The 71512-nt window shown below is 41.8% G+C and overlaps 5 protein-coding genes across 6 annotated transcripts; 2 read left to right on the top strand and 3 right to left on the bottom strand.

The window, feature by feature from the left end:
• Window positions 1–6483: 6483 nt before the first annotated feature.
• Window positions 6484–8271, top strand: LOC115665059 (uncharacterized). The gene is made up of 3 exons (XM_056319593.1): window positions 6484–6612; window positions 7630–7971; window positions 8032–8271. Exons 1-3 carry the CDS (start codon window positions 6484–6486, stop codon window positions 8269–8271), a joined length of 711 nt encoding a protein of 236 aa, XP_056175568.1.
• Window positions 8272–17483: 9212 nt separating this feature from the next.
• LOC130140412 (uncharacterized) lies at window positions 17484–18046 on the top strand. Of its 2 annotated transcripts, none has more exons than XR_008818423.1 (2): window positions 17484–17639; window positions 17791–17953. XR_008818423.1 is itself a non-coding variant. In XM_056319736.1 (2 exons), exons 1-2 carry the CDS (start codon window positions 17522–17524, stop codon window positions 18032–18034), a joined length of 366 nt encoding a protein of 121 aa, XP_056175711.1. In that variant the 5' UTR covers window positions 17484–17521; the 3' UTR covers window positions 18035–18046. The 2 variants fall into 2 exon arrangements, 1 of the variants encoding a protein (XP_056175711.1); XM_056319736.1 differs by having other exon boundaries at window positions 17484–17643; window positions 17791–18046.
• A 766-nt stretch (window positions 18047–18812) lies between these two features.
• Window positions 18813–20179, bottom strand: LOC115689426 (uncharacterized). The gene is made up of 5 exons (XM_030615451.1): window positions 20058–20179; window positions 19723–19892; window positions 19341–19626; window positions 19085–19185; window positions 18813–18973 (listed from the first exon to the last, which is right to left on the bottom strand). The coding sequence occupies exons 1-5, from the start codon at window positions 20177–20179 to the stop codon at window positions 18813–18815; spliced, it is 840 nt and encodes a 279-aa protein (XP_030471311.1).
• A 15889-nt stretch (window positions 20180–36068) lies between these two features.
• On the bottom strand, window positions 36069–50406 carry LOC115689427 (uncharacterized). Its single transcript, XM_030615452.2, has 7 exons — window positions 50265–50406; window positions 44797–44920; window positions 44516–44685; window positions 44135–44417; window positions 43829–44009; window positions 36317–36608; window positions 36069–36217 (listed from the first exon to the last, which is right to left on the bottom strand). Exons 1-7 carry the CDS (start codon window positions 50269–50271, stop codon window positions 36069–36071), a joined length of 1206 nt encoding a protein of 401 aa, XP_030471312.1. The 5' UTR covers window positions 50272–50406.
• A 6109-nt stretch (window positions 50407–56515) lies between these two features.
• LOC130140383 (uncharacterized) lies at window positions 56516–58280 on the bottom strand. Its single transcript, XM_056319591.1, has 2 exons — window positions 57994–58280; window positions 56516–56669 (listed from the first exon to the last, which is right to left on the bottom strand). The coding sequence occupies exons 1-2, from the start codon at window positions 58278–58280 to the stop codon at window positions 56516–56518; spliced, it is 441 nt and encodes a 146-aa protein (XP_056175566.1).
• Window positions 58281–71512: the final 13232 nt, after the last annotated feature.

Raw genomic sequence — 71512 nt, 5'->3', positions numbered from 1 at the left:
ATTTGATTATAGAATTTCTCCTTTTGACTTCATTCCATGAGTTCAATGAATGGAAAGTATTTCCCATCCAACAAAAGAAAAAAAGATTATGTAACTATAGATAAATAATTTTTTTTCATATATATATATTCAGGGGGTATGAGCAAAGAGGCCCATCTTCGAAGTGGTCCATGTGAGTCCTATTAATTGATTTAGTCCGAACCTTTAGCCTATGTAGGCAGCCTTAACCAATAGAAGTTTGTACGCAATTGGTAAGAAACTGCACGCAATTGATGAGATTTGAATAAGTGACTTTGATTGTTGAATGGAAAATTGTTTGACGTTACGACCAATTGAGCCAACCTTTTTGGAGGTTAAAATAAATTATTGAACTATCTTTTTCTACGTTGTTTCATGCTCTAAAATGATTTCAAGGATACGCACGTCATTCATCTGATACGATTAGGGTAATGCCAGTTTTGCCCGACAAGAAGGGAATAATTCAAATTTTCAATCACTTTTTTAGCTTACTCTATTTGGTCAAACACACAAAAGTAGAAACAAAGAAAGAAATAGGAAAACTCACACGCTAACGTGATTGGATTACTCATAACTATTCCTACGCTTATTTTGTAAGTATTGAACAAGTTGAAAGAAGACCCCAACAAGTCAAACTTTCATATTGAAAGAACGTGTTGATGTGCTGTCATCATCCATCAATCACCGTATTGAAGGAAAAATGTAATCAAAGACGCACCTTCCTAGAGTTTGGATTTATACCAACACCGACAAATGCCAACAATTTCTTAAGTTGGAGGACGAAATTTTTTCCCCTACCTAAAGGAAGCCAAAAAACACATGGGTGGCGATGCTGTTAGCCGATTATTATATTTCACTTTCCCACTTCTTAAATTTAATGATATGGCTTATCAAATCCTCACATATGTAAATCTCATAAAAAAAAAACTTATGCACGGTGGATCCAATGTCCTTAATTGTTTTTATATATATGTGTGCGCGCATCTTCATCCAAGGTCACATTGACTTTGAAGTCATTGGAAGCATCTCAAGCACCGAATTGCTCCTCCTAATAACTTTTTCTAACATGTCATACTGAACCGCATTCAAATTATTTGTAAAGGAAAGTGAATCCAAAAACATCTCTCTCCGATCCTCATCATGGCTATGTTAAAATAGTTTTTTCTTGCCACATTAATGTAATCCCCTTCGTCACAGTACAAGTTCATTGCTGTATCCTAGAATACGATTAATCAAGTATAGTGATCCCTGAGTAGTTTATTAGAAAAATCGAGTTGCCTGATAATCTCAACCTCGAAAGCACACATAGTACTACTAAATTTGCTTCATTGGCGATTGTCAGGTTACGTGATTTTACGTACTTCCAATTCTCAATTTATGTGGTGAATTTTCATGGTTTGAATTTTCATTACTAGTCTAATCGCTTTGGTTGGTTGAGAGAATGCACGATGCGAGGTAATTAAACATGAGGTCGTGAAACCCTAGTTATTTGATCATCATGAATTTAATGAATGGAAGTTTTCCATCCAAAAAATGAAAAATAAATTTTATTAGTATAGATAATCAAACTTATATATTTTATAATTCAGGGGTATCAGCATAGAGTTTCGACTCCTTGGAGATCTATGAAACATTCTGCAAATTTCATAAATCGGTTGAGTCTAGCCATTTGGCTTGTGCTTGTGCTTTTGGTTTTTTTTTTTTTTTTACGATCCAAGGGTAATAAGCGTAGAGTCTCGGCTACTTAAAGGTCGATGAAACGCTCTACAAATCTCATAAATCAGTAAATCTAGCCCTTTGACCTGTGCATATGGCCTTAACCAAAAGCATTTTGTATGCAACTTGCGAGATACCTTCGATTTTTTATTTGGAAACCCTTTGACATACCAACCAATTGTGCCAACCCTTGAAGGTTAAAATGATTTTAAGGAGACGCATGTCACATGTCTACTACAATTAGGGTAAAATGCCAGTTTTGCACGGCAAGTACGGAATAATTCAAAATTTCAATCGTTTTTAAAGTAATTTACTTACTCAAGTTACTCAAACACACAAAAAAGAAACAAAGAAAGAAAAAAGAAAACTCAAATACCAACAGGATTAAATTCGTCTAATTAGCAAACCAAAATAGTCACTCGCAAATAATAACCCAAGACATTTAGATCCTAGTGCAGCAAAATACATGAATATCTTGTTTTTATTACCGAAGACAGAATACATGAACTGATGAATGGAAAGGCCTTTTTTTTTACTTTTCTCCCCTTCGAACTTCGGTTGGGCATGGAGATAATTTGAGCTCTTACGAAGTATTGAAGTCTAAGGTTTGATTTTTATTAGGTGTAGTTCGGGGGGACACTAAACCGCTCACAAAAGAAAGTCAATGGGAGACCGACCGGAAGTAGCATTCGTGATTCTTTGACCAATGTTGTGACCCTTCCTAATGTCATGGTTAAGGGGTGAGCAAGAACGAACGGTCCTCATACTTGATCGACTCGCCCTTGTTTGATATGAATTCTCCCAAACCCTTATTTCGAGTGATGTTGAGAAATTTTGATTCATTTTGATTTATTTATTCTATTATATTTGGAAGTTGCCACTAACTTATTAGGGTCAGCTAGAAGTCAAGTGGGATGTGGAGATTAGTCCCACTTCTTACAAATTACAGATTCTAAATTCGGGGACTTGGTTGCCCTAATTATTTAATTAACGCCATTTCGATACCAAAACTCATTTTGTTTGCCTTCTAAGTGATTCATACGGTCATGTCAAATTATGAATCCTAAGGTTTTTTCTACTCTGTGTCTAGAAGTGGTTGATTATGTTTACCCTAAAGCATGATCTACTCCTTGAAGCTAAAGAAATCAAAGCATAGAATCGAAATAGGGAAAATAACGCAACACATCAAAAGCGATAATAAATAATTAGTAAGTAAAATGTGAGAAGGTAAATCCAATATGAGCCAGGTAAAAAATATTACACGACTTTGTTAGTAAACCTTGGGACTTGATCTCCATGAGCTAAAATTAACACCTTATGTCACTCAAATGCTATAAAAGAATGACGAAAGTAAAGTCAAGTAAAGTGCCCGATACAAGTCGGGTAAATAATATACATCACATTATTATTAAGTAAGGGTGGCAAAATGGGTCAATGACCCATATTTTAACTCATATTTAATGAACTAAGTAGAAAATGGGTTAGTTGAAGCTTTAATATGGGCTTGAAATGGGTTTATTACAATAGAGCCCAATTGCGAAATCGGTTATTGATAGACCCATTTATAAGCCACTAATAACTCAACTCAGACCCACAAGATTACCCCCCCCCCCCCAAAAAAAAAAGAGATATATTCACTATAATTCTTAAACTTGTTACAAAAGTGCAATTTAGTCCTAAAATTGATAAAAAATGCAATCAAGTCTTAAAACTTATCAAATTGGTTCAATCGAGTCTTAAAGTTAACGCTGTCAAACTAACTAACATAAAATGCTGATGTGGCTCTGGCGTGGCTTATTTTAATTGTAACGTCCTGAATTCGACCCACTTTCGTGATCAATAAAATGGATATGCATTTCTCATTTCGTTTTAGTAAGTCTCGCCCGGAACTGATCATTCTCGGGATACTGACCAATAGGGAATGGCTAATTAGGAAAAACGGTACGTGGACCCAAGAACTCGACCGTGACTTGAGTCCGATTCCGAGAAACGACGAGGGAATATTTTGTGCCAATGTGGGTCGGTCCAAGGAGAGTGACGGATTCAGTTTGGCGAGTGACGTACGATCGGATCGCGGGTGATTCTGCACGACCGAGAGTATGCGTGGCGAACGATCCCGAACTTATTCCGAACGATCGCGACCCCCGGAACTAGGGATAAATCCTCGCGTTCTCTTGGAAGTCGAGACCGACATGACTCGAGTAACCCTAGGTCGAAACGCGTAACCCCTAAACAGCCGCTCGTTAGTGAGAGACGCTAAAATCGCATTTGAGCGAAATCGATCGTGGAATTGAGTCCAGACTTCGGTATCGAATTTCGTGGGCGTACGCAACTATTTAGCAAGGACAACGTCGTATAAGTGTGGCCAATTATATTTGAGATCAGTAGAGTCGAAAATTAGAAATTTGACTCGGGACCAGAAAATTACCGTTTTGCCCCTATGCCCCTAGCCTTGTATTCCGAATTTTGGGATTAATTGGAGAGTATTTTAGGGTTTTAAATTGATTTGTATCAGCCCAATAATGCTGAAATTTTGGACTAAGATGCCCCTAGATATTATAGTTAGATTAAATCTAAGCCCTTGGATTGAGGGCAAGATGGTCTTTTGGTAGAATTTGGTCAACCACCCCACTAGCCAATGTGTATATCTCCCTCAATCTCTCTCTCTCCTCTCATTTCTCACCCTCACTAGCCGGCCACTCTTCCCTCTCCTCCCCCTCTTGCCGGTTCTCTCTCTCCCTCTCTCGGCCGTGTGCCGCCGCTCGCCGAAGGAGCACCGCCGCCGCGCTCCACGCCGGACCGCTCGCTCCACCTTGCGCCACAACCATCCAGCCGTCCCATTCTCTCTCTCTTCCTTTCCCCAGTCGTGTGAGCAGCCCCCGCCTTGGACCGCCACCGCCGCTTGCGCAGCCGTGAAGGCCGCCCGTCGCCGCCGCTTACGCCGCCGCGAGCCCGCTTGGTTCGCCTGTTTTCCCGCCGGTTCAGCCACTAGATTGGAGCTTGAGACTAGTTGAGTAATTATCCCTAAACCCTAATTAGGCTAATTAGCATTTCTAGATAGGTTTAGGTTAATTTAGGGGTTAATTAGGGGAAATTATGGATGATTAGTGGGCTGCTTGATTAGTGATGGATTATGTGACGATTTGGGAGTCTAATGTGTTGATTTCAATGTGGTTTAGTGCCCTAGAGTGGGCTGTTGATGGCTGGAATTATTGGAATTAATTAGCCCCGGTACGGTGAATTTAGGATTTAATGGTGGAAATCCCGAGCATGCTTTGTTTTGACCCATTTGGGGGATTGAATTGTGCTCGGTTGTTATCAATTTCATAATGCCATGTCGCGTGCTTAGTGGCCGAGTATGAAGTGGCAGGTGGGCCTCGAGTGCGCAAGTTTACGTTGTGCTAATTGCATGAATTATGTGCCAATTGTGTGCCGAAGCCTAATTGCATTGAATTGTTTAATTGGACATGCTAATATGTTGATTGGGCATATTGGGACTGAACGTGGGCATGTCAATTGGATATTTGAGCACATCGTGATATTGTTTGAGTATGTCTTGGCATGATTGGATTATGTGCCCATGCTGGAATCGAATGCTCATTGTGCATGACCACCCATTTTGCATGCTGAGCATTGGCTTGAGGCGACACTTGTGCGAGTATGCGTGCCTGACATGAGCATGTGATCACCTAATTGCCTTGATGCGTTTTACGCGGGGTTCAGATAAAATCTGGTGTGTGTATATGTGTGATCACTATAAGCCCTAATGCGTGTTACGCAGGGTATTGAACCCGTTCTGATGCGTTTTACGCGGGACGATGCTCGGATTGTCGGAAGACGGCCAGTCTGATGCGTTTTACGCGAGTTTTGGTTCGTATATGGAGATCGGTGTTGCGCCTGATGCGTTTTATGCGGGCTAGAGACACTGGGCTTGATACGTTTTACGCGGGCCAGGAAGTGTTGGACATGAATAGACTTGATGCGTTTTACGCGGGTCGAGCTCTAAATGAGAATTGGCAGTATGCAAGTGTGCATTATTGAGCTGGATCATGAGCATGGCATATTGGTGGCATATGTGTGTAAGAGTACATTGGCAGTTGTGCAGGCATGTGCGCATCGGTGACTCGTGTGTGATGCAGACATTAATGAGCATGAACATACGTATGGCGTACGTGTGACTAAGTGTGTTCGCGTATGTGCCATGAGTATTACGACAAACTGTCTAACCTGCAAGGTCAATTGTGTGCTCGATCTGGGCCCGAGGGCCTAGGTCAATTGATTGTCGATTGTTACTGGTTGTTTGTGTTGGTCAGGAGGTGCATGTTAGCCTAGTTTACGTTTAGGGGGTTTTACTCGATGAGATTTGTTCTCATTGTTGTTAAAACCCAACTTTTCAGACCCCCGGCCCTGAAGATGTCAGATGTACCTATCAGTTTTGGGATTCTGTCCCGGATAGACCGGGACGTGACTGAGTACCCCGTAGGGAACAGGATATATTAGGCATGTCACTACTGTATGGATTGATGCGGGTGAGCAGCATTTCCAAGCCCACGAGTATATCGCCTGGTGTTTTAGGGACTACTCTGGGACGTTCGGGCCCCTCAGGACTTTCGACGTCCCGTTCAACAGGCTAGGTGAGGTGGATCCCAGTGTTAGGATGGAGACCTGGCGAGCCCCGAGTACACGATAGAGGGGAGTTCTAGTTCTGGCCGTCGGCCTGTTATCTGGGAGGTTGACGAGTTTGACCCGATGGATGAGGAGCCGGTGGATTGGAACTTTGATCCGGAGCCAATGGAGTCGGACGAGGAGCCAGAGTTTATGGAGCAGGACCACGAGCAGGAGGGCGATCCTGAGGAGATGGATTCCGAGGAGGAACCGGCAGAGGCCGAGTCCGAGCTGGATTTCCTAGACTCCGAGGTCGAGCTGTGTGACAGTTCCTCTGAGTCCTCGAGATCCGACCCGGACTGGGTTCCATAGTATTTAGCCTTAGTCTTAGATAGGTCGGGTCAGTACCTTTTTGACCGGAGCCCTACCTAGTTTTAGTATCCCTGACCGCCTGGGCCACTTACCCTTTTTGCTAGTAGTGGCCGCTGACCCGTTTTTGATTGGTGGTGTATATTTTGGCTATAAATGGATATTGTATATGTTTCCCGATGTTAATGCAAGTGTATATTTATAAGGCTATTTATTGTTTGTGCTATCCTTGGTCATGTGTTTTAAATTGTACGGGTGTTTATGTTGCTTCTGCGTGTGCATGATTCTCTGTGTTGGGTGATGGGTCGGCGACGTGTCCTGGACGTCGTACTTTAATCGACCTCGGTTGGGTTGTCGCGCACCGTAGGGTTCGGGGCGTGACATCCCCCGTTGATTTGGTATCAAAGCAAGGTCAGCTCGGTCCAATTCGGTGGAAGCCTGGAGTAATAAGGAGCGATGACCTTGGGTAACCAGTAGGGAGACCTTATGTGCTAAGTGTATCTCCTAACTGTCTGTGTTTTGATTGAGTACGTATATGAATTGACCCGTAAAGTGCAGGTGCGGCAGGACCCGAGGTAAGTACGTGTATCTCCTTGGTTGAGGTCTTGTGCTGTTTATGCTTAGCCGCACACTGAGTGATTGACTGCTATTGTTGTAGTTCCCTGCCTAGGACCTTAGACCGGTTTAGCTTGGTTTAGGTCTCTAATTCCTGAATGGAATTATAGCAGGTAGGTGAGCGTGCGAGTTGGGAAGATGAGTAGCCAAGGAAGAGGTAGAGGTCGAGGCCGTGGTAGGGGTAGAGATCGAGGCCGTGAGCAAAACCGCATTGAACCGCCAGTGAGGGCTGCAGAAGATCCCAGAGTAGATGGTATTTTGAGGGCTCTAGAGGAAGCCGGAATTCTAGGTGGTAGGCAGGCCTAGGAGAGAAATGCCACTATTGCCGCTGCTGTTGAGGCCGCCATTGCTGCTGCCAATGGGGCCAATGGGAATAACGGAAGTGATGGGAATCAGGGGAATAACGAGAATCCAATTCCGGGACCGGCAAATGTGATCAGGTCGATGTCTAAGTTGGTCGAGCAGTTCTTGAAATTGAAACCGCCGAAGTTCAATGGGAAGGGTGACCCCGAGGCTGCACCGCGATGGGTAGAAGAATTAGAGAAAGCCTTTGATGTTCTGGGGTGCACCGAGATTGAAAGGGTGGCATTGGCGATATATCAGTTGCAGGACAATGCAAATGACTGGTTGAAGGCCACCAAGGGCAGAGTATTTCCAGAGGGTGTCGCCTAGACTTGGGCTGTGTTTACCGAGAATTTCTATGGAAAGTACATCTCAGAGAGTGCCCAGGAGAGGAAACTGGCGGAATTTATGAGGCTCCGCCAAGGACAGATGACTGTAGATCAGTACGAAGCGGAGTTGGCTAGATTGTCGAGATTTGCACCTAGGATGGTGGAGAACCCGCAGGATAAGGTTCGAAGATTTCGAGATGGGCTAAAGTCGGACCTTAGGAGTCAGATGATATCGCTCAACATTCGGGAATATGGGGAAATGTATGAACATGCTTAAGCCATAGAGCGAGATCAGGTGGAAAGGGTAGCCGCTTCTGGATCGCGGTTTACCCCGGCTAGAGACAACCGCCGTCTCGGGAAGAAGCCGATGGCGGGAAACAGGCGATTCGTCCCACCAATTAGGAAGAATATCGGAAAGCCGAACCACCAGCAGAATAGATTTGGGGCTTGCTTCAAGTTGAGAATCAGGCTGGGAATCCCCCGCCGGCTAATATGAACAGGCCGCCAGCACAAGGACGGGTTTACGCCATGGCGCGAAGGGAAGTTGAGAATGCGGCAAGCGTGGTCACAGGTATGGTTTCTCTGTGCAATCATGTCGCGTATGCTTTGTTTGATCCGGGGGCATCGCACTCATTTGTGTCTGCTCAGTTTGTTGAATTGGCTGGATTAAAACCTGTTTTGCTAGAAGTGCAGTTATGTGTGACTACGCCATTAATGGATAAGATATGCATATCGTTAGGATGTCCGGACTGTGAGATATTAGTTGGTGGCGTAGAAAGCAAGATAGATTTAGCTGTTTTGCCAATATATGATTTTGATGTGATTGTGGGCATAGATTTGTTAGTCAAACAGAATGCTGTGATGGATTGCAGTAGCAGGGTGATTCAGTTTAGTCCGGCCGGACACCCTAGATTTGAGTTTGTAGGGAGTCGAGGAGGAACCTCGATCCCTTGGGTATCTTCAGTAGAAGCAACCAAGTTATTAGATGAGGGGTGTCAGGGTTACCTAGCAAGTGTGGTTGATTCGACGGCAAGAGAAGTGCGGTTAGAGGATATAGTAGTGGTGTGCAACTTTCCCGATGTCTTTTCTCAGGAATTGCCGGGATTGCCACCAGAAAAAGAAGTGGAGTTTGTTATCGAGTTGGCCCCTGGGACTGAGCCAATATCGAAGCCGCCTTATAGGATGTCATTGTCAGAGTTGAAAGAATTAAAGGTTCAGATGCAGGAACTGCTGGACAAAGGTTTTATCCGACCGAGTGCATCTCCATGGGGAGCACCAGTCTTGTTCGTAAGAAAGAAGGATGGGTCGTTGAGGCTATGTATTGACTACCGCCAGCTGAATCAGGTGACAATCAAGAATAAGTATCCCCTCCCAAGGATTGATGACCTGTTTGATCAGTTGCAAGGAGCCTCGGTATTTTCTAAGATTGATTTAAGGACAGGGTATCATCAGTTAAGGATCCAAAAGGAGGATATCCCAAAGACGGCATTCAGGACGAGGTATGGGCACTATGAATTCACGGTAATGCCGTTTGGACTGACTAATGCCCCTGCTGCCTTCATGGACTTAATGAATCAGGTATTTAAGGAGTTTTTCGATCAGTTCATCATTATCTTCATAGATGATATCTTGGTGTATTCAAAGAGTCCTGAGGAACATGAGGTACACTTGGAAAAGGTTCTACGGACGTTAAGAGAGCATGCGCTGTATGCTAAGTTTAGCAAGTGTGAGTTTTGGCTGAACCGAGTAGCGTTTCTTGGATATATAATTTCCGGAGAAGGAATCTCTGTGGATTCGGCAAAAATCGAGGTAGTGATGGATTAGCCGAGACTGACAACAGTTACTGAGGTTCGAAGCTTCTTAGGACTGGCAGGTTATTATCGACGATTCGTGGAAAGATTATCAGCGATAGCCACTCCATTGACAAGATTGCTTAAGAAGGAGACGAAATTCGAATGGATGGAAAAGTGCGAAGAAAGTTTCTAGGAATTGAAGCAGAGATTGACGACTGCGCCAGTATTAACGATCCCTTCAGGACCAGGAGGATATGAGATCTATAGCGATGCTTCGCTCAAGGGATTGGGATGCGTGCTAATGCAACATGGAAGGGTAGTTGCTTATGCATCGTGACAGTTAAGGCCTCATGAGATGAACTACCCGACTCACGACTTGGAGCTGGCAGCAATCATTTTCGCACTTAAGATTTGGAGGCACTATTTGTGTGGAGAAAGGTTCCAGTTCTACACAGACCATCAGAGCCTCAAGTATTTGTTTTCTCAGAAGGAATTGAATATGAGGCAAAGGCGTTGGATGGAACTTCTGAAGGACTATGATTGTGACATTTGGTATCATCTCGGGAAAGCCAACCGGGTAGTGGATGCCTTAAGCCGGAAATCGAGCATCGCGCAATTAATAGTCAAAGGGTGGATTTTATTAGAAGGAGCGCGAGACTCAGAGTTTAAGTTCGAGGTAGGGCACCTCTCCAGTTTGGTGGCAACATTAAGGATTGAACTGGAAGTGCAAACCAAGATTAAGGCATTGCAGTCTACGGACCCTGAGATTCAAAAGATTCTAGAGATGGATGGTATTAAGAGGAAACCGAACTTTCAAGTGTCCGAGGACGGAATTCTGAAGTTTTGGGGACGTTTGTGTGTGCCCGATGGTTTGGAACTTAAGAAAGAGATTTTATCGGAAGCTCATAGGAGCAATTTTAGCATTCACCCGGGCAGCACGAAGATGTACCAGAACCTTCGACAGCACTATTGGTGGAATGGAATGAAGGTAGATGTGGCCAAGTGTTTGACGTGCCAACAAGTGAAGGCATAGCATTGTAAACCTGGTAGAATGTTACAACCGTTGGAAATCCCAGAATGGAAATGGGAGCATATTACAATAGATTTTGTAACGGGATTGCCAAGAAGCCAGAGGGGACACGACTCTATTTGGGTGATAGTGGACAGATTGACCAAGTCAGCGCACTTCCTGGCAGTGCGAAAGGACTTCGAATTAGAAAGGTATGCAGAATTGTATGTGCGGCAGATAGTCCGTCTTCATGGAGTACCGGTATCAATCACTTCGGACCGTGATCCCCGGTTTACTGCGAATTTTTGGAAAAGTTTGCAAGCGGCCATGGGAATAAAGTTGCAATTCAATACGACCTATCATCCGCAGACGGATGACCAATCTGAGAGGACTATTCAGACTTTAGAGGATATGCTGAGAGCGTGTGTATTAGATTTTCAGGGTAAGTGGGAAGAGCAGTTGCATTTGATCGAATTTGCCTACAATAACAGCTTTCAGCAGAGTATTGAGATGGCTCCGTTTGAAGCACTTTATGGCAGAGCATGTAGAACGCCATTGTGTTAGGATGAAGTGGGAGAAAGAAGTGTAACAGGGCCAGAATTGGCTCAACAGTCGATGGAAACGGTAAAAATCATCCGGGAAAGGCTAAGAACAGCTCAGAGCCGTCAGAAGAGATATGCGGATCGAAAGCGTAGACCGTTGGAGTTTCAGGTTGGTGACCATGTATTCCTTAAGGTCTCACCGATGAGAGGACTGTCTCGGTTTGGCAAGAAAGTAAAACTGAGTCCAAAGTATATAGGCCCGTTCGAGATTTTGGAGAGGATTGGAACGTTGGCCTATTGCCTCGCCTTGCCGCCGAATTTGTCGCAAGTTCATAACGTCTTCCACGTGTCAATACTGAGGAAGTATGAATCGACTCCGACCCACGTGCTGAATCATGAAGTGGTAGACATGGACGACAGGGTGTCGTACGTGGAGAGACCAGTGCGAATTGAGGACAGGAAGGATTAGGTTTTGAGGAATAAGACGATCCCGTTGGTCAAAGTTGTCTGGGAACATCACGGGACAGAAGGCGCCACCTGGGAAAGCGAAGAAGTGATGCGATGTCAGCACCCCCATTTGTTTGAGTAGTCGGGTTTTGAATCGTAAATTTCGAGGACGAAATTTTTGTGAGGGGGGAAGAGTTGTAACGTCCTGAATTCGAACCACTTTCGTGATCAATAAAATGGATATGCATTTCTCATTTCATTTTAGTAAGTCTCGCCCGGAACTGATCATTCTCGGGATACTGACCAATAGGGAATGGCTAATTAGGAAAAACGGTACGTGGACCCAAGAACTCGACCGTGACTTGAGTCCAATTCCGAGAAACGACGAGGGAATATTTTATGCCAATGTGGGCCGGTCCAAGGAGAGTGACAGATTCGGTTTGGCTAGCGACGTACGATCGGATCGCGGGTGATTCTGTATGACCGAGAGTACGCGTGGCGAACGATCCCGAACTTATTTCGAACGATCGCGACCCCCGGAACTAGGGATAAATCCTCGCGTTCTCTTGGAAGTCGAGACCGACACGACTCGAGTAACCCTAGGTCAATACGCGTAATCCCTAAACAGCCGCCCGTTAGTGAGAGACGCTAAAATCGCATTTGAGCGAAATCGATCGTGGAATTGAGTCCGGACTTCGGTGACGAATTTCTTGGGCGTACGCGACTATTTAGCAAGGACAATGTCGTATAAGTGTGGCCAATTATATTTGGGATCAGTAGAGTCGAAAATTGGAAATTTGACCCAAGACCAGAAAATTACCGTTTTGCCCCTATGCCCCTAGCCTTGTATTCCGAATTTTGGGATTAATTGGAGAGTATTTTAGGGTTTTAAATTGGTTTGTATCAGCCCAATAATGCTGGAATTTTGGACCAAGATGCCCCTAGATATTATAGTTAGATTAAATCCAAGCCCTTGGATTGAGGGCAAGATGGTCTTTTGGTAGAATTTGGTCAACCACCGCACTAGCCAATGTGTATATCTCCCTCAATCTCTCTCTCTCCTCTCATTTCTCACCCTCACCAGCCGGCCACTCTTCCCTCTCCTCCCCCTCTCGCCGGTTCTCTCTCTCCCTCTCTCGTCCGTGTGCCACCGCTCGCCGAAGGACCACCGCCGCCGCGCTCCACGCCGGAGCCGCTCGCTCCACCTTGCGCCACCACCATCCAGCCATCCCATTCTCTCTCTCTTCCTTTCCCCAGTCGCGTGAGCAGCCCCCGCCTTGGACCGCCACCGCTCGCGCCGCCGTGAGGGCTGCCCGTCGCCGCCGCTTACGCCGCCGTGAGCCCGCTCGGTCTGCCTATTTTCCCGTCGGTTCAGCCACTAGATTGGAGCTTGAGACTAGGTGAGTAATTATCCCTAAACCCTAATTAGGCTAATTAGCATTTCTAGATAGGTTTAGGTTAATTTAGGGGTTAATTAGGGGAAATTATGGATGATTAGTGGGCTGCTTGATTAGTATGGATTATGTTATGACTTGGGAGTCTAATGTGTTGATTTCAATGTGGTTTAGTGCCCTAGAGTGGGCTGTTGATGGCTGGAATTATTGGAATTAATTAGCCTCGGTACGGTGAATTTAGGGTTTAATGGTGGAAATCCCGAGCATGCTTTGTTTTGACCCATTTGGGGGATTGAATTGTGCTCGGTTGTTATCAATTTCATGATGCCATCTCACGTGCTTAGTGGCCGAGTATGAAGTGGCAAGTGGGCCTCGAGTGCGCAAGTTTATGTTGTGCTAATTGCATGAATTATGTGCCAATTGTGTGCCGAAGCCTAATTGCATTGAATTATTTAATTGGACATGCTAATATGTTGAGTGGGCATATTGGGACTGAACATGGGCATGTCAATTGGATATTTGAGCACATCGTGATATTGTTTGAGTATGTCTTGGTATGATTGGATTATGTGCCCATGCTGGAATCGAATGCTCATTATGCATGACCACGCATTTTGCATGATGAGCATTGGCTTGAGGCGAGACTTGTGCGAGTATGCGTGCCTGACATGAACATGTGATCACCTAATTGCCCTGATGCGTTTTACGCAGGGTTCAGATAAAATCTGGTGCGTGTATATGTGTGATCACTATAAGCCCTGATACGTGTTACGTGGGGTATTGAACCCGTCCTGATGCGTTTTACGCAGGACGATGCCCGGATTGCCGGAAGACAGCCAGCCTGATGCGTTTTACGCGGGTTTTGGTTCGTATATGGAGATCGGTGTTGCGCCTGATGCGTTTTACGGGGTCTAGAGACACTGGGCCTGATACGTTTTACGCGGGCCAGGAAGTGTTGGACATGAATAGACCTGATGCGTTTTACGCGGGTCGAGCTCTAAATGAGAATTGGCAGTGTGCAAGTGTGCATTATTGAGCCGGATCATGAGCATGGCATATTGGTGGCATATGTGTGCAAGAGTGCATTGGCAGTTGTGCAGGCATGTTTGTAGCGGTGACTCGTGTGTGATGCAGGTATTAATAAGCATGAGCATACGTGTGACTAAGTGTGTTCGCGTATGTGGCATGAGTATTACGAGGAACTGTCTAACCTGCAGGGTTAATTGTGTGCTCGATCTGGGCCCAAGGGCCTAGGTCAATTGATTGTCGATTGTTACTGGTTGTTTGTGTTAGTTTGCCTGTTAGGAGGTGCATGTTAGCCTAGTTTAGGTTTAGGGGGTTTTACTTGCTGAGATTCGTTCTCATTGTTGTTAAAACCCAACTTTCAGACCCCCGGCCCTGAAGATGTCAGATGTACCTATCCGTTTTGGGATTCCGTCCCGGATAGACCGGGACGTGACCGAGTACCCCGTAGGGAACGGGGATACATATATTAGGCATTTCACTACTGTATGGGTTGATTCGGGCGAGCAGCATTTCCAGGCCCACGAGTATATCGCCTGGTGTTTTAGGGACTACTCTGGGACGTTCGGGTCCCTCAGGACTTTTGATGTCCCGTTCAACGGGCTAGGTGAGGTGGATCCCTAGTGTCAGGATGGAGACCTAGCGAGCCCCGAGTACACGTCAGAGAGGAGTTCTAGTCCTTGCCGCCGGCCTGTTATCTGGGATGTTGACGAGTTTGACCCGATGGACGAGGAGCCGGTGGATTGGGACTCTGACCCGGAGCCGATGGAGTCGAACGAGGAGCCAGAGCCTATGGAGTAGGTCCCGAGCAGGAGGGCTATCCTGAGGAGATGGATTCCGAGGAGGAGCCGGCAGAGGCCGAGTCCGAGTTGGATTCCCTAGACTTCGAGGTCGAGCTGTCTGACAGTTCCTCTGAGTCCTCGAGATTCGACCCGGACTGGGTTCCGTAGAGTTTAGCCTTAGTCTTAGATAGGTCAGGCCAGTACCTTTTTGACCGGAGCCCCACCTAGTTTTAATATCCCTGACCGCCCGGGCCACTTACACTTTTTGCTAGTAGTGGCCGCTGACCCGTTTTTGATTGGTGGTGTATATTTTGACTGTAAATGGATATTGTATATGTTTCCCGATGTTAATGCAAGTGTATATTTATAATGTTGTTTATTGTTTGTGCTATCCTTGGTCATGTGTTTTAAATTGTACGGGTGTTTATGTTGCTTCCGCGTGTGCATGATTCTATGTGTTGGGTGATGGGTCGGCGACGCGTTCTGGGACGTCGTACTTTAATCGACCTCGGTTGGGTTGTCGCGCACCATAGGGTTCGGGGCGTGACATTAATATTTTCTCTCTCTTACGTAGTGATGACATGGCAAATTATGAAACATAAGATTAAAACGATGTAGTTTTGGCCAAATTTTATTTTTAATACTAATATTTAAAGAATAAGCTTTAAAAAAAAAGGAGGAGGAGGACAGGTGGGGAGAGTTGCAAGCCCTCGCCGCCGCTGCCCCACTATCGTCAGGAGGGGCCAATGAGGGTGGGGGATGGTAGACGGGAGTTGCCGGGCCCCAGCCAGGGGCCAGCGACCCACGCCCAGACCTGGTTGAGGGCCCCCACTAGCAGGGGTTGACTGCCACTGGCGACCGTTGGCCAGGTCTAGGCGAGGGCAAGCAACCCTCACTGGGTCTGGGGGATGAAGTTTTCTTCTCCTACCATGTCTCGGGGGTTGACCGCCATTGACATGAAGTTTTCTTCTCCTACCAAAAGGAAGCAAAAGAACATGTGGGCGGCGATGCTATTAGGGAATTATTATATTTAACTTTCCCACTTCTTAATTTAATTACTTGGCTTATCAAATCCTCACTTGGGCGAGTGTCATAAACACAACTCGGGCACTTGAATGCGTTTGACAATGTGAATAATTTAATGGTGCGTTTATTTCGTGAAAAATGAATGATTTGAAAAGTATTTATCTAAAAAATAATCGCTTGTACTATTTACGAGAATTAACGAACTAAATTGTTTTTCATAATTTACAAAAATGTTTAAATATAAATTATTGTTGACAATGAAACATTTTTCATTGACTAATTATTTCAAACGATAAAAGAAATCATTTTAAGGAAAGTATTTTCCAATTCATTCGTTTTTCGCGAAGACAAATAAAGCTTAAGTAATGCAGTATCTACATTTAGGAGTTTGGTTTAGAAAGAAGTCGTGTCTGTAAACTTGAATGCAATTGACAGTGGAATGAATGTAGTGTGATTAAATGCTTTCCTTTTCCGTTGAATTGATACTCCCTGGTACTTTTAGATAGGCAGCTTGGAGAGAAGAAGCTTATCCATAATAGTGTAGCAAATGCGACTTTGAGCCAGGACAAGTTTATGCACGTTTCGTATGAAGAGTCATGGCTCTTCCTTTATCTATCGTGCTTATGAAGTCACGATTTTATTTTGCGTGTTGCTTTCTTAACATATTGGTAATTTTCATTCCGGTGTAATGAATAGGTTTGAGAACATTCAATGTGAAATAAACTGACTTGAATAAATGATCATATGGAGGCATAGATCAGAATGGTTACTGTTAGCTCTTCCTACTTCTTGTAGACCGGACTCTCTTCTTATTAAGTTTCTGAGTTAGTTTTAGGTGGGATGATAGAATTTTTTGTTGTCGCTGGAGGCAACTAAGTTCTTGGTAACAATCAAATTGCTGCAGCACCGGCAACAAAACCAAGCAAACTTTAGGATTGTCTTTTGGTTGAAGTTTAAGGCAACAATGGGACTAAGATTTCTGCTACATGAACTTTACTTTGTTTTGTTTGTTTATGAAGTGGTGGCTCTTCATTAGTAGTTTTCGCTGTCATCAGAGGAATAGGTTATGAAGGGAGGGAAAATTATCCAAAAAATTCTAAACCTATTACACTTTTGTCAATTTAGTCCTAAATCTTTCAATTTTGCCAATTTTTTTTTTGGTCAGAAGAAAAGATTGTTCATTGATATCTAGAAAAGACAGAACCCACTTTCGGGGTCTCAAAACATAGCAGATCTCTAAGAGCCTGCGGAGGACGGGTCAACCAGTGTTCAGTGAGTGCTTTTTTTCTGTGTGTCGTAACTACCCAGTCCGCCACACTATTCCTGGACCTATTACAAAACTGCAGTTTTATGTTTGAAAACGAAGACAACAGCTCACGTGCTTCACTGAGGAGAGCACGATGTTCCCACAACATACCTTCGGAGACTTCAAGGCGTTGACCGATTTAGTCGATCGACTCCAAGTAGGGTTTTCACTTGCACGAGGAGAGAGGAATTTGAGGGTTTCCACCATGGCTAGGCTCTCGGCTTGCTCGGCGGAGGAGGCGAGGACGTCCCTGGCAAAGCCGTCGATCAAGATCCCAGCTGAGTTGCGGCATACACAGGCTATTGAACCTTCAAAGGAACCAGGTTGGTGAGTTGCATCCATATTTACCTTTGTTTTGCCCCTCTCTGGGGGACTCCAGACATCCTCCTCTATGTGGTTTACAGCTTCAATTGGTTTGTCAAAGTTGTTCCATCTGTTGAAATTTTTGAGCAATTGTCGTCCTCTTTCAACCAGCAACTGTGGGTCAGGGAGGAGCCTTCTAAAGACGAGGCTATTCCTTGCTTTCCAAATTTCCCAGAGGACAACAGAGACTAACTCAAATTCGGGGGAGTTGTTGCTGCTGGGTATGTATTTTATCAGCCATTCATCAATGCGGGAAGTTTGGTATTTTGAGATCTGGATGTTGAGTGCAGGACCATCCCAGACTTCCCTCGTCCACTTGCATAGTAGGAATAGATGTTCTGTGGTTTCTGCATGAACTCGGCAGAATAGGCAATTCAGATCAGGTACCAGTTTCCTTCTGAACAAATTTTCCTTCGTTGGTAGTGCGTTTTTAATTTTGCCAATTGAGTCGTAAACCTTTTCACTTTTTGTCAATTGAGTCTATCTGGCCAATTTTAGCGAGAAATCGCAAACGTGGACACCGGTCATCCTATGTGGCATGGTCGGGGCCGGCGTTGATGTGGACATTTTTTAATAAAATTTTAATATTTTCCAAATTTTAATTATTTTTTTTTTAAATTATTTTTTTTCTTTTTCTTCTTCAAGTTCGGGGAGGGTCGCGGTCCTCCACCAGACCTATTGGCGGGTGAGGGTCGGCCAGCCCTCGCCTATGACCGGCGAGGGACAGTCGGTGACCCTTGGTCGTTTTAATAGCAATTTCCTTCTTAAACTTGAATCCGTGCAGACTTGGTCATTTTTAAATATAACTTGATGTTTAAATTATGGGCGGAACTCCGAAAGGACTGTAAGCCGAATATCCGACTTGACTCGCCCAAACCCGTCCATCGACCAGGTATACTTCTATTAATAGTAATGCACACTCATACAAATTTGGAGAATTGAACTTGCAAGATTCTTTATTGGCTCTAGTACAATAAACTCAACGATGAATGCATCAATTTGAGGGATTCCACTCCATCAAAAAGAGGGAGAAACCAAACTAGGGGGAAAAATACATTGACAAACTGGTTGATAGAGATTGTTTTCAAGGAAATTATGACAACATCAAAGGGAATGATATGAAGTTAGAGCTGTCAAACTCCAACAACCTTGACGGCCGACACCACGAGGAATTGAACTTCAACAATCAGAACATCATTATAAATAAACCCTTTCGATGGCTTATGGAGATCCTCTAAGGACATAAAGTCTGGGAAACCCCATGAATTTTCTGATCCTGTGACCCAGTGGCAATCTGCGAAACAAATTTTTCAGTGGAAAACATTTAGTGAAAAATCAAATTGATAACTTTTCAAAAAATGGTTGTCAGAAGAAGATCAGAAACATGAAGCCTGATGGCACTTACTTTTTCTCTCCTTATGGGTATCATTCAGCTGGTCTAACACGCGTAAATTGCACTCGCGATACACTTTTTCTCTTGGGAGGAAGGTCTTTATTACCAAGTAACTGTAAGTAAACGGAAAATGACTTCCCTTTAAGGGATCCATAGCCTTTGGGATACACTTGGAGCTTCCTAGATCCGATAATTGAGGTTAGAGACGAAATGGAAATATACAAGTAAATAAAGTTTAATCTGCAAACTTTTCACTTTGAGAATGTACCAACGACTCTCTCCAACAGTGAAGGCGTCAGAATAGTAAATGCTCTGGTCTAATTTGGAGAAGCTTTGCATCTTCCAAGTGAATGTCTTGTTTGGCGGGTCTTTGATCATGGTAAGAGACTCCCATTTGCCAGTAGATTTGATGACAAAAACCTCGGCCCCAAATATACAAGAGTCGCCCACAAGGTATCCATTTGAAGCCTCCTTGAATGTTTCCAAGGATAGAAACTGAGAAAACCCCCATTGGGTCTTCAAGTCATGGAAGCTCCTCACTGCCCCATCACCATCTACACATATTTCCACAAATTGATAAAACATTATTGTTTTCATTGTAAACTATGATGATGAAGTGAGATTTTGTTAATATTACATGATGATCTAACCTTGGATGGTCAGGTATGTGTCTCGTATCTTGTCATACACAAAAAGCTTGTAGTTGACATCAACCTCCCAACCGTGAGGAAGCTTATTTGTCTCCTCAATTGACAAATATAAGGAAATATATCCCAACCCATTATTGTCCTTATCTCCATTAGGGTAAAGAGATAGTCTCCTGAAAAGATCGAATTAGACGTTTAATTAGCCGTTAATTGATTAAGCATTAAAGTTGTATCTCTTGATTGAGTTCATTGTGGTTCCAAAGAATATGAGCCTTTAGTCTGACAGAAAATATGTTTGGAAGGAAAAAAAAGAGAAGAAAGGAAATTTGAGAACTCACCAATTGTAGCCCCCAGCTTCAAAAACACCAGATTCATACTTGTCCGCGTTGGATGTTGATAATAAGGAAAATGATTGTATCTTTAATGAATAATGAGCCGGCGGAAGATGTCTTTTGTACATGGTAGGTTCTGCCAAAAGAAAAAACATTTGAACACAATTGATCTGTTCTGGGAGAAAGAAGGTTATTCAATGGCTCCCCCTAAATGTGCATAAATTGGCCCTTCCACTTTAGATCCTCTAGACAAACTTTGAAGGCGAAATAATGGTGTCCAACCCCAACTTTGTCAAAATATTGAACACAATTGACAATTAAGACTATGAAAGCATATTTCTAGATGTAAATTTATTGTATCCAATTTGTTTTTGTGAAAGAGGTTTATTATCAATTAAACCAAAATAATCTTGGGTGACCACTAATGATTGGAAGGATAAGTTATGACTTAGAGTCGTTTTAATAAATTAAGCCTATATTGTAGGCCACGAAAATGGCACGCCCAGGATCACCATAATCAGAAACCGAAACATGATAATGGAGAAATTGTCGGTTCGCGTACCTGGTTTGGAATCCATGGACTTGACGCGGAATTGGCGACGGTTTCCGAACACGAACTCAAGATCTTCTCCCCTATACCCTTCGTTATTACACTGGCCTAATGATATTGCCACTCACGAGAAGAAAGTTCTCTCTAGATCCGTATGTGAGTCAAATTGTGCATCATCAGGTTAGGGGAGGGATTTGAGCGCTATTTATAGAGTTTTCGACCACGGGCCCTCTCATTACGGGCCGGGCCGTACTCGACCTACACCAGCCAGCCTCATATTAGACTTATTAAGAACCCATATATCTTACCTTTATTAGACCAAACTAATTCAGTTAATTTCAATTAATGAAGCCCACATTAGGAAATTCTTACATTCTCCCACTTGGGCGATATTAATTGAAACAGAACTGTGTGCGCACCCTTATATTGGTCTAGAGATTATTCTTAATAGTCAATCCGATCCCATAAAGTCTCGAACACCGAATCATGGCGGTAACTGCATGTACTCACGCAGAGCCTTCCATGGTCACGAGTGCTTTTAACTTTACTGATATGGATTCAATATGGTAGTGTGTCAAATGAACAATACCTCATAATGAGTGATACTTTATGTATTGTCCACTTTGTTAGTCCAAATTCTCTCTCCTTAAGTGTCACAAAACCTAATGTGTCACCAGAGAATATCCTTCATGGTTCCAACGAACCTTCATATGTCTTACCTTGATAGTTAACTGTACTTTATATGTAACAAGACATATCGTTAAAGCTAATACTAAGAATGCACCATAGCCTGTACTCAAGGTTTACACAATGCCTCGAGATTTTCATCAAATATGTATACTCAACTTGATAAATCTACATTCACAAATACCTCATTGAATGCAAAAGAGTTGATACATATTCAAATATTACAAAATGTAACAAAATCAGATACAAACTTCATAAGAGCAACATAAAACTAAATAGCTCCCACTAATTAACAGTATCCAATGATACTCCTAAGCCCATGTTAATGACATGTTGATCAAATACACAAGGGCGAAGGCCTTTAGTTAGCGGATCTGCAATCATATCATCTGTTGAAATGTGCTCTACTGCAATGTCACAATCCTGAACTTTTTCCTTTATAGTCAAGTACTTGACCTCCATATGCTTAGACCCCTTGAGACCTCTGTTGTTGTTAATGAACAACACTGCAGAGTTATTGTCACAATACAGCTGTATGGGCCTATCCACAAAATCAAATACGATCAACTCCTTAATGAGGTTCCGGAGCCAAATTGCCTAAGTAGCGGCCGAAAAGCATGCTACAAACTCCGCTTGCATAGTAGAGGATGTCATTGATTTCTGTTTCTCACTTTTCCATGATACTGCACCTCCTGCTAACTTAAAGATGTAACCTGTTGTCGACTTCTTTTCATCCTGACAGCCAGCAAAGTCTGAATCCGAATACCCAACTAGCTGTAGGTCCTGAACATGTTTGTAAATCAGCATATAGTCTTTTGTCCTCTTTAAGTACCTCAAAACCTTCTTGGCAGCAACCCAATGATCGTGTCCTGGATTTGACTAATATCTGCCTAGAAGTTCTATTGCAAAAGCAATATCTGGTCTAGTACATACTTGAGCATACATAATACTCCCAAGTGCACTAGCATAAGGTACATTCTTCATTTGGGCTTTCTCAAAATCTGAATGAGGACATTGTGACAGACTCAACTTATCACCCTTAGTGACAGGAGCAATTCCTGGCTTGCATTGTTGCATGTTGAATCTTTCTAAGATACGATCAACATATGCCCTCTGAGATAAGCCCAATAGTCGGCGAGAACGATTCCTATGAATCTCAATGCCAAGGACAAAAGACGCCTCACCAAGGTCTTTCATATCAAAGTTCTTTGACAACATCCGCTTTGTCTCATGCAGTAAACCAAGGTCACTGCTTGCAAGCAGAATATCATCAACATAGAGTATAAGGAAAATGAATTTCCTCCCACTGACCTTGCAGTATATACACTGATCTACTCTGTTCTCAACAAAACCAAATGAAGCGACAACACTATGAAACTTCAAGTACCATTGTCTAGAAGCTTGCTTGAGACCATAAATAGACTTTTCCAGTCTACATACAAGCGTACCTGAATCATCTGCCGCAAAACCTTCGGGTTGCATCATATAGACTTCTTCATTAAGGTCTCCATTGAGAAAGGCAGTTTTAACATCCATCTGGTGTAACTCCATATCGAAATGAGCTACTAATGCCATGATCACTCTAAAAGAGTCTTTAGAAGAGACCGGAGAAAAAGTTGCTTCATAGTCTACTCCTTCCCTCTGAGTGAAACCCTTGGCTACCAGTCTGGCTTTAAACTTCTCAATCTTTCCTTTGGAGTCCCTTTTAGTCTTATACACCCATTTGCAGCCTATGGATCTATAACCTTCAGGTAATTCAACAAGTTCCCAAACTCCATTATGCTTCATAGACTGCATTTCATCTCTCATTGCATCCAACCACAGTTCTGACTAAGGACAAGAAACAGCTTCCGCATAAGTCACTGGATCAGCTACAGAACCGATATCGTAGTCTTGCTCTCCTATATAGACTAAGTAGTCCGGTGGTATAGCTGATCGTCTCTCCCTAATTGATCTCCTTACTGGAACAACAACAGCCTCATCCTGCACCTGAGAGCCTTGAGGAACTTCATTAGGAGCTGTCTCGACAACAGGATCCTGAGCCTCAACAGGTTCAGTCTGTGGTATGGGAGTCTCCACAATTATCTGTATGGGAGGAGATAAAGATACAACATTACCCACCGTACTATTATCCTCAATAGTCTGTGAGCAGCTACTTTCTTCGGCCACATCAAACTCCAGAAACTTGGCTGTCTGTGATTCCACAATTCTTGTGCCTCCATTGGGATTATAGAACCAATATCCCTTCGAATGATCCGGGTAAGATACAAAGTAACACCGAGTGGTTCTAGAGTCCAACTTACTTAATGTTGGATTATATAACTTCACTTCTGCAGGACATCCCCAAACCTTAAGATGGTTTAAGCTAGGCTTACGTCCAGTCCATAACTCAAAAGGAGTCAATGGAACAACTTTAGTAGGTACACGATTCAGAATGTACAAAGTTGTTTTCAAAGCTTCACCCCACAGAAAAACAGGTAAATTTGTCCTACTTATCATACTCCTCACCATTTCCATAAGGGTGCGATTGCGCCTTTCGGCTATACCATTTTGCTCAGGAGTTTCAGGCATAGTAAACTGAGCCACCATCCCAGAATTCTCTAAGTATTTGGCAAATGGCCCCTTAAGCTGTCCGGCATCGCCATATTTGCCATAATACTCTCCACCTCGGTCAGATCTAACAACCTTTATGACCTTTCCCAACTGTTTCTCGACTTCAGTCCGAAAAATCTTGTTCTTGTCAAGAGACTCAGACTTTTCTTTAATCAAGTACAGATAGCCATATCGAGAATAGTCATCAATAAATGTAATGAAATAAAAATTTCTACATAAGGTTGCCGTATAGGGTCCACTTATATCAGTGTGAATGACCTCCAACAGGTCAGAACTTCGGACTGCAGTTTTCTTCCTTATCTTGGTCATTTTACCTTGACAACAGTCTACGCATGTCTCTAAGTCATTCTTAAGAGTAGGCAGGATATTAGTCTTTATCAGCCTTTCTACTCTATCCTTAGAGATATGACCTAGCCGTTTATGCCACAATGTACAAGACTGTTCCTTAGGTAGTGGTCTTTTGGAAACAACCTTTTCAGCCGTATAAGCGACGTATATGTCATTGGGAGACAAACACAATCTGTACAATCCGTTGGACATATAACAGCACCCAACCTTATTTGAATTAAGAAACAAAGAAATAACATTATTCTTGATTTCAAAAGAGTAGCCATACATGTCCAAACACGATACGGAAACTAAGTTCCATCTAAAAGAAGGTACATAAAAAGTGTCTTTCAACATTAATCTAAAACCAGAGTCTAGAATCAAGATTACATCTCCCACAAACACAACATCAGCTTTCTCGTTATTTCCCACAGTGAGTCTTGACTCATCCTGATTTGGCTTCCTCCGGTTTATGAATCCTTGTATGGTAAACGCAATATGATTAGTTGCACCGCTATCGAGCCACCAAGAACTGGATGGTGCTTCTGATAGGTTGGATTCACAAACAAGTGCCTGAGAATCATTACCTGTAGGCTCACGTTTGAACAACCAAGCTTTAAACTTTCCACAGTCCTTCTTTATGTGACCTTTCTTCTTACAAAAGAAGTAGTGGCCACCATCCCTTTTGAAGGATGTTTTCTTTGGACCCATATTGTCAGATTGACCGGTAGTGTCATGAGTACCTTTATGAGTACGATTTCTGAACTTCTTATCCTTCTTTTTTGTGGGAACCAGAAACATATAAGGCTAGATGCCCTTTTTCCTTCTTAAGTTTCTCTTCCTCTGCCACCACCCTTGCTATCAAGTCATTCACTGACCAAGTCTCATCTTGGGAATTATAATTTGTCTTTATAATCTCAAAATCAGGTGGAAGGGTGTTCAAGGCTTGATGCATAATACAAGCATCAGGAATGGAAACATTAAGAGCTTGAAGCTTCGTCTTTAGGTCTACCATCCTAAGGACATAATCTCTAACCCCAGCAGTACCATCATACTTGATATTGAAGAGCTTTTGAAGAAGTGTACCAACCTCAGCATTAGATGAAATGCGGTTTCTAGCCTCTAAAGGCTGCCATCATTTCCTTAGCGATGATGGTCGGTGGCAAACCACTTTTCAAGTGTTCTTGAATGGATTTCTTCATTGTCAATAAGCAAATCCGATTGCTCTTTTCCCAGGCAGCATAGTCCGTTTTCTCAGCTTCAGTACTGGTGGCCATGATATCTGCCGGCTTATCCTTTGTAAGAGCAATGTGAATATCCGCCAGCTCCATTCCAAATAGAAAATCCTCTTTCCATTTCTTAAAGTTCAAACTAGTAAGGACCTCAATGGAAATGGAATTGCCGTTTACAGAAAAGGTAACTGGAAAACAAACAAACAATACAATCAGCATCATGTGAGTACTTATACAGAGAGTTACATACATCATCACATAATCACCTTTGGGCAGAAAATATGACATGCAGTTGTACACTCTCCACATGACAGCGGCCATGAGAACTTATTCTAATCTTTTGTGAAATCACCACCTTGGGGTGTATGAACCACTAAGATCAGTCATTTCTCAAGCACATGTTATACATATACCCCTCCATGAACTAATACAAGATCACCTCCTTTGGGAGTATAATAACGTAATAGATTAGGAGACATCCCACCACAATATGAGACCGATATTTCTCAAACCCAGTCAAGTGTGCCACTTTGGCGGTCACAACCCAACTGAATCCTTGAAAATCTCTCATACCAGGGATTTGAGCTTTATGTATCACATTTACTATATGCATGTAATGCTAGACGTAAAGACAGGGGCGTATGTCTCTGAAATTACATGCCATGCTAATTATATTGTTCCATTCATTGATAGACAATGAATTACACCCTACACAGTCCTTATGTGGTGATATACATGTGAGCTACCATATGTATTTCTGAAACCAAAGAGAAATACAAGAAAATACGCAAAATACCCTAAAAATACGCGTATATAGGGTTCTATACGTATTTTTACATCTTTAAAAGCTTCAAACATGCAAAATAAATACACCACAATGTAGAGCATCTCGATACGAGCGCATAGGTACCAAGATCGTCCAAAACGGACATCGGACGCGCCCGCACGCGTCGCCGGAAGGCGTGGCGCGTGCGCGCATGTTCAACCGGTCAAACCGGTCTGAACAGCCGGTCCGACCGGTCAACGGTCAACGGACCGGTTTGACCGGTCGGGTCGGGTCGGGTCAACGGTCGGGTCGGGCCAACGACCGGATCGGGTCAGGATCTGGGTCAAGCCGGATCCGCCCCTCGCGACGTCATACTGACGTCAGCATGCGGTTGCCGGCGGAAAGACGTGCCGGTTTGGCATGGCCGCGCGTGTCCGTCACGCGCCGCCGCGCCTATGGCGCGTGAAGGCGCGTGACGGCGCGTTCGGCCTCTTCCGGCGACGTGCCACCCACCATTCTTCTCGTTTCGATGATTAGATTCCAAATATGTAATAAAATTTAACTTTTATCCGACAAAAAATTTCGAAACTGGGCAAAAACCTCTCGGACAAAACGAAAACGGTCCTAATCTGCATGTTTCAGTTCTAATCTATGGCAGGCTCTGATACCACATGTAGGCCACAAAAATGGCACGCCCAGAATCACCATAATCAGAAACCGAAACATGATAATGGATAAATTGTCGGTTCGCGTATCTGGTTTGGAATCCATCGGACTTGATGCGGAATTGGCGACGGTTTCCGAACACGAACTCAAGATCTTCTCCCCTATACCCTTCGTTATTACACTGGCCTAATGATATTGCCACTCACGAGAAGAAAGTTCTCTCTAGATCCGTATGTGAGTCAAATTGTGCATCATCAGGTTAGGGGAGGGATTTGAGCGCTATTTATAGAGTCTTCGACCACGGGCCCTCTCATTACGGGCCGGGCCGTACTCGGCCCACACCAGTCAGCCCCATATTAGACTTATTAAGAACCCATATATCTTACCTTTATTAGACCAAACTAATTCAGTTAATTTCAATTAATGAATCCCACATTAGGAAATTCTTACATATATCACGTTAAGCGCTTATTTAGGATTTGATAGATCCTGTAGTGAAGTCACAACGTCTCATGGTCAGCACAATTCTAGGAGCCGCGCCATTATCCTGTGGGTGAGATCTTTCATTTGGTGCGCATGAATGGGGCAAGTAGTGTGCAATCATTAAAAATAATAAATTCAAAATGCTCCTATAACCGAGTTATGAAAGAAAGTGCATAAGAAAAAAGACATGAAATATTAAGAGTGAGGTCACGTTAATTGTAAAATGGCAAAGAGAGGTAAGAAAGATCCAAGTACCAGGTCCAGTGCCACTGTTCCTGATCTCCATTGCAGAAAGCATGGCTGGCTCTTCTTTGGCTTACAAATGTTTCTCTCTCTCTCTCTCTCTCTCTCTCTCTCTCTCTCTCTCTCTCTCTGCTTGCCCTTATGGACTATCCCACGAACTAAACTGGCGTATATATAGTCAGAGCAAATAGATCTAGCAATTTGTTCAGTCATTTAACTCGTTAATGCACTTCTTTGGGACAACTCAGATTTGGAATTATCCGCACAAAAAATGACTTCAACAAGACAAGTACCATGAAATTGATTAAAAATGACTATGATTGAAGAGTCAACGTAGACTCGAGAGCCAGACTTTTTGAAGAAAGAGACTCAGATCTACACACCATGGAAGAGTGCGTTTATTTGGTGAAAAAGTCTTCCTAGAAATCATTTTGAAGGAAAGTGCTTCATTTGAAAAAAAAAATGCTTGATTTTCCATTGTTTGGAAATGTTCTTGAAATAGAGGGTAAATAAAGTTTGTGTTTGAATTTCGCTTTTGAAACTTTTCAAGAGATGATAAGCAACTTGTGAATTTGAAATTAATTGGTAATTGCCACGCAACGCTGTTTGTTAACACATAAGATTTTGGCCTCAAAGATCCTTTTTCCCATTGGCAAGATTTAGAGATTGAATTTGGGGATATCATTGGAATTAAACTCCTGACAAAAGTTCGACCAAAAAACAAAACACCTGACAAGACATTTACACTGCATACTTTTTTTTGGGGTCAGAATTTACACTACATATTCCCATATTAAAACTTCTTTTTGCATTTTCTCACATTTATCAATTAGAGGCATTGTAGATGTAGGATCATTGAGCCTGTAATGAGAGCAATTATTGACAAAGTTGTCCGAGCTCCCGAGTCCCTTATATCATAACGAAAATAAACTCTCTCTGGCCTTAATTAAGCTAGCCAAGAACCAGTTGACCAAGATAGCACCTAGCCAAGGCCTATTTGAACACCCGAAAAGGTTAGTTAGGGACTGCCACTACCTTAGGCTTGATTAATGGCCGAGTAGCGATAGGTCCAGGTGCTTCGTCTCTCTCTCCCTCACTCGTGTGCCCATGCATGCATGGATGGGATCATGTCATTTTTGGCACGATCCCCGTTCCATATTATGTCCATTCCCTTCCTCGTTTAGCCTATTTGAACCTAGACCAAGGTGGAAATTAAACTTACAAGACTAGTCTACATTATGGGAACTGAGTCTAGGAAAAGGGAAATTGAAGTGGGAGAGGAACCTCGTGCAAACCCAACAGAGGAAGGTGTAAGCTAATTCCATGCAGCCAAGAAAAGCAAAAGAACGAAAACGGGGAGACAAATGGGGGAGGTGCTAGCCGAGAAAGTCAAATGGGGAAGGCAAAAGAAGAAAATGGGAGGGTTTTAGGGCCGTGAGTCACGGATCTGATGGGGCATCATCAGACCACTCATGAGGGAATGAGAGAAGGCCAATCAAAAAGGAAGGAGGAGAGGATTCTCGGACATACAGAGAGCAAGAAACAAAATATAAAGAGAAATTGTCAAACAAAAGTTCTCGGATAGAACAAAGGAGCCAGCGCAGTCACACGAAAACAGGAAGTACGCAATCATTGAAGCTAGCATGTGCTATTTAGTGCATATTTAACGTCCTAACTAACTGTAATTTGTCGTGGCTTATTTATTCTAATTTAGGTCAAGGTCACTAGAAATTGCACAGATCACCCAGTCGATTCTCCATATTCCAAAGCTGATTTCTCGTGCCAGGGTGGCAAAAGTGTTAATAAAGGTTAATGGGTGAAAAAAAAAAAACACAGACAAGAAAAAACATATACGCACTAGTGTATACAAACAATGGCAAGTCTAGTATACTCGCAGGTGAACACGAGAGTCTGTCAATCGACTCTGGCTTAGAAAAAAAGAGAGATAGAGAGACCCACCATCCTTGTCTGAGCTTCTCCTATTTTCAGGCAGCGGTATTTTCCTACACCGAAATGCTTTTCCAATGATTTCATCATTTTCCTCGTACCAAACAATCGAAAATTTGAAAAACGGTTCAGGGGACAAATTTTTTTCACTGAAACAAATGCACCAGAAATTTAAGGCCCAAAAAGAAACAAAATGAAGAATTATTCTTTTTTTTTTCTTATTTCGTAATTTATCCTATACCCGTTGGCCATTGCATAGTCTCATCTCAATAAATCAATCTAGTCATTTTTAATCTATTAAAATACAGTTTCAATCCCATGTCAAAATATATATGGATCTATAACATTGTGTTTATAACGATTGAATCTATGTATCTTGCCAGCGTTAAGACAATTCGATAAAATAAGTCTTGATTCAACTATCTACACAATTGTAATTATTTGAAAAGAATAACGTATGGAAGCCATCATCAGGAGATATTAACCCATACTTTTAGCTTAGAATGAACATTATGAGATTACCCTCTTATTTCAAATTTTATCATATTACATAAATTTTTTGAATTCTCAGATTGATCGATCTAGACTATTGCGTCAAAATTGTCCTATCGACATGCAGCGAGTGATGTTTTTACTCACAAACTGACCAATGCGGCAGTCAAGTTACTTCTTATGTAAGTTAAAAGACTGAATTTTTCTTATCCTACCTAAATATATCACACAATGTCCCCTTGGGACGAAACTTTTGGTTCCAAAGTCAACCCTTGTGTTCTTCATTAACTACTATTTTTCGACCTGAATAATCGGCCCTTTATATTCGAATCAAGCAATGGAGGATTTCAATCTGTTGGCTCTTATTTATTGGTCCGTCATGGGTAAAATCACTAAGAGAATTTGCACCTCGAGAAGCGTGAGGTTTTAGTCTCGATTTTCAATTGATGCATCCTTTTGAGCCTAATCATGAAAACGTAATTCATATGTGCGAATGTTCTAATCTCGATATGGACGACTTGTCTTGTGAGTGGATCAGGAAAATGGAGTCAATGCTGTATAACAAATTAGGCAAGAATTTAACTTGATAACACACAAGATACAAGCTGCACGCCATTCGACTTTTTTTGAAACATGAACATCATCATTAATTTTTTAATTATGCCTCTGACATAGCCATTGTAACTCCAAAATTGAATTGACGCCTCTGAATAATAACTTGACTCAATTTAGACCTCAAGATAATGCTGCATCAAACTTAAAATCTATATGAGTGATAGAGATACTTCTATAGTTGTTGGGTGCTCAAGTGACAAGGTTTGCTATGAAGAAGAATCACACATAGGATATTTGGAGTCAAGACGGATTTAGAATAAAATTTTAGTGGGGGCAAAATTAATAGAATTTCATTTGCTTAATTTATAAATGATAACTAATGATCAGAATAACAGCTTCTGTCGAAAATAAAATTCATGTACGAACTTCTTTTATAATTTAACTATATTAGAAACTACATTCCATTTAGATCGAAAATGATCGAAGCCGCTTTTACAATTTTTACTGCCACTTTCTCATTGTTCTTGCAATTACGGCAATACGTGCAATATGTTAGTTTTCTTAAAGTCTAGTTTAGGAAAAAGTTTGGATAAGACATATATTGGTCAAAAACTCATAGATTAAATCAAACGTACCCGAAAGAAATTTTTTTCACTAAACAGTGACATCGACCTTTTTATGGGTTCATCTACTATTTAAGTTCAATGTTGTTTCTATATACTAGAGAAGATGTGCACAGTAAGTTGTATGTAACCAAAAAAAGTAAAATAGAGTTCTAGGTATGAAAAGAAATTTAAGAGTATCGTAGAATTTCAATAATTTCGAAAAACTTAAATATTATAAGATGAAAAGGAGATTTAAAAGTGAAATTTGAAATGTATCACTTAAAGTATTATATGCACGGACGGATTGTGATGGACAAGTTTAGCCTTTGATACTCTTATTAAACAGCCAATTTAAGTTAGAGATCCTGCTTATATTTTTGGGCTATTTGGTCAATTAACTTTTAGAAGTAACAAAAATTGTACATACAATACTTTTGATTGCTTTTGCATTTCGCTTTGCTTTTAATTTGCCATTCACAATTATTTTAGTGGTTATCAAACACGTCAAAAATGTAAAATAACATAGATATTAAATTTATGTCAATTGTGTTGTAAAATATTACATTGCAAGTATATAATAGAGAGAATAGAGAGAGATTAAGTAGAGAAAGCAAGAGGAGAAAATTTTTATTTTTACTATCATCGCATAATGACCAAAACTAAGCTCCTATTTATAGAAAAACAAGGATGTACTTATCATTAATGTCAATGTATTGAATAAATACATACATTGGATAGGGAGATGAACATAGAATGTAGGATACAAATGTACCATAATAGGTACATTTGATAAGATGAACATAATGAATATTCATTCATGTATTTCATGACACTCCCCCTTGAATATTCATTGTATTCATTATATTACAAATGTGCATTGAATGATACCGCCTCATTAAAAATCTCAAGCCGAAAAAGCCCAATGGGACAAAAAACCGGACAAAAGGGAAAAAGAGTACAGAGCACAAATTTTATGATCTCTCCCTTTTATAGATGCATTAATTTCCTCGTTAAAAACCTTAAGCCGGAAAAACCCTGTGGGAAAAATCGGACAGAAAAAAAAAGAGTGCAATGCATAGTTCATAATATCTCCCCCTCAATTGAGCCATATAGCCACTGTTGGGGCTCGTCAATCTTGCATCTTGTGAACTCGCTGCATACTAATGCCATATACTAATTTCTCAAAAGTTGATGTTGGCAATGATTTGGTAAAAAGATCTGCAAGATTATTTATGGATTGAATCTGTTTAACATCAATTTGTCAACTTTCTTGGAGTTCGTGAGTATAGAAAAATTTCGGTGAGATATGCTTGGTCCTATCACCTTTGATATATCCTCCCCTAACTTGTGTAACACAAGCAGCATTATCTTCATAAATTATAGTGGGAGAATTTGTAACCAGTATTAAACAACAAGAATTGTGAATATGCGTTATAACGGATCTTAACCAAACACACTCTTTTCCAGCTTCATAAAAAGCAATAATCTCAGAGTGGTTAGCAGATGTAGCTACTAGCAATTGCTTCGTAGAACGCCAAGAAATGGCAGCGCCGTTATAACAAAATAAATAACCGGTTTGAGAGCGAGCCTTATGTGGATCAGATCTATCTCCAGCATCAGCATATCCAACTAAACTAGGGGTAGTGGAATCCTTGGAATAATATAATCCTAAATCTATGGTTCCTCGGGGATAACAAAAAATATGTTTAACTCCATTCCAGTGTCTCCGAGTTGGCTAAGAACTAAAACGTGCCAATATATTTACCTTAAAAGCGATATCTGGTCTCGTACATTGTGCCAAGTACATCAAAGCCCCAATTGCATTGAGATATGGTACTTCAGGATCAAGTATCTCTTCATCAGATTCTCTAGGACGAAACGGATCCTTTTGGGGATCTAGAGACCTGACAACCATAGGGGTGCTCAGTGGGTGAGCCTTGTCCATGTTGAAGTGTTTAAGTAGTCTTTCAATGTATGCTGATTAATGGATGATTATTCCATTTGCTTTATTCTCAAGCTCTAGACCAAGACAAAGTTTGGTTTTACCCAAATCTTTAACTTCAAACTCCCTTTTCAAATACTCAATGTTTTAGCTAACTCTTCTGGAGTTCTAATTAAATTTATATCGTCGACATAAACTGCTACAATAGCAAATTTGGTTTCTGATTTCTTAATAAACACGCATGGGCAGATAGGATCATTCTTATACGTTTCTTTAATTAGGTACTCACTTAGGCGTTGATACCACATGCGACTGGATTGCTTTAACCCGTACAAAGATCTTCGCAATTTTATTGAGAATAAGTTGCGAGGAGTGCATGCATTAGGCATTTTGAATCCCTCGGGAGTTTTCATATAAATATCAGAGTCTAATGAGCCATATAGATATACCGTCACTATGTCCATAAGACGCATTTCCAATTTGTCAGAGATTACCAAGCTAATGAGAAAATGAAATGTAATCATATCCATCACAGGTGAATATGTCTCATCATAATCAATCCCAGGTCTCTGGGAGAATCCTTGGGCAACGAGTCGGGCTTTATACCTGACAACCTCGGTTTTCTCATTTCATTTCCAGACAAATACCCATTTATATCCAACGGGCTTTACATTATCAGGGATTCAAGTTACAGGTCCAAAAACCTCCAATTTAGCTAGGGAAGCTAATTTAGCCTTAATTGCTTCCTCCCACTTAGGCCAATCTTGCCTTTGACGGCATTCAATAATAGATTGTGGCTCACAATCATCATCCATAATTTTATGAGCAATTGAGTATGCAAAAACATCATCAATAAGCTCTTTGTAATGGAATGGAATGGAAGCACAACACATTACAATATGTAATGGAATTCTCAGTATTCCCAGGGTTGGTGATCTTTTCATGGGTTTGTGTCTCTTCAGGGGCAATAAGCTCTTTGGGAGCAAGCACAACACCAGGCTCTTCTGGAGCGAATTCCTGATTCTTTCTCCTTCGTTTTCGAGGAACTGTGTCTTCAAGTGTGGGGGATTTTGATCCATTTTAGCCTGTCCTTCGGGAACAGCTATCCTAGCTGGAGCATTTGCAGTTGGAATATGAGACTTCGTTACCTTAGTAGCATTATTAAATGCGTCAGGAAGTCTATTGGTCATAGCCTGTAAATGGATTATGCGCTGCACCTCGTTTTCACACTCAGGAGTTCTTTGGTCTAATTGAGATAAAATTTTCTCATTCCAGGAGAAAACCTTAACTTGTTGCTGCTTTGTAGCCATGGAAGTTGTAGGTGTCCCAATTGATGGAAACATAGTCTCATTGAAATGATAATCTGCGAATCTGGCAGTAAAAAGATCACCAGTAGTTGGTTCAAAGGACCTAATGATGGACGGTGAATTAAACCCAACATAAATACCCAAATGGCATTGGGGACCCATTTTCATTCTTTTTGGCGGTGCTACAGGCACTTGCATTGCACAACCAAATGTGCGTAAATGTGAAATATCAGGTTCATAACCAAGAACCATTCGAATGGGAGATTGTAAGAGACTAGCAGTCGGGCACCATTTTATTAGGGCTGCCGCATGCAAAACTGCATGACCCCATGCTATATCGTTGAGATTCGTTCTCAATAACAGAGTGCGAGCAATGATTTGAATACGTTTAATCAAGGATTCTGCCAATCCATTTTGAGTATGAACATATGTGACCGGGTGCTCAACCTCGATTCCGAGCGAAGCACAATACGCATCAAAACTCTTTGATGTAAATTCACCAGCATTATCCATCCTTATGCTTTTAATTTCATAATCAGGGAATTGTGCTCGGAGTTTTATAATCTATGCAAGTAAACGTGCAAAGGTGACATTATGCGTAGACAACAGGCAAACATGGGACCATCTATAGGATGCATCCACTAGTACCATAAAATATCGAAACAGTTCACTTGGTGGTTGTATTGGTCCACAAATATCACCCTGAATTCTTTGCAGAAATAAAAGGGGATTCAAGATTAACCTTTGTTATAGAAGGTTTGGTAATAAGTTTTCCTTGTGAACAAACTTCGCAATTATAATCTTTGGACAACAATACCTTTATATCCTTTAAAGGGTGCCCTTTTGTATTCTGAATTATTCTACGCTTCATTGAAGTGCCAGGGTGACCAAGGCGATCATGCCACTGTCTAAATTGATCAAGGTTTACCAATCTCCAGGATATGGTGGCGTAGGTTTCAACGGCCTTAATCATGACACAATACAAACCCATAGAAGAAGCTTCTAGCTTCTCATGGATGGTCTTTAGGCCCATCTTATAAGAGGTAATGCCAATATATTTCTTACTTTGCTCATAAATAGTTTCAATATGGTACCCATTACGGCGTACATCTTTGAAGCTCTGCAGATTCCTTTTTGATCTACTACTTAGAAACACATCCTCAATATGCAGGATGGTGCCATTTGGCAAAACAATTGTGGCATGCCGTAAACCATCAATAATTGGAACAGGACCTGATAATGTATGGACATGTGCCTTACGCAATGTAATACTCGAGAAAAAGTGTCTACTACGAAATATGGTATGTGTTGATGCACTATCAAGCAACCAAACATCTCCCTTTTTCTCAGTATTTTCCATTTGCATTTATGTTGACAACTTTAGGTGTCAAGTATCATAAAATTTGCATTTAGTTATAGGATCAAATAAAATTTCAAAATTATAAATATTATATAAGGTTCATAAGCATTTCATTACATAACCATATTAGAGAACAATAAAGGGTAATACATTAAAGAAAAGCAACTAGAAAATAAATTATTAGAATCATAAAATTCGAAGTCTAAGTTGTCATCCACCAGTCTAATGCCTCATCAAAGTAATCAGAGGTCCTTAAAGAAATCAAAGACATCCAGGGATGCATTTGCTACTTCAGAAGCAAGAGGAGTCCCACCAATAGAGATATTATTGGCCTCAACAGTGGTTATGGCAGTAGGATTAATTTCAATGGTGTGAGATTCACCACACTTGCCTGTATTTTTTAAAGATGCTTGGTGTAGATCAACAAAGTGCTTTGTCGTATGACAAGTATGTGACTAGTGCCTAGTCATGCCACAACGATGGCAAATACTTTCATTAGTCACCTTCTTTGGCTTCTTTTCTTTGTCATGATTCGGGCCAAAGTTAGATTTCCTAGGGCGGTTAAATTTCCCACCACCCCTTCGAGGATTATGTTCTTGCCTGCGCTTATAGTCCTTAAAATGGCCAGTATTTTTCTCAGAGTTAGCATGTGCTTCAGGCAATGCTTTTGAGCCAGTAGGTCTAAGATCATGATTTTTGAACAGCAATTCATTAGTTTGTTCAGCAGTGAGGAGCAAAGAAATTAATTTAGAGTATGTGGCAAATTGACGCTGCCGGTATTGCTGTTGCAATACAATATTCGAAGCATGGAAGGCGGAGAAAGTTTTCTCTAACAATTCCGCATCAGTGAGCTTGATACCGCATAACTCAAGCCGATAAATAATATTAAATAAAGTGGAGTTATAGTCAGACACTGATTTAAAATCTTGCAGCATGAGATTTTGCCAGTCATATTGTGCTTGAGGGAGGATATCGATCTTGGTATGATCATACCTATCCTTCCACCTCTTCCACAGGGTTTAAGGGTCTCGAACGGATAAATATTAAGTCTGCAGGCTCTCATGCAAATGACAACGAATAAAAATCAAAGCATTTGCTTTATCTTTACCATTTGAGGTTCCGTCTTCTGTAACTGCATTAGTGAGACCTTGCCCTTGGAGTTGCATTTCCATGTCAAGGCGCTAGGATAGATAATTATTTCCATTCACTTCCAAGATGTGGAATTTGGGCTTTTCAATATTTGCCATAATTCTTGCAAAAAAAAAAAATGAATCCTTAAATTTATTAGAAGGATTTCCAAATATCCACCGCCACTTCAGGAGCAGAAGGATACTTTTAGATTTGAAATTGGTTTCAAACCAAGAAAAAGAAAATTGAAGAATTGATAGAAGAAGATGAAGTATAAGTTGATTAAGGAAAACAACGAGAACACTTACCTTGCAAAAATTATTTACTTAGTTGGTAGATCTTCGTGCTGATAACGTGTTGTAAAATATTACATTGCAAGTATATAATAAAGAGAATAGAGAGAGATTAAGTGGAGAAAGCAAGAGGAAACTTTTTTTATTTTTACTATCATCGCATGATGACCAAAACTAAGCTCCTATTTATAGGAAAACAAGGATGTACTTATCATTAATGTCAATGTATTGAATAAATACATACATTGGATAGGGAGATGAACATAGAATGTAGGATACAAATGTACCATAATAGGTACATTTGATAAGATGAATATAATGATATTCATTCATGTATTTCATAACAAATTGGTATTTTTATTTCTTATTGCAATAACTCTTTTTGACGAACTCGAATATTTTCTGTTTAGGGCAACTTGAATAAGCTCTTCCTTGAATTCCATGAGTACATCCTTATCCTTCTTATTATTTTAATATAAGATCTTCACATTGGGTACCCCAAGTGGGCCAGGGCGACACGTGTCCATCATTGAATGGACTATGATTTTCCTGACATGGCATCACTTGGGGTACCCAATATTTTCTCGTGTGTGGGGCCCACTTTGTCTCTCCCCTCCTGTCCCTCACAAGACTCTCTCTTCACTTTCTCTTTGCCGCTTCCTCTGCAATTCCTTATCTTCTCCATGGAAACCAAAAGCGGATGACGACCATGTGCCTCCCAACAACTCGTCCAAATTGGCATCACCGATGTCTTCTCCATCCCCAGCACCGGAACGCGAGCCAGAGGCTCGCGGCCGCCATTGCCACGGAGCTCGACCTCGAGTAACTATGGTTGTCACGCCCCAAACCCGAACAAGCACGCAACATCCCTCCGGGGTCGTCAAGCATGTGACATCCCAGGACTTGTCGCCGACCCAACTTAACTCAAACGAGGAACACGAGCGGAAGCAAATTCGAACTCACCATACAACATACAGTGAAATAGGGTAGTAGAGAGACGTGAACGATATACATCAACAAACCGCTTTTTATGAACATAATGTTACTTACAAACGGCACAAGGTACAAGCCTTACTAGAGGCCACTATCGACGAACCACGCACAACAAAAAGGATTGGGTGGTTGGTAAGCTTAACTCCTCTACAAAAGGGGGCACTCAAAAGACGGGGTAACTTAACCTATTCTCCATCCCCGTAGTATCTTGGCAGCGTCTCCGAATCAATCATGGTCGCGGGTCTGAAATGGTTATATTACAACAATGAGAATAAATCTCAATAAGCAACTACCTAAGCCTCGCTTAGGCCAAAGCGTACCTCCGAACAATTCTAAAACATGCAATTCGAACAATCGACGTGCCATAAACAATCACAGGCGTCCTTACCTCACCTCAGCATATACACAAGCCCTGCACGTTAGAATATCACTATAACATAGCCAATTGCTCATCAAACAAGCACACTTCAAATCATGGCATAATCATAAGAAACATACTCCATATTCCGGATTTCGAGCATTCACCAATGCATAGCATACGTTCACATGTATCCAGGTTATTAATGACCCCTCGGGCCACCGAACTCCCGCCGGTCTTCTGGCGTAACCAGGCATCGTCCCGCTACATCGGCGATTGCAACATTGGGGATCGAACACCCTCGGCAAGCCGGGTACCCAACGGCATTCCACTTAGGAGCATCGATTCGGCCTCTACCACGATCGGCATTGTCTGGGATCGAACACCCCCTGACAACTTCGGGTACCAGACGGCATCCAAACTCCCGCCGGGCATCGTCTAGAACTCCCACCTAGACGGAACGTGATGTGATCATGCACACACATTATCCACTCAATGCCAATTTTTATCTATGAGAATCGGTCACATGCCAACCGAATACTTACTCGGCCAATAAAATGCCACACTTTTCATTGATAACCCCACCTTTGAATAATTGCCCGAAAATGAGAAAACCGAGTATACACATAAATGGGTGATTCTGGGCAATTCTGGGTAGTAACACAGTCACCGAATTTATTTTAAAACAAATAGTAAATAAACTTCAAAAATTCTGAAATTTGGATATGTTGTACAAAACATCTTGATAAAATTTTTTGATGAAGGACACGAAATCCATTTCTGACTGTAAACGCCTCGTTTTGACACTCAAATCCGGACAGAACCCGGTTCTCTCGAACAGCCCCTCAAACCATAAAAAATATAACTCATTCAGTACCCAAATCAATTTGGAAAGCTCTGAAGTTTTTATATGTCATAGACACGGATATTCTTAAAGATTTTTGTGAAGAAATTTTGTTGAAAAGAGGTCTGGAAAAATTTATAGAAAATTGGAAAGACAAGAAGGTCGGGTGAACAGTAAATCCGGCAGACTGAATTTGGTCCAAAAATGGACTTATGAATGACCCTAAATGATCTTCAAAAATTCCAGATTTAATATATGTCATACTTCAAGGTGTTATGAACAACTTTCATGAAGAATACTTCCTCAAATTCTGCGTCCACAAGTAACAGAAAAAATAGTAAAATCCAGTGGCGCAGCAGCAACCTTACCGAAAATCAACCAACAAGCACCACCAAGCAAACCAAGCACAACCAGCCACTAAATCAACTATCCACAGCCCTTAAACCATCCCTAATATGTCCATTAGTCACCCTTAGCCTAGTTAAGGGTTAGCAAGCCACTTACTTGGAAAAACCCAAGCAAACCGAGCAAGAAATTAAAGAAATGGTGGTGCGGTGGGCAGCGGCGGTCTCCGACGGTGAGCGGCGGTTTCCGGTGACCTGGACGGCGGCTGTGGGTCAGGTGTGTAGCCAGAAGAAGCCAAGAAGCAGAACAAGAAGCAGCAGTAGCAGGAGCAGCGAACCAGCAAGAAGGAAAAGAAAATAGAAGAAGAAGAAGAAGAAGAAGAAGAAGAGGAGAGGAGCAGGAGTCGGCCACGTGAGGGAGGGAGAAAGAGAAAGAGTGAAGGGAGAGAGAGAGAAAGACATTATGAAAAGAGAGAGAGAGGAAGAAGGGGTACAAACTAGGTCCTAGCCCTCTCAAGTGTGATCTAAGAGCCAAAATTCTATCTTGTAGGTCAAGCCAAGATCCAAAGGCTCTCATTAATCCCAATTCTAAATTTAAATAAAAGGCTAAAATACATAAAAAGGATTTAAATAAAGAGGAAGGTATACTGGCCTAAATCTGCACCTGGTCCAAATTTTACTTTCCGACAAATCCGGGCAATCTTAAGGTTAGCCACACTTATTTTGACATCGTCTAATTGATTTTGTCACAAAACTCCGAGAAATTCGACACCCAAGTTTGAGCCTTAAATAATAGCCAAATTTGATCAAACGCGACTTCAGTGAATCTCAAAATTAACGGGTGCCTTTTAGGAGTTACGCGTATCGACTCGTGGCCGATTTGAAATCGAGCCACATCTAAGTTTTACTCGAGCTAGGGCAACCTCGGTCGAACTATGGTCAAGTTCTTAGGTCCACGTAATCAATTTTCAGTTAGCCTTTTCCTAACGGTCAATAACCCAAGAGTGATTAGTTCTAGACAAGATTATACTACAAGCGCGTTGACGAAATACACATTTTATAAATCCCAAAAATGGGCCAAAATTCGGAATGTCACAATGGTTGCGAGCTCGTGGTCAAGCGACCATGGTGGTTTGGAGGGGGAAGCTCTTGAGCTTGATCTTGCGGAAGCAAGGCGAGGACGACGAGTGCAGGTGGAGCTGGCGGGCTTGGCGGTGATGGGGATTTTCAGTGCGTAGTTCCCGACCGTGAGGCACACGAAGCGACAAGCATCCATCGGCAGTGAGCCCGTTGCCGGAGACTCCAAAGGTCCTCTTCGCCATGGCCGACAATGGCGGTGGCTAGGGCTCGAGGTCAGACAAGGGAAAAGGGGTGAAGCGGAGGAGAGAGAGAAGGGGTAAGAGAGAGATCGAGAGAAAAGAGATGGGCTGAAAATTTAGCTGACACAGGTGGGCCCAGGCAGCACTTGTCCATCACTGAGTGGACTATGATTTTGCTGATATGGCATCACTTAGGGTACCCAATATTTTCTCTAACATTGGAACTGAAGAGGTCACTTAATTCTTTCTATTAGCAAAAGGAAAAAAAATTAAATTCAGGTCAATAAGTCCATTTAAAAGACACTACAGTATATATCTGAACGGCAAGCTTAATCTGATATTTTTTGCATGATGTTATTAAGTGAATGATTGACAAAATAAAGTAGATGGGAATGATTTTTATCTTTCTTTTGGCAATTGATTTTTACCACTACTATCATGTTATAACCATTAATTTTTAAGTAGGTATTTATTATCTTATACTAGTTATTCGTTTTAACAAAGGTGTTTGGACTTCGAAGACATTTTTTAGTATGAGATTCAAAATCACCTCTGAGTTATGGCAGTGAAGAAAGAGAAACAAGAAAACCATTACCGTTTCAACATTACACTTTGGTCTATCATTTGCCTTATGTACGATTCATATGAATAGAGGAACGGATTTGATGGATATTTTTCTTTAAGAAAATTTTTAAGTTGAACATCAACTTTTGAGATAACTTTATAGTTTCAAGAATATTACAAGTTTGAATTTGTGGGGGTAAAGACAATAAAAAAGTTTTAAAATCTACATGCATGTAGAAGATTGCAGAAAGCACAATGCGGGCATCGGCCCCATTATTCATCCGTTCTGTTTGGAGTGAAATTGAGCAATTAATCTATCTAATTGACAGAACCCACTGGCTTAGAATTTATGTAGGATCTGTATTCAGTATGGTCTTCTATAGATTGAGAGTTGATCAATGTAGTTATTTTGCCACGTGAGGTACATATTAAAAATTGCTTCCTGCTAACCTACAAAGATTACGCATCTCAATGATCACTCATTCTAAACATGATCTAGGCACAAACACTTGCCACGATGCTCGAATTGGTACGAAGAAAGCTCCATTGGCTGTATTAGTACGATGACTTTTATTGATTCTGTGAGGAAATGCCTTCTAGAAGAAGGCCCTAGTGACCGGGATAAGATGAAGTGCCAAAATACCCATCCGCGGAGCATCCAGTTGTCTGACTTGACTCGAATTAACCCTCACCGACCAGGCATTAGCATGAGCTACTACCAGGACCAGTCCCTCTCTTGTCTAGAGGATTAGTAAGCTATAAACATATAGAATAACTAGTACTCTGATGTGTTATAGGGGTGAAAAAAACTCATTCCGAAAAACTAACTTGTCAGGAAAGAGAACCCACCCCATCATAAGTCTCAGGATATCTGCTTAATTGCCCGACGTGGGACTTTGGCCGCATCACACTCATATTCAAATTTTCCTTCTTTCTCCCATACCATATTACTTGGGCATCAGAGTGTTTATCCAGGGGTATCCAACAAGACGTTAAGGAATCCCAAAGGCAGGCTTCATAAGGCTCAGATCAACCACACGATAAAAAGATTTGAAATTTAATAATTAAATACTCCATCCAGTAATTAAATAAGATACCAAATTAGGAGGAATCAGTGTGTCGAGGCACCAATGTCAATGTCAATTTGACGGCTACATACTGTTCTCAAGAAATTAATTCTGGTTCGATAGTAAGTCATCAGAGTCCTTAAGCTTTGACAGCTGATATGACAAGGAATTGGACTTCAACGATCAGAACATCGTTTTTAACGAACACGTTGTCCCGTTTTTGGAGATCCTCCGTGGGCATAAAGTCATCGTAAACCTTCGAGGAAGAGGCACTTAGCCATTGACTAGCTGCAATTATTTTTAATAATGTAGATGAAGCCATGTCACCAATTAGTATGCTCATACTCAGTTTGGACTCATGAAGAGAGAGAGAGAGAGAGAGAGAGATTTACAAGTTGAGAAGTCATATAGATGGGCTTTGAGCCTCTCCAAAGAGCTACTTGAAGTTTTCTCATAAAATAAAAATGATGTTCTTTTTATGAAAAATCTGGAAAAAGTTGATGTGATTTAAATAGTATTGCTTATATGTATTTGGGGAGGTCGAGTCTAGATAGGGATTGTGGCCTGTCCAGGTATAAACACCTAGCGAGCTCCACAGTTTTCACGCCTTGTTTAACGTCTCGGCAGCCGGACACCCTCACCCCCACCCCTACCATAACCCGAGAGTTCCTCGCCCAACCTCCCCTTGGTTACATGTTGGAAAGCTGTTAATTGAGGCCCTCCCTCCCCAAGTTTTCACCACATGTTTTTCTTTCACGATGAGAGGGAATATCCAAAAGTCTTACGAGAGCAAGCTTGCTACCAGTTAAGCCTTTTAAGATCATGCTCAGGATCATAATATTGCTTATATGTATTTGCATGAGTCCATTTGTTTTGGATTAAGCAAACGTAAAATAGAAAAAAATACTTTTTTTGTCAAAACTTAAAATACTATTCGAAATTCAAAGATTATGCTAAGTTATATGCAAATTTACATGCCAATATTTGCACCTTGTAAAAGTTTTGAGATTTATGGAATAACATAAGATCAAAGTGTGCGTGTTGTGAGAAAAGTAAAAACAAAGTAAAAGTCAATTCAGACACGCCTCTTACAAAGACAAAAACAAAAAACGTACCTTTTTCCTCCTTATGGTTACCATTAACTTGGTTCCGGACACGCATATAGAATTCTGCGTACACTTTCCTCTTCGGAGGGAGGTCTTGCACTTGTAATTTCATGGACAGCGACCTCCGTTCCGTGGGGACATTGCGTTTGGTATACACCGATAACTTCCTACACACGATAATCACAGTTAAACAACGATAGATTTTGGCCAATTCTATTTACAGACGTAAGCAACAAAAATAAATTTTAATAACGGTAAAAGGCTTTTGCAAACTTCTAGTCCGGGACTGTACCATTTGCTCTGCCCGAAGGAAAAGGCACAAGAGCAAGGGTCCTTGTCCAATGTGGAGAAGTTTTTCATCTTCCAAGTGAATCTCTGGTTTGGCGGGTCTTTGATTATGGTAAGAGACTCCTCTTTCCCAGTAGAATTGACGACAAAAACCTCAGCCCCAAATGCACAAAAGCCATGCAAAAGGTATCCATTTGAATCCTTTTGGAATGTTTCTAAGGAAAGAAACTGAGAAAACCCCCATTGGGTCTTCTTGTCATTGAAGGTCCTCACTGTCCCATCAGCATCTACACCCAATTCCACAAGTTGATAAACTTTGCTGTTAATTCTAAACGATGATGGTATAATTGGAGTTTTGACTTTATCAAATTATGTGATGATCAACCTTGGATGGTCAAGTAGTCGTCTCGTATCTTGTCATGCACAAAAAGCTTGTAGTTAACGTGAACCTTCCAATCGGGAGGAAAATTACTTGTCTCCTCGATGGACAAATACAAGGAAATGTATCCGGACCCTTTAGTGTGCTTGTCTCCATTAGGGTAAAGAGATAGACTCCTGAAAAGAACAAATTAGACGTTTAAGTATCTATCAGTTGATTAAGCATTGAAGTTGTATCTCTACTTAGATGAATATATGTCAAAAAAAAGAGGAAATTCGAGAACTCACCATTTGTAGCCCCCAGCTTCAAAAACCCTGGATTCATACTTGTGCAATTTTGATACTGTGGAAAATGATTCTATCTTCATTATATAATGAGCTGGACGAAGTTCTCTTTTGTACGGTGCGGGTGCTGCAAAACAAACAAACCCCGTTTAAACACAATTGATTCTAGAATGGGGATAAAGGTATTTCAATCGGTTATTTCAATTATGAGTCTTAACATTAACTTTATAGGAAGTACTAATAGGGACCTACCAATACAAAGCAGGCCTAGGCATAGTTTTAGTATACTTTAATGCTTCTTATGACTTTCTCTTTGGGTGATTTTATTCATGTTAAAAAGTAGAACCCAAAAACTTCAATAATTAGGCGAAGGAAAGTCTCATGTATATAAAGATCACACAACTATAGTAGGCAAGCAATGTAGAATACTTTAATAACCTCTCTCACGTACAAACCAGATAAAAAAATGGCATTTGTAATTTGACGAACGTAGGGATATACATGCAAAATAAATTAAGGCAGAACCTGGCTCTGATATAATGTTAGAAAGTCTAATCTAAATACTTAAGCCATTAGGTAAAGGGAGACTACATGTATATAAAAAAGCATATAAACCCCAAAAATCACACACATATATATATAAAGAGCAAACAAGGAAGGAAAATAGCTCAAAGTTGATAGTTTTTTCTTGGCAAAAGGACACTATAAGTGCCATAACTTGTGTACGGAGATCACTTTAGTGCCATAACTTTTTTTCGGATCACTTTGTGTCACGCCCCGAACCCCACGGCGCGCCACATCCCTCACAAAGGTCGATTCAATGCGACGTCCCAGGACGCGTCGCCGACCCAACGCCCAAACAACAGAGAACAAAGCACATCGGAAATAGCAAACACCCGAACAATAACTCACATAACCAAGGATAGCCACACCCCCATCAATATAAACAAATACATACTTGCATTGCCAGGGAGAACCTTTACAGTATTCATATACAGCATGAACCTCAAAAATCAAAAGCGGGTCAACAGCCACCAACGTCAAAAAGGGGGGAGGTACGTGGCTCGGCGATCAAGTGCTATATCTAACCGGGGCATCTCCCAAAGCGTATCAGTACACCTGCCATCCTCAAGGCCGGGGGTCTGAAAAATTGGTTTTCAACAACAGTGAGAATAAATCTCAGCGAGTAGGTTCCCTAAACCTAAGCTAGGCTAACATGCACCTCCTGACGAGCACTAAACAACACACCAATCAAACCATAATTGACTTAGGCCCTCGGGCCCAAATCCAATACTCACCTTGCCCTGCAAGTTAGGCACTTACAATACAAGAATAGGACATAAGACCCAATCGCAACACATGCGCATATCACTTGGTCACAACGCATGTCATGCTTATGCTCGTGCTCATACGCGTGCTCACGCCTCATCAATGCATTTTCGCACGCTTGCACTCTAGCACACTTGCAATTATCAATTTCTCCTCCGACCCGCGTTAAACGCATCAGGTCCGACCTGCGTAAAACGCATCAGGTCCATCACTTCGAGATCGATCTCTAGCCCGCGTAAAACGCATCAGGCTTATGGCACAACACCCGCGTAAGACGCATCAGGTTTGGCCATCTTCCGGTAGTCCGGGCATCGTCCCGCGTAACACGCCTCAGGACGGGTTCAATACCCCGCGTCAAACACCTCAGGGCTTTATGTGATCACACATTCACATTCACCAAATTATTATCTGAACCCCGCGTAAAACGCATCAGGGCACTTTAGGTGATCACATGTTCATGTCATTCGTGCACACTCATATATGCACATGCCATGCCAATGCTCGAGATGTACACCTATGGCCATAATGTTCACACTTGGGCACTCACGAATTTCACAATGAGCATTCGATTGCACAACGCCACATAATCAATTCACCATACAATATGCTCAATCCACACTTCAATATGCCCAACCAACATATTAGCATGACCATGAAAGCAATTCAAAGCACTCTTGCACGGCACATAAATCACACATATAATTCGCACAATTTGATTAACATGAATTCGCGCCTTCAAGGCCCGCTAAGCTACTCCATTCTTAGTCCCACTAGGCACATGACACGGCACCACAAAATCAATCACAAACAAGGACAATTCAGCCATCCATTCAGTCCATCCAACATTTCCGGTAATTGCGCCATTAAATCCCGAATCGATCGCGCCTTGTCCGAATCCATCCCGATATGGACAGCCACCACATAGGTCAGTCTAGACCAACAAATATCCTCAAATTACTTCACTTAGCTCCCCACAACATCATCCAAAACAACTACCATGAGAACAATGCGGGGCGCACACAAAACTCCACAATTGAGCCCGAACTTAACTGAACTCGGGCCCATTTCGACCCCATAATTCCAGCCATCGCACAGCACCTTACGGGCCTCTAAACCTCAATAAAATCATCACAATAAACCACTAAATCAGCCACAATAACAGGCACCGTTTGGATCACAAGTTTCTCCCGCCAAATTCACAATTTGTACCCGAACCAAGGCGTCAACGCTCAGCCACTATCCAGCACACCACAGACCACTAAACCTCGATTAGAACATCATGCTAACCCACCGAATGCGCCACAACATCAGCCCTTAACAGCCTCCACAAACTAACCCCCAAATTGATCGCGCCTTGTCCGATTCAAACCCGATATGGACAGCCCCCACACCAGTCACTCTAGGCCATTAAATATCCTCAAAATGCTCCATTAGACTCCCCAAAACACTATTCTAGTCAGCCACCACAAGATCAAATAAGGTGCGTACTATAATCCCCGTTTCAAACCCGAACTTTCTCGAACTTGGGCCATTCCGATTCAAACCTGTCCAGCCAATGTACAGCGCCTCTCGGGCCACTAAACCTCCATTAATTCATCACACTAATTCACCGAATCCGCCACAATGACAGCCCCTAATCACCTCCACAATTTAACCCCCAAATTAACCTAATTAAACCCTAAAACCCATCTAGAAACACACATTAGTCTAATTAGGGTTTAGGGTTGTACTCACTTGGATTCCTAGGCTCCAAATAGGGCTGAGCAAGTGGCAATGGCGGCTGGACAGCGGCGGATCTGCGCCGGAACAGTAAAGGCGAGCGGCGGCTCCGGCGAAGCCCTAGAGCGGCCGAGAAAGAGAGAGAGCAGGAGGGGGAGAGACACGGCAAGAGGGAGAGGGAAGGAGACGGAGTGGTGATGGTGGTGAGGCGTGGGGCGGTGGCACCGGCGGCGGCGAGCTGGGGCGACGAAGATTCGGCCGAACGGGGGAGGAGAAGAAGTGGGCCGAGACGGGTGGTGCGGCTGGGGCGCTCGGCGGCGGCGACAGCGGCAGCTCGGGCGTCGGGTAGGCTGGCGGACAAGCTGGAGACTGGCTGGGACTCGCCGGACGCCTTGCGGCGAGCCTTCCTTTCTTTGTCTCTGCGCGCGGAGGAGAGACCCGGTCGGTCGGGGGCGACGGCTGGCGGACGGCGCGGCACGACGGTCGAGCTGGCTGGCGGCAGCGATGGCGCGCGCGCAGCAGCCCGAGCGGGCTCGAGGCGGTCGGCGTCGGGCCGGGCGAGCGAAGCGGAGGTGAAGCCGAACCCAGGCACGCGGCGGAGAAGGAAGAGAAAGAAGAAGAAAAGAAAAAGAAAGGGAGAGAGAAGAAAAGAGAAGAGAAAGAAGGAGAGAGGAGAGAGAAGAGAGAACGGATGCATGGGGAAAAAGGAACGTGCGCGGCAGAGGAGAGAAGAGAGAGAAGAGAGCCAAAAAGTCAACGCGCACTCGAGCGCGATCCAACGGACACGGTTCAAATTCGGAAAACGATCTAACGGCCCACAAAAATCCTAATTAATATTATAGGACAAATGGCCAAAATCAAATAATCCAAAACACACTGCGAGGGAGGTCTACTAGTCCAAATTCGCACCCGGTCCAAAATTTTACTTTTCCACTATTCCTGACAATCTCGACGCTGGCCACAATAATATCGACACCGTCCAATTTATTACATCCCGAAACTCCCGAAAATCGACTGCCAATTTCAGGGTCTTAAATAACGGCCAAATTCGATCGAGTGCGATTCTAGCAAAATCTCTATTTTAAAAAAAAAACAAGAACCCGAGAGTGATCAGTTCCCGGGCGAGATTCTATTATAAGCGCACTGACGAATTACACGTTTTATAAATCCCAAAAATGGGCCAAAATTCGGGATGTTACACTTTGGTGCCAAGTCGGAGGAAAAACAATCACTTAAGTGTCATAAGTTTTTTTTGGATCACTTCAGTGCTAAAATTTTTGAAAAACGATCACTTAAGTGCTAAAATTTTTTAAAAACAATCATTTAAGTGCTAAAATTTTTTAAAAACGATCACTTAAGTGCCAATCTCCGGCGAGCCACGTCAGCTTCAGAAATTAATAAAAAAAATGCCACGTCGGATTTCCGGCGAAAAATTGTGTACGGCACCGGAGTTGGCACTTAAGTGATCGTTTTTCAAAAATTTTAGCACTTAAGTGATCGTTTTTCAAAAATTTTAGCACTAAAGTGATCCAAAAAAAACTTATGGCACCAAAGTGAGCGCCGTACACAAGTTATGGCACTTGTAGTGTTGTTTTGCCGTTTTTTCTTTGGGTAACCTGAGGGTTAAATAGGAAATATGCCACATATTTTAATATCATAATTCTTAAATTCACCAAAAAAGTCTCCTTTGGTTCCATGACAAGGAACTTTTAAAAGGATTCCATCATTCTTTCCTTTTCAATTGTTGGGATTGTAAAAATTTGGTCACAAAGGAGAGAATAATTGTCATTCATGACAGTGAATGCATCCAGCGGCCGATGGCAAATACTAGCGATCAGCAATTTAGGACTAATGGCAAAGTTTGGCTACCTGCAACAAAGTCTGGTGGCCTATGGTAGAGTCTAGCAGCCTGCAACCACCGCCGTTGACCAATGGTGGAGTCTAGTTGCCAATGACCTTCGCTGGCAACCGGTGGCGGCGGCTAGGGACCGCTAGCGGCGTTCAATGGTGGACTTGGGTTTTTCATAGTGTTATGCTTGTAACAAAGTGGAATGATATCCCAATCCTAACTTTAGCTAGATAACATGATTTTACATTTTATGAGTAAATTTATTTCACATAGAATCCAAATCCGAACTCAGATTTTTCTCCACACATGAAAATAGTTGGAATCGGAGTCCTATTTCTTGAGGAATTAGATTGCATTGAACCAGATGAGACAAAGTACATGGCAAGATGAACTCATACTAATCACTCATGAACGGTCATGAATGTAAAAAGGTCTTATATTTCTGTTCTAGCATCACTACCAAATAAAATTTAAAAAGTTGAAAAGCAAAAGGCATGAATTACTAAAATAACAACAGACTTGGGTTAAGACAAAATGAAAATAGAGCACAGAGAGAGGAGATAAAGTGAAGTACCTGACATGTCTCGTAGCTCGCTCTTAGCCCTTCGTTTGTACCTCTCTCTCTCTCTCCCCCAATTTGGTCTTAGTCCTTTCCTCCTAGCATATCAAGCAGAATTTCGTCCTTTCTCTGCACTTTCACTATTCCTTCCTCAGCATTTCTTCATCAAAGCATTCCTTTCTTCTCGTAAACAAACTCACCCTTTAGCCATTGTGTTTTGAAAGGAAAGAATCTAAACTTTCTCATCCTCATTAGCTGCCTTCAATCTGTGGACTTCCTTACTTTCCAAATTGAGTCTAAGAATTCTTGTGGGTTTCTGTCCCACTTTCTATATCCTCCCTAATCCCAAGCCGGGGGAAGCTCCCTCTAGGGCGTGGTTTGGGATTGCCTAGAGTTCATCGTCACTAGGGGCCTGGGCGGCCTATCCCATTTCTAGGCAGGTTCCATCCATGCGTTCTTTATTTTAACATGCCAATGCATGCATATCCCAATCTCCCATGTTGGGTAAGTATCTTTTTCTTAGCCACACCCAGGAAAACCCAACTTAATTTTTACATCTTGTGGTCCATATGTGATTAGAATAATTATTATGACAGAACAAATTTCTGCACGTTTCCTTGGAAAATTTTGAGCTAGGACAACTTTATGCACGTTTCCTTCTAAGATTTTTTGTTTCTTGTTTTATTACCATATTGGTGATTTTGGTTTTGGGTGCAATGAATAGTTACGAGAACATTTAATGTGAAATAGAGTGACATGAATAAATGATTTCCTGTGTATTTTTTTTTTCAATATAGTATTTAGGAATGTGAGTAATTTTTGGTTAGTAACACGTGGATTGCACTGATCACGAAGATTACTGTTGTTAGGTAGGATAGACGGATGTAGTCCGTTTGCTTAAAGCTCTCCCAACGTCTAGTGAATTGAACTCTCTTCTGTTTAGGCTTTGAGTTATTTTTCTTTTGGCAATGGTGGCAACTAAGTTCTTGGCAACAAATAAAATTGCTGAAGCACTAGGTGGAATGCCAAGCAAAATCATTAGGTTTTTCTTGCAGTAGAAGTTTATGACAACAATGGGACTAAGATTTCTGTTACATGAACTTTACTTTTAATTGTTTGTTTTGGAAGTGGTGGCTCTTCATTAGTTGTTTTCGCTGTCTTGAGTATACACGTGTTTCTGTTATATGTTTTTTACAGCTGCTGAAATGACTAATTTCTTATTATTGTGGGAAGGTGCATTTGGTGGCAAGCATTGCTGATTTTTTTGCTTGAAAGTTGGAACCATTCTCTAAGAATTTGGTTGGTCACCTCTCATGACAAGTAGTAAAGCATGACATAGTGGAATATATAGAAGAAAATGGACTGTTAAAATATCAAATGCCAAAATTCGAAAGAAAAGACATCTTGTTAATCATCACTTAATTTATTTTATAGAAGTCAGTTGCGACACAATGATGGTAATTAAGGGGTGCAAAAACTCTTTTTTCTAATGCAAACTTGTTTTTCGGAAAAATTATCCAAAATATCCTAAACATATTTTACAGCCATCAATTCTGTCGTAAACTTTTCAATTTAGTCAATGTAGTCCCGAATCTTTTGATGATTTTCTAATGTAATCTTTCTAGCTAATTTAGGCTAGAAATCAACAACGTGGCGGTCCATCAGTGTCGACTGGCTATCATACATGTTCAACAAGGGTCAAAACAATGTAGTTTTGCAATTTTTCCTTTCCTTTCCTTTCCTCTTCTTTCTTTTCCACCGGTTGTCTGTGGCTCGACAGTATTTTTGCTTGCCCCGAGCGGTCCTTGTCCTCACATAAATCTAGACGTGACCCTTGCTGGCCTTCAAGAAGGCCTATCAACGTTGACGATTGAAAATTCAAGAAGATGAAGATAAAAAAGAAAAAGAAAGAAAATGAGAAATTAAAAAATTGAAAATTTCTCAAAACAATGCCATTTTGAGCCCTGTCATACATGTCAAATTGCTAGTCACATCACGTAGGATGGCTGGCACTGACTAGACCGCCATGCCATCAATTTCCGGCACAAATTGGCCGAAATAACTACATGGGAAAACCGTCAAAATGTTTAGGACTACTTTGACCAAATTAGAAAGTTTAAAACTGAATTAGCGACTATATAATAGATTTGGGATTTTTTTGGATAATTCTCCCTTTGTTTTTCACTTGCAAGTTTCCTAACCGTACGTGCCCAGTACAATTGTTTTGTCTAATTGGTATCAATTGGGAAGATGATAATACCATCGTCACACTATCTTTTCACACATTCACGCCTAGATAATTTTTTTTAAGAGTACATTGTTAACATGATAATAATGCCACCAAAATCCGCACAACTCATTGCTCTAGAAATGTTCAACATGAATATTGTGAGGACCATTGCCAACTGGTCCAATCAACGATGCATCTTAATAGCTGAACATCCACGTCATTTCAGTCATAACAAGCAGAAGTGGAGCAGCGTAGTACTAATACTCGAGCCAAGATGGAATGTAAGGACTAGAGAATATGGAATGTGGAAGGAAGGGGACATATTGGTATTGTTCCCAGTCAATCTAGTATAATGAGAATTTTGAGCAGATGTATCGATGCAAACTATGCTCGAATTCAATTAGGTGTGTAATGGTAGGAGATTGTAAACTACATGGTTGAAGAAACTGTGCATGATCGGTGGGACTCAAGATATAGGTATGAGAGAGAGAGAGAGAGAGAGAGAGAGAGAGAGAGAGAGAGAGAGAGAGAGAGAGAGAGAGAGAGAGAGAGAGAGAGAGAGAGAGAGAGAGAGAGAGAGAGAGAGGTTCATTTTAGGATTTGTTGGGTATTGTATATGGTGTCCTTGACCATATACTAACAACGTATGGTCAGGTTTGGAAAAATTACCAAAAAAGTCCTAATCAAATATTGCAATCATGTCAATTCAGTTCTAAACATCTTTTTTGCCCAATTGAGTCTCAAAACCTTTTACATTTGTACCAATTGAGTCCATTTGGCCAATTGTGACTAGAAATCGCTAATGTGAACGTCGGCCATATTACATAGAATGGCCAGCACTGACATGGACTTTTTCCAATAAAGATTCTATGTGCATTTGTACTCATCACTTTGGGCTTTTTGTTGAACTAGAGCACAATTTTCTTCGAACACCAATACAAATTAATCACTTTGGGCTAATGAATTCAAGTTATGTGTGAAGCGGGCTCACATCATTTGATGTGCGAGACTTACAGGCTCCTCTCATGATCTTCCTATTACAAATTAAGCTGATGTAGGGTGGCTCTTGGTAATTTTAGTGCTAATTCACGCCTCATGAGGCGATGCGACTGCATCGGCGAAGAGTTAGATAGTGTTAGGATTCAACGCACAATCATAAATAAATAGAGAGTAAAAGCGAGAAAAAAAAATGAGACACAAGGTTTTTATCTCAATTCACCCTTTGATGTGGGAGCATCCGATTCTATGGAATCTTCCTTAAGTTCTTACTTGATTCCATCGACGTGCCTAGCACAATCAATGTTCATCCAAGCCAAAGCTGATTTTGGTCACAACTTGCTTCGATGGTCCGGTATGAAGATGCTAATTAACTACCAAGTTATTGTCGATTATTGACTTAGCCAATTCAGTATCGTTTCACCAAGATTAGTTGCTGATTTCGATGCGGATCGATAACATATCAATGGAAGGTTGATCTAAGCAATTTCCTATGACATTTTCTTATTTATTGAGATAATTATCCTTTGGTCAAAGTTGATGGACAAGTTTTGGAAGGTGAATCGCAAAAGCTGAAGAGTCAAGATTACAGGTCTCTATACATTTTCCAAGTTTCTCATACTTTAATTCCTTTCTAGTTCTCTAGTCCTTAAATATTTGAGTAGTTCCCATGTCTCTTTAATGTTTGGTGATTTCCTATGTCTTAGTCCCTCTATATAAAGAGGGGATAATGACACAAACAATTCTTGAACTTTGGCCCAATGTGCAATTTGATCATTGAACTTTTAATTTGTTCAATGTAGTCCCTGAACTTTAGCCTAATATTCATTATGGTCCCTGAATTTTTAATTTGTTTAATGTGGTCCCTAGACTTCTGGTACATGTTCAATTTAGTCCTTGAACAACATGAAAATATTCAATGTAATCCTTGAACTTGAATTAATGGAAGGACTATATTGAAAATTTTCATACAGCTCAAGGACTAAATTAAACATGTACCAGGGACGACTTTGAACAAATTAAAAGTTCATGGACCAAATTGCACATTAATTCAAAGTTCATGGACTTTTTGTGTCATTTTCCCTAAAAAGATGATAGTTCTCTATTGAAACGCGGTCAAGACTTTGATGAATGATAATACATGAGATTTTCATTTTGTGTGAGTGAAATTTTTTTAAGAATGGATTACTTCTATTCTGATTTCTTTATCCTTAGAGAGTGGATTACTCGTCAGTGGTGAACCAAGAAGCGCCTTATCCTCGACTGATGGTTTTTTTAGGTCTTGTGGTGAGCTTCTCCTATCCTGAAGTCATGTATCCTTGTCGAGTGGTTTGTCCTTTAAGCCTTGGTGGTGAACTTCGTCCATCCCAATCCTCATCCTTAGTTGGTGGTGCATCCTTTATACCTTGGTGGTGATCGTATTCAATCTTGTATTTTGCAATTTACCCATCGACAACCATCCCACACACACCCATCATCCACACACATTACCTAGAAAAGTCCCCATTTCCGGAATCACTCGCCCACACTCGTATCGCCCTTAAACTAGGGCTATGTCTAGTGGAGGATTTCATTATAATTGGCATATCACATCTCTTTATTATGTCCTTCAATTACAAGAAAAATGAAATATATATAGGTGAAGTAGCTATTCATTGGCCCAAGCCCAAATTACTAATAAATACAGACTTAATAGATAGCCTCGAAGTATAATTCCCACCTCATGGGCAATACGGTTGCCTTGATGATAAGTTAGACACTCCCGAGGTGCAATTTTGCCTCATAGACGATACCAGCAATATTGCCGATGAGTTAACTACCCAAGGAGATGCATGGTGCTGGATAGAGCTCGCGTGACTTAATTACGAAAACAGTGCATGATGTACGTAATCACTTACCCAAATTCAAATGGAGCAGATTCTATACTAACCTAAGACAAGATATATTGGTTCTTATTCTAATCAAAACAGGACAATAAAAGAGCATTAAAGCTGTGAAGAACGCTTGAATCAACCATTAAAGCTCTTACGGATGTCAACTAATGAAATCAAGGCTAGTTAGGGATTCTCAAGCAAAATTTATGGTGTGTTTGTTTCACAAAAAATGAATAATTTGGAAAATATTTTCCTAAATATGATCGCTTGTATCGCTTACAAAAATGAATTGACAAAAAGTATTTTCATTGTCCGAAAAAATGTTTAGATATAAATTGTTGTCGATAATTAAAATATTTTTCATTAACTAATTATTTCAAATGATACAAGCCATAGTTTTTTGGGAAAATATTTTTTAAATCATTCATTTTTTGCAAAATAAACGGGGCCTTAATTACTTCAAAATTCTCTGCCATGAAGCCGGGGAGAACAGAGCGCGTTTAGTGCTCTTTCGAATTTGAGGATGGTGACAACGGGACGATTGGAAAAAGCTGCGGATCGATTTTTGTGAGTGTCTCTCTACTCTCAATTGTTATCGGTAGGGGTGTAAATGGTTCAGTTTGGTTTGGTTTTTTTGAAAAACGAACTGAACCGAATCATTAGGGTTGCATCCTTGAACTAAACCAAATCTCGTTCGAACCGAAAATGAACCGAATCGAAAAACCGGTTTGGTTCGATTTGGTTCGGTTCGGTTTTTAGTTTTTTCTTCTTTTTTCTTTTTTGTTTTGCTTTCTATTCATAGCTTGGTTTTCGGTTTTAGGGTCCCTCTTCTTCCTCCTCCTTGTCTCCTTCGTCCTCTTCTCCTTCTTCTTCATCGTCGTCCTCTTCTTCCCCCTGACTACCATCTTCTTCCTCATCGAAGAATAGTCATCTTCATCCATGGCCAATCTCTCTCACTCCTCCATCTGCTTCCTCATCCTCCTGCTCTTTATCTCTCTATCTCTCTCAACCCCACAAGAGCAATCACCCCACAGCCCCCAGTAGACCTTCATCATCCATGCCTCATCCTCCCACAAGCCCTCCCTCTTTTCCACCCACCACTACTGGTACTCCTCCCTCCTCCATTCCCTCCTACCCTCAGACCCTCATTCCCAGAATCTCTACACTTACTCTCTGCCCGCCTTACAGTCCCCCAGGCCGAGGCCCTCCGCCGCACCCCTAGGGTCCTCTCCGTTGTCCCGGATCGCATTGGCCACCTCCACACCACTCGGACCCCTCACTTCCTCGGCCTCACTGAGAGTACTGACCTCTAGCCGAATTCTGATTATGCAGAAGACATCATAATCGGGGTTCTCGTTACCAGGATCTGGCTTGAGCGGCAAAGCTTCTCCGATTCGGGCCTCGGTGCGTGAAGAGGCACGAGTGACGTCAGGAAGAGAGAGAATAAAGCAGAAAGGAAGAGAGAGAAAAGTGAGTGAGGGGAGAGTTACGAAGATAGAGGAAGAGAGAGAAAAGGGAGAGCGAGAAAGAAAAGTGGGTGAGAGGATGGCCACTGACAGTGAGACAGGTGAGAGTGAGAAGAGAGAGTGTCTGCAAAAAGAAAAAGAAAAAGAAATACAAAGAAACCGAGATCCGATCGAAACCAAACCGAACTATCAACTTACCAAATTTTTTTACTTATTATCTGAACCGAAACCAAAACCGAATCGAAAAAGCACGGATTTTTGGTTCAGCTCGGTTCAGTTTCGATTCGATTTTCGGTTTGATTTTTGATACCCCTAGTTATTGGTATTCTATTCATGATGTATTTTCAGAAATGGTTCTCTGTGATGCGTCTAATGTCCTCCCCTTGACGTAGACTGAAATTTCCTTTTATATGAGAATCTAAGGTCGTTGTGGAAAGAGTGCCTAGGAAGCATGGACACTCTTCGGTAAGGGTGAAGTGGTTCTAGGATAGAACCTGAAACTTGAAAACCTTGTGACATTCTTAATTTCGACCCACTTTTGGGATAAATGAAATGTGTATATCCTTCAATGCAATTGTAGTTAAATCTCATCCGGAACTGATCATTCTCGGGATACTAACCTTTAGGGAATTAGGGAAATGTACGTAGACCTAAGAACTTGACCATGAGTCAGCCTTCGGTGACGATTGAGGTTGCCATGACTTGAGTAACCGCAAGTCAATACGCGTAAACCCTAAAAAGCCGCCCGTTAGTCATATATGCACTAAAGTCGCATTTGAGTGAAAATTGGCCGTCATTTGAATCCGAACTTGGATGTCGAATTTCTCGAAGTGTTACGACTAATTTATTTGGACGACGTCACATAAGCGTGGCCAACCTTAAGGTTTATTGGATTTGTCGGAAATTTGACGTGAAAAACGGAAGTGAGCCGAGCAAAGTCGTTGGTCTTCGCACCCGAAAAAGGCCAGTCATCAAGGCCTGATAAGAACAAGTCGACCCGTAATTTGGCACCCGGGCCGAGGACAAATTGGTAATTTAAGGGACAAAATTGAAGAAAAATTGCAAAAGAAAAATTGTGGAAGATATTTCTTGTGGGGATAATCATTTTCCCCCTTTCTTCTCTCTCTCCTTTCTCTCTCTTCCTCCTCCTTTCCTGCTGACTTCCCCATGTTGCTGACCCTTCCTCGCTGACTCCCCCTTTGGCTGACACCACTAACTCCCCACCAGCCCTCATGATTGACTTTCTTCTCTTCTTCTTCTTCGTTTCCTTTTGCTTCCTTCGATGGCTTCTGCTACCGCTGGTTTCTGCTGCTTCTTCCTTCTGCTGTTGCTTCCTTTGCTGACTTCTGTTGCTGCTTCTTCCTTCTGTTGCTACTTCCTTTGCTGACTTCTGTTGTTGCTGTTCTAGACCTTGTGTTGCCCTTCTTGCTTGGTCTTGCTTGCTTAGGCTTTGAGTAAGTGGCATTCTAAATCTTGTCTAAGTTAAGGGGTTACCAATGGGCTTATTAGGGGTTGATTAGTGGCTGTGATTAGTTGGTTTAAGGGTTAGATAAGTAGATTTGTTTGTTGGTTGTGTTAATGAATTTTTTTACCACTGTGCCGCCGAGTTTTGCTATTTTTTCCGAGACCTGTGTGGGCCAAATCTGGGATAATGTCCTTCATGAAAGTTGTTCAAAACATCATGACATATAACATAATTTAATTTGGGAATTTTTGAAAGTCATTTGAGGCCATTCGGAAGTCCATCTTTGGATCGAAATTTTTCTGCCGGAAACACTGTTCCTCTGACCTTCGGGTCTGTTCAAATTTTTATAAATTTTTCCAGACCTATTTTCAAAATACTTCATTCACAAAACATGTTAGGGACATTTATGGCTATAACATATAAAAATTTCAAATCTTTGTAAGGAGATTTGGTTACTGCTTGAAATGCATTTTTAAAGCCCGGATGGCCAGTCCGAATGAAATATTTTATGTTTGACTTTAGGTGACAAAAAGAGGTGGTTCTAAGCAGAACTGGGTTTTATGTTCTTCATGACAAATGTTCATCAGGATGTTGTCTAAGACATATCCGAAATTCATAATTTTTGGAGCTGAATTACTATTTATTTTAAAAGGAATTCCAGAATTGTACTCTGGCCCAGATTTGTCCCGATTCTCTATAGTCGGTTTTCTCTTCCTCTTGTGGCTGAGTTGTGGTGTTTGGTGGCTGAGTTGAATGTTGGGATGTGTGGATTTATGCCATTGAGTATATAACTTGAATTGTGGATTGAAAGGTGTTGGAATGATTGGATGATATGGTTGAGCTACATTGCTGTCCTTATGAATGGATTTGTTAGGCTGAGTTGTTGATTTGGAATTGAGCATGTTTATATGTGATTAGAGCATATGGATGTTGTGTGAAGGGAACGAGATATATGTCGCGTATGATCGATAGGCCCTAAAGCGTGTCGACGCGGGGAAAGGCATGAAATTGAATGAGAATGTACATTTGATTCTATAATCCTTGAGACGTGTTTACGCGAGGAATTGGATTTGTCTTGAGGCGTGTTACGCGAAACAATGCCCAGATAAACTGGAGGACCGTCGACTTGATGCGTGATACGCGAGTTGTGCCGTAGACTTGATGCGTGTTACGCGAGTCGTACGATGAGGTGGGCCTGAGGCGTGTTACGCTGGTCGGTATTGGTTGGGGTGGACACATGTGTTTGTCAGAAGTTGAAAGATGTGAGCATGTATAGAGATTGAGATTGGAATAGCTTGGAATGTTATTATGGATGCATGTGTAGGAAATTGGTTGTATCTTGAAGTGCATGTGCATTGAGAAGTTGGTTAACGTGTAAGGTTATATATGCATCGAGGTAAAGCTAGAAAGTGCCTTTGAATGTTATTGCATGTTGATTTAATGTGTTGGGTGTTATTTTATTTGTCTGGAGGTACGCGTTAGCCTAGGTGGGGTTTAGGGTGCTTTCTTATTGAGACTCATATTCATGGTTATTATATAACTATTTCAGACCCCCTATCCCGACCATAAATGGTTCGTCACAGCGTTTTGGGATCCCGAGGAAGAGCCGATAGAGTAAGACCCTGAAGATGAGCCTATAGAGTTGGTGGACCCTTTTTGTATAGCTAGGCTAGCCTACCCGACCACTTGTCCTTTTTTTTATGATGGTTGTTTTAACCCTAGTGGCCTTTTGTATGTAAGGTTGGACTTTGTAAGTACGTGTCATTGAATGAAGCATGTAGTTGATTTGTTCAAGTATTCTCCTACTACCCTTGGTCTTTAATCTTGTTTGGGTGTTATAATTGCTTCTGCGTGCATTCTATACTTGAAGTTTCGTTTGGGTCGACGACGAGTCCTGGGACATCGCATTCGAAATACGACCACGGAGGGATGTCGCGGGCTCGGTGGGGTTCGGGGCATGACATCCCCTTTAATTTGGTATCAGAGCAAGGTCAGCTCGATCCAAGTTGGTCGAGACTTGGAGTGATAAGGAGCGACGACCTTGGGGGTAGACAGTTAGGGAGACTTGTGTGTTATGCGTGCCTCCAGACTCTTTGATTGTGATTGCTGAGTGATTGGGTGCAATAACATGTGACAGTATAGGTACGTCAGGACCTAAGGTAAGTGCATGAACCCTGTTGGTTATGATCTGGTGTTGTTTGTGATTGACTGCCTGCTTTGTGAATTATTGATGTGGATCTTTGCCTAGGCTTTAGACTGGTATAGTTGGCCTAGGTCTCTAATTCCTTAATGGAATTATAGCAGGTAGGAGAGTGGTGAGAACCCTGTAACAATGAGCAACCGAGGAAGAGGGACAAGAGGCCGATTGGGTTCGCGAGCTAGAGCTGCAGAGGACCCTAGAGTGGATGGAATATTGAGGGCACTTGAGGAGATTGGAATTTTAAGGGGTAGACAGACCCAAGAGTGAGCTGCTACTGCTACTGCTACTGCAGAGGCCACTGTTGCCGTCGCCGCCACCAACGGGGCTAATGGAAATAACGGAAATAATGGGAACCTTGGAAACAATGGGAATAATGCAAATCATCAGATGCATCAGTTGGTGGAACAGTTTTTAAAGCTAAAGCCTCTTAAGTTTGATGGGAAAGGTGATCCTGAGACTACATCGATCTGGGTGGAAGAAGTGGAAAAGGCCTTTGCCATGCTGGGATGCACAGAAGGCGAGAAGGTGACCCTGGCAGTGTATCAACTACAAGGAAATGCCAGTGATCGGTGGAGGGCCACCAGTGGAAGGGTGTTCCCTGCGGGTACGGCACAAACTTAGACCGATTTCAAGGAGGCCTTCAATGGCAAGAACTTCTCGGAGGGTGCCCAGGAACAGAAGATAACTGAATTTCTCAGACTCCGCCAAGGTCAGCTGTCAGTGGACCAGTATGAGACCGAGTTTACAAGATTGTCCAAGTATGCTTCAAGGATGGTGGAGGACCCATTGGACAAAGCCCGGAGGTTCCGAGATGGACTGAAGTCGGACCTCCGTAGTCAGATGATCTCATTGAATCTGAGAGACTATAATGAGTTGTATGAGCGGGTTCAGGCTATTGAGCAAGATTAGAAGGAACGAGCTGCCGCCTCTGGATCACGGTATGCCCCGGCTAAGGACAACCGCCACTTCGGCCAGAGGCCAATGGCGGGGAATCGACGCTTTATCCCTCCCGTCAGGAACAACATTGGGAAGTCGAGCCACTTTCAGAATAGGAGCGGAGCGTGTTTTGGATGTGATGGAACGAGCCACCAAATGAGGAATTGCCCCAACAATAGACAGGCTAGGCCGCCTGTGCTACCGCAGCGACCCCGGAATAGAAATCAAATGGGAGCTACCCCGCCGCCTATTCCGAATAGGCCGCCAGCTCAAGGACGAGTATATGTGATGGCGAGAAGGGAAGCTGAGGATGCGCCTAGCATGGTACAGGTACGGTCTCTCTGTGTGATCATGCTGCATATGCTTTGTTTGATCCGGGGGCATCGCACTCGTTTATATCTGAGCAATTCGTTAAATTGACTGGAATTGAATCGAATCTACTAAAAGTTATGCTATGTGTTACCACGCCTTTGAATGATAAAGTGATGATATAGTTAGGATGTCCGAATTATAAGATAGTGATTGGAGATAGAGAGGAAATGATAGATTTAGCAGTCTTACCTATGCTTGATTTTGTGTGATTGTAGATATGGATTGGTTGGTTAAAAAGAAAGCTATAATGGATTGTGGTAACAGGGTGATCCAATTTAATCCAGTTGGACACCCTAGATTCGAGTTTGTGGAAAGCCTAGGATGAACTTTGATCCCTTGAATTTCATCACTTGAGGTGACAAAGTTGATGGACGAAGGGTGCGAAGGGTTTCTAGCAACTGTGGTTGATTTGACGGCAGAGAATCCAAAGTTGGAAGATATAGCTGTGGTGTGCAACTTTTCCGAAGTCTTTACTCAAGAATTGCCGGGATTGCCACCAGAAAGAGAAGTGAAATTTGTAATTGAGTTGGCCCTTGGGACTGAGCCAATCTCGAAGGTGCCTTACAGAATGTCATTGTCTGAGTTGAAGGAATTGAAGGTTCAAATGCAAGAATTATTGGACAAAGGGTTCATTCGTCCAAGTGCGTCTCCGTGGGGAGCGCCAGTCTTGTTCGTGAGGAAGAAGGATGGAACTTTGAGGTTGTGTATCGACTCTAGACAGTTGAACCAGATAACTATCAAGAATAAGTACCCACTACCAATGATAGACGATCTGTTCGATCAGCTACAAGGAGCATCGGTATTTTCTAAGATTGACTTAAAGACTGGGTATCACCAATTGAGGATCGAGTAGGAAGATATGCTAAAAACGGCATTTCGGACAAGATATAGACATTATGAGTTCATGGTGATGCCGTTTGGATTAACTAATGCCCCTGCTGCCTTTATGGATCTAATGAATCGGGTGTTTAAGGAGTTCTTGGATCAGTTCGTCATAGTCTTTATAGACGACATATTGATTTACTCGAAGAGCCCGAAAGAGCATGAGATGCATTTAAGTAAAGTTGCAACATTCTAAATTTTCGATCATTTTCCAGGGATTTATGAAATGAATATTTTGGTCAATGCACTTATAATGAGATCTCACCCGGAACCGTGCATTCTCGGGATGCTAACCTTAGGGGTAAGGCCATTACGGGATTGAGTTCGCACGACCAGAGAACTCGACCTTGGTCCGACCTTCGACCATAAGGATTGACGAGGGAATGTTTTGAGCCAATAGAGACCGATCTATTTGATTGATCGTGTCCGAAGGGAACTAGCGACAGACCCTCGCAATTACATAACAACTAAGGTCGTCCTGGTTAGAGTAAACTTAAACGTGACTCGACTTAGTGTCGGTCACGGGTCGAGAGCACGTAATCCCAGTGAGCCACCTGTTAGCAAGAGATAAGCTAAAGTCGCGATTGTTCAATTCTAGTCATTTCTTAGAATTCGGGCCCGGGAATCGAGAATTTTGAAAGTGACAATTTTTAGCGGTCGATGGCATTTTTGGTGTGGCCAACCTTGAGGCCACCCATTTCTGTAGAAAAATGGACTTCGGTCCGGGATCGGAAAAATGACCGTTTTGCCCCTGGGACCGCGAACGAATTTTGAGGGCTGGATTAAGTTAGGGGACTGAGAATTACCCAGTATGGCCGAAATTAGAGGGACAAGAATGCCCCTCTCCTTCCTTGGTCAATTACTCTTTTGCCCCTTGAATTATTGGATAAGGTTGATCGTGGGCTGTCGGATTTGGATAAGATCGGATTTTGGCCATTGGATCGGAGGGGCAATTTAGTAATTTCCGGTGGGGTTTTGAGTGCAATTATTGGGGGTAGAATATAAATATTCATTTCCTCTCTCTCTCCCCAATAATTCACCCTCTCTTTCTCTCTCCTCACCCCTCCACCGATCGGCTCTCTCTCTCTCTCCCCTCTCCCTTGTGCGTGAAGCCACCTTGGCCGGCCACCAGCTCGCCGCCGCCTGGTCGCCGCCCTCCCGCCGTTCACCGCCGCCGCTCCTCCTCTTTCCCGGCCGAGCATCACCACCGCCCGCCTGTCTCTCTCTCTCGGTTTCGCCGTCCTGTTCAGCTCTGCCACCACCGAGCCACCCCTGGCCATCCTCCCCTGGTCCATACGACCAGATCGCCACCCCCAGCCGCCCGATCGCCGCTCGCCAGCTACCCGTCCACGGTTTTGCAGCCGTTCGCCCGCTTGGCCGCCGGCGCCACTGCTCAGCTGTTGCTGGGCCGATCGTTCCAGCCTCTGTCCAGCCTGTTTGTCACGCCCTTTTCAAGGTAAGTGACTTCCCCAAATGTTACCTAGGACCTCGGGTATTGCTAGGCTCGTTTAGGTCTCGATTTGGGTAGTTTAGGGGTTGTTTGAGGCATGTGAAGGAGGGGCTAGTTAATGGTTGTTGTGGACTGGTTTATGGGATGAAAATGTGAGGTTTAGGAGGCCCGAATAGGGCTGTGGTGAAGCGGCATGACGTTGGCTGAATTGTATGTTAGTTGGAAATTTTATGGCTTGAGTAGGTTTAATTGAATGATTGTGTGATTTGTAATTGTTATCTGGCTTGGAATATGTTGTGGGCTGTATAGGTGTGGCCGTGTGTGCCATGTGTCTGTGGCCGTGAGGTGTGGTGGTGTGATTGTACAATGAATTCGCGTGCCAAGCATGTGTGGCCGTGTGGTGCGTTTATGCGACGAGGATGTGCGTTTGCGAAGTATGTGTGGAGTGTGAGATCATGTGTGGCCGTGTGGTACGTGTGGAAGGTGTGGAATGAAGGTACGGGAATGTAGGATTGGTTGGAAAAGTGATACCCTGAGGCGTGTTCGTTTACGCGGGGTAGGTTCCATCCTGAGGCGTGTTCGTTTACGCGGGACGATGCCGTCCCTGACGAGGTGATGATGCCCGTCCGACGGGGTGACGATGCCTGACGAGGTCAGAAGACCGTTGGCCTGATGCGTTTTACGGGGGCGCGGTAGTGGTGGAAAAGTTGGGAATGAGTTGGACTTGGCTTGACGTGTGAGGATTGTGAAAGTTGACGCATGGCATGAGTTCGTGTGCGAGTGTGGCTTGTATCGCGTATTGTAGTGCTCTATTATGGGGTAAAAACTGCTAGGCATAGTATGGGACATGCCCAAGTGGGTTTTGCCTTATAATCGAGGCACGCGCGCGGCTGTAATGTATTAATGTGGCATGTTGGCTGTGTTATTATCTAACGTGTAGGGACATGCATAATGGATTCTAGGTAGGATCGTATATGTTTGTTAGTAGGGTGGATCGTTGTGTGTTATGCGTGTTTCGTCTGGCGGTACGTGAGAGCATATGTGGGGTTTGAGGTTGTACACTTATTGAGATTCGTCTCATAATTGTATAACCACAATTTCAGACCCCCAGCCTTAAAACCAGGAGGCCCGCCTCCCTGTTTTTGGAGTATGAAGAGCTGACTATGATGCCCCAGTGGAGCTGCAGGCGATTTCCTGAGTCGTGGTCCAAGTGATCTTCCGAGGGCTCGAGCCAGAAGACTCAGGAGCAGAGGGGAGGAGGGTGACTATTAGGTTTCCCTAGGGTATTTTAGGGGTTACATAGAGTAGGTCTGACCAGTTACCTTTTGATAGTTATGTCGACCTATAGTGAAGATAAGCTAACCTTACCACCTGATCCTTCTGTTATATCGGTGGTTTCGGATGCTAGTTTGTTAAATATGTTTGTAATACGATGTTTGTATGTTTGATGCAATGGCATTGTATAAAAATGAATGTTGTTGTTCTTTGACTGTCTTGATGATTTACCTCGTCGTCATCTTTTTAGTCAGGGGTTTTTATATTCGTTTCCGCATGTGACTCTGATGTTTGGGTTGGGTCGGCGATGTTCTTGGGACGTCGCAACTATTCGACCGGAGGGGGATGTCGCGAGCTCGATGGGGTTCGGGGCATGACAAAAGTTCTACGAACCTTAAGAGAACACGCATTATACGCTAAGTTTAGTAAGTGCGAGTTTTGGCTAATCAAGTGGCGTTCCTTGGACACATAATCTCTGGGGATGGAATCTCAGTAGATCCGACAAAGATTGAAATCGTAATAAAGTGGCGGAGATCGACGATAGTAATAGAGGTTCGAAACTTCTTGGGGTATGGCAGGTTACTATCGACGCTTTGTGGAAGGATTCTCTTCAATAGCAACACCGTTGACGCTTCTGCTTAAGAAGAAAAAAAGATTTGAATGGACCGATAAGTGCGAATAGAGCTTTCAAGAACTAAAGCAGAGATTGATGATGGCGCCAGTGTTGACAATTCCAACCGGACCTGGAGGATATGACATTTTATAGCGATGCATCGCTAAAAGGGCTCGGATGCGTATTAATGCAATATGGAAGGGTGGTTGCATACACATTGCGACAGTTGAGACCGCATGAGATGAACTACCCGATGCATGACTTGGAATTGGCCGCAATTATCTTTGCCCTTAAGATTTGGAGACACTACCTATGTAGAGAGATATTTTAGATTTATATTGATAATCAGAGTCTCAGGTATTTGTTTTCTCAAAAGGAGTTAAATATGAGATAGCGTAGTTGGATGGAACTCCTCAAGGACTATGATTGTGATATTTCATACTACCCTGGGAAAGCTAATAAAGTAGTGGACGCATTGAGTCGGAAGTCAAGTATCGCTCACATGTGGTTAAAGAGTGGACCTTGTTGGAGAGAGCGCGCGATTCGGAGTTTAAGTTTGAAATGAGTAACCTCTCAAGTTTGATGGCGACATTGAGGATTGAACCGGAAATCTAGACTAAGATTAAGGCTATGGAATCTACAGACCAAGAAATCCAGAAGATACTACCACCAAGAGAAAACCGAACTTCGAAGTATCCGAGGATGGGATCTTAAAGTTTCGAGGGAGGTTGTGCATGCCCGATGATGCGGAGCTTAAAGAAGAGATCTTGTCGGAAGCTCATCGTAGCAATTATAGCATTCACCCGGGTAGCACGAAGATGTACCAGAACTTGTGACAGCACTATTGATGGAACGGTATGAAGGTGGACATAGCCAAGCATGTCTTATCATTTTTGGACATAAGCAGTTTCTACAGCCTTTTATATTATCAATAAAGTGTTTCTTAGACCAATTCTTGACAAAACCCCCTATGAGCTTTATAAAAGTAAAAAACCCAGCATTGCATACTTTCATGTTTTTGGTTGTAAGTGTTTTATACTTAAAAATCCAAATGATTGTTCTGGAAAGTTTGATGAAAAAGCAAATGAAGGATTTTTCTTTGGATACTTCACAATAAGCAAGGCATACAAAGTTTTTAACAAAAACTCTCAGACTGTGGAAGAAACAATAAACGTAAGATTTGATGAGAATGTTTAGACACAAAAGGATGAATCTGAATGAATCTAAATCATCTCACAATGTTTAAGAAATGGCTGAAGCTCAACAAGACTATTCAAAGATTATTGAATCTGTTGAAGAAAGAAAGGAAGATTCAACGATCACTCAGAATCAACCAGAATCTTTAGAATCTGATGGTACTCAGAAGGAAAGATTCAACAGAAATTGGAAACACAAATCCAATCATCCAAAGGATCTCATCATTGGAGAAGTAGAAGAAGGAATCATGACTTGATCCAAACACAAAGAAAATATCAGTACCTTGGCATTGATATCTGAGATAGAACCAAAAGGAATTGAAGAAGCACTTTCATATGAAAGCTAAATAGAAACAATGCAAGAAGAACTCCATCAGTTCAGAATCAATGAAGTATGGGAACTTGTGCCAAGACCCAAAAATCATCTAGTAATTGAAACAAAATGGGTATTCATAAACAAGTTGGATGACAAGGGAAAATTCACAAGAAATAAAGCAAGGCTTGTAGTAAAAGAATATTCACAAGAAGAAGGCATAGACTATAATAAAACCTATGCACCGATTGCCAGGTTAGAAGCTATAAGGCTACTTTTTACTTATGCTTGTTTACATAATTTTAAATTATTTCATATGGACATTAAAAGTGCATTCCTGAATAGCTATATTAAAGAAGAAGTGTATGTAGAACAACCTCCTGGTTCTGAAGAACCAAGAAAGTCTGACCACGTTTACAAGCTTAAAAATGCACTTTATGGTCTGAAACAAGCACCCCGTGCTTGGTATAAGAGGTTAAGTAGTTTTCTTCTGCAGAATGACTTCATGAAAGGTAAAGTTGATACAACCCTGTTCATTAAAAGAAAAGGTAAAGATTTTTTTAATTGTTCAAATTTATGTGGATGATATTATATTTGGATCTTCTAATGAAATGCTTTGCAAGGAATTTTCAAAGTCTATGCAGGATGAGTTTGAGATGAGCATGATAGGAGAAATAACATTCTTTCTTGGACTACAAGTGAAATAGACAAATGATGGTACCTTCATTTGCCAAGAAAAGTATGCAAAAGAGATCATGAAGAAGTTTGGATTGCAGAACAGCAAGAAAACAGACATACCAATGTCTCATTCATTCAAATTGGACAAGGATGAGAATGATAAACAAGTTGATCAGAAGGTGTATTGAAGCATGATAGGATCATTATTATATCTTACTACATCTCGACCTGACATATTATTTAGTATCTGTATGTGTGCTAGATTCCAATCTGACCCAAAGGAATTACATCTTATAGCAATAAAGAGAATAATCAAATACATTGGAACATATCCAATATTAGGTCTAGGTTATTCAAAGGGACCATATTTTATACTTATTGGTTATTTTGATGCTGATTTTGCTGGCTGTAAAGTGGACAGGAAAAGTTCCTGTGGTGAGCTATGGGTGGGCTGGATAATGCAATGCGTCACCATTGTATCCTTTAGTGTTAAAGTGAATGGGGAGCACCTTCCTATTTTCAACCTTCCCGAGGAATTAGGCAAGGGGATCCTCTCTCCCCCTACCTATTCATCCTAGTGGCCAATGTTTTAACATCACTCATGAGGAAGGCGGAGGATGAAGAAAGTATAAGGGGAATCAAACTAAACAGATGGTGCCCCACTCTCTCCCACCTACTCTTCGCGGATGATTCGATCTTTTCTTTGGATGGGAAAATTTGGAATGTCAGAACTTGGCCTCAATCCTGCAAGAATATTGTATGGCTGCTGGACAATAGATAAATTTGAACAAATCTAGGATATGCTTCAGCAAGGATTGTGCCCAAACATTAAAAGAAAACATGGCAAGCGAATTGAGAGTACCTATCATAGAGAAGACAGGGAAGTACCCTAGGATCACTTCGGATTGGGGAACATAAAAAAAACAAATGTTTGCATGGATAATTAGACGAGTCAGCGCTAAACTAGAAGGATGGAAGGAAAAATTAATGTTCAAAGCAGGGAAAGAAATTTTGATTAAAATGGTGGTGCAATGTATCTTTTTGGTGGTTTATAGAAAACTCTAATATTGTAACTGGATGCCTTTTTATCAAATAAATATAGATGTATATATTTCGATATCAGGTTGAGTTATGGTTACGTTGAGGTTGCATCCTTTGGATGAAAAGACGATAGTGTCATTGCCTCTATTCTTGATGAGTTGGGGGTGCAACATTTGTTGGTATCAGAGCTTAGGTTATGATCTTTTGGAATTTAGATTTTATGGAACGTTGTGAGATTTTGAGTTAGTTTATTATGCGTTAATCTTTTGTTAGGTTAGGTAGTAAGGTGCATATATGTTTCATCTCAAGTGGTCAAATGATCATAGATTTTGACTTATAGATACTTGTTTCACTTCATAATAAATAAAAAGGCAAGCGAGGTACGTGTCTCGGAAGTTCTTGAAGCGCCATAGTGTATTTGATTGAGTTGTTTGGTCTCACTAATCTTGTATGCTTAAAAGATGATCAATGCTTCGAGTTATTCAAGTCCTTCGTTTAAGATTGGTCGAGGATATTTAGCACCTCAAAGTATCCTTAAGGATGGAATCAGAGCACGCAGCAAAAGCAAAGCCATATTTTCTAATCTGAGGGTTATTATGTACACTAGTTGAGGCTAAAGATGTGGAAGTGACAAAATTCAAGGTTTAAATGGTATGGCAAATTTAAGTTGTGACAAAACCGATTTGACTAGATTTTGTGAAGCAATGATTTCTCGATTATTGACCTAGTGTGCAAGAAATATGTGTTATGGATTGTTAATGTAGAATATTTGTTAATGTAGAATATGTACATGCAAAATAAATTAAGGCAAAACTTGGCTCTGATATAATGTTAGAAAGTCTAATCCAAATACTTAAGCCAATTAGGTAAAGGGAGACCGCATGTATATAAAAAGCATATAAACCCCATAAATCACAAACACACACACACACACACACACACACACACACACACATATATATATATATATATAAAGAGCAAACAAGGAAGGAAAACAGCTCAAAGTTGATAGTTTTATCTTTGGGTAACCTGAGGGATAAATAGGAGAAATGCCACATATTTTAATATCATAATTCTTAAATTCACCAAAAAAGTCTCCTTTGGTTCCATGACGAACTCTCAAATGGATTCCATCATTCTTTCCTTTTCAATTGTTCGGATTGTAAAAATTTGGTCACAGAGGAGAGAATACTTGTCATTCACGAGAGTGAATGCATCCGGTGGCCGATGGCAAATTCTAGCGATAAGCAATTTAGAACTAATGGCAAAGTTTGGCTACCTAAAACAAAGTCTGGTCGCTTATGGTAGAGTCCAGCAGCCTGCAACTACCGCCGCTGACCGATGGTGGAGTCTAGTTGCCGATGACCTTCATTGGCAACTGGTGGTGGAGGCTAGGAACTGCTAGAGGCGGTCAATGGTGGACTTGGGTTTTTCATAGTGTTATGCTTGTAACAAAGTGGAATGATATCCCAATCCTAACCTTAGCTAGATAACATGATTTTACATTTAATGAGTAAATTTATTTCACATAGAATCCAAATCCGAACTCAGATTTTTCTCCACACATTAAAATAGCTGGAACGGAATCCTAAATTCTTGAGGAATTAGATTGCATTGAACCAGACGAGACAAAGTGCATGGCAAGGTGGTTGTGAATGTAAAAAGGTCTTATATTTCTGCTCTAGCATTACTACCAAATAAAATTTAAAAAATTCAAAAGCAAAAGACATGAATTACTAAAATAACAACAACGACTTAGGTTAAGACAAAATGAAAATAAAGCGCAGAGACGAGATAAAGTGAAGTACCTGACATGTCTCGTAGCTCGCTCTTAGCCTTTCGTTTGTATCTCTCTCTCTCTCTCTCTCCCCCAATTTGGTCTTAGTCTTATTCTCCTAGCATATCAAGCAGAATTTCATCCTTTCTCTGCACTTTCACTATTCCTTCCTTAGCATTTCTTCATCAAGCATTCCTTTCTTCTTGTAAACAAACTCACCCTCTAGCCACTGTGCTTTGAATGGAAAGAATCTAAACTTTCTTATCCTCATTAGCTGCCTTCAATCTCAGGACTTCCTTCCTTTCCAAATTGAGTCTAAGAATTCTTGTGGGCTTCTGCCCCACTTTATGTATCCTCCCCAATCCCAAGCCGGGGGAAGCTCCCTCTACGGCGTGGTTTGGGATTGCCCTAGAGTTCATTGCCACTAGGGGCCTAGGCAGCCTATCCCGTTTTCAGGTGGGCTCCATCCATGCGTTTTTTATTTTAACGTGTCCGTGCA

This window comes from Syzygium oleosum, unplaced genomic scaffold, assembly GCF_021117445.2.
Source record: "Syzygium oleosum isolate NSW1041296 unplaced genomic scaffold, Sole_v2.1 Sole_v2.18, whole genome shotgun sequence".
In the NCBI taxonomy this organism is placed as follows: Eukaryota; Viridiplantae; Streptophyta; class Magnoliopsida; order Myrtales; family Myrtaceae; genus Syzygium; species Syzygium oleosum.
The sequence above is the reverse complement of the archived record's forward strand: the minus strand, read 5'-3'. Positions and strand labels throughout refer to the sequence as shown.

Coding starts and splice junctions, on each gene's coding strand:
- LOC115689427 (XM_030615452.2), bottom strand. Junction 44,418..44,515: donor CGACTACTTGACCATCCAAG/GTTGATCATCAC, acceptor AATTGGGTGTAG/ATGCTGATGGGACAGTGAGG. Junction 44,010..44,134: donor TCCTTCGGGCAGAGCAAATG/GTACAGTCCCGG, acceptor TATCGTGTGTAG/GAAGTTATCGGTGTATACCA.
- LOC130140383 (XM_056319591.1), bottom strand. CDS start 58,280: ATGCCACTTACTCAAAGCCTAAGCAAGCAAGACCAAGCAAGAAGGGCA. Junction 56,670..57,993: donor GGGGGAGTCAGCGAGGAAGG/GTCAGCAACATG, acceptor CTGCATAATCAG/AATTCGGCTAGAGGTCAGTA.
- LOC115689426 (XM_030615451.1), bottom strand. CDS start 20,179: ATGTACAAAAGACATCTTCCGCCGGCTCATTATTCATTAAAGATACAA. Junction 19,893..20,057: donor GAAGCTGGGGGCTACAATTG/GTGAGTTCTCAA, acceptor CGATCTTTTCAG/GAGACTATCTCTTTACCCTA. Junction 19,627..19,722: donor CACATACCTGACCATCCAAG/GTTAGATCATCA, acceptor AAATATGTGTAG/ATGGTGATGGGGCAGTGAGG.
- LOC115665059 (XM_056319593.1), top strand. CDS start 6,484: ATGGATGAGGAGCCGGTGGATTGGAACTTTGATCCGGAGCCAATGGAG. Junction 6,613..7,629: donor TGGATTCCGAGGAGGAACCG/GCAGAGGCCGAG, acceptor AGGCAGGCCTAG/GAGAGAAATGCCACTATTGC. Junction 7,972..8,031: donor TGAAGGCCACCAAGGGCAGA/GTATTTCCAGAG, acceptor TTCTATGGAAAG/TACATCTCAGAGAGTGCCCA.
- LOC130140412 (XM_056319736.1), top strand. CDS start 17,522: ATGGCTAGGCTCTCGGCTTGCTCGGCGGAGGAGGCGAGGACGTCCCTG. Junction 17,644..17,790: donor CCTTCAAAGGAACCAGGTTG/GTGAGTTGCATC, acceptor TCTTTCAACCAG/CAACTGTGGGTCAGGGAGGA.